We start from the raw sequence: 71,890 nt of genomic DNA, 5'->3' as shown, positions 1-71,890 counted from the left end.
AAAAAGTGAGATTTGGTCTCTACAATTTTTTTTTTTTTTTTTGAGATGGAGTCTCGCTCTGTCACCAGGCTGGAGTGCAATGGCGTGATCTCAGCTCACTGCAACCTCCACCTCCTGCAACCTCCACCTCCTGGGTTCAAGCAGTTCTTCTGCCTCAGCCTCCCAAGTAGCTGGGACTACAGGCATGCACCACCATGCCCAGCTAATTTTTGTATTTTTAGTAGAGACGGGGTTTCACCATGTTGGCCAGGATGGTCTTGATCTCTTGACCTCGTGATCCACCCACCTTGGCCTCCTAAAGTGCTGGGATTACAGGCAAGAGCCACCACACCCAGCCCAAAAAAATTTTTTTAATTAGTCAAGTGTGGTGGTAGCACGCACCTCTAGTCCTAGCTACTGGGGAAGCTGAGACTGTAGGATCACTTGAGTCCGAGTTCAAGGCTGCAGTGAGCTCTGATGGTACCACTGCACTTCAGCACGGGTGACACAGGAAGACTCTGTCTCAAAAAAAAAAAAAAAAAAAAAACAGTTGAAGAAACACTTCTCTAGATAGGTACATTGGTGGTTCTTTACTCAGACAGTGGGTAATTCATCTTGAGAGAAGCAGTGAAAATGCCTGGTTTCCAGGATTCCTGTGGCTGAGAACCTTTTTATTTCTGCCCTGATCCAGGTTTACACTAATATGTAACATGGCCTTACATGGCTGAAATCACACACTGTGCATGATATCAGGTGCTCCCCTATCTCAACAAAAATTCTGTGCCTCTGTTTTTTCAGAAGTTAACCACCTGACTTGAGACAAGAATTGCACATGTTGCACATGTCATGCTTGCCTTTGACTCTTTCCGACATTGTGTCCAATATCATCTATCAAAGGAATGAGCCTGCCTTGTATCCCTGATGTGCTTGGCCATTGGCTGGGAGCAGCCCATGGAAAGTGTAGCCTCTGAGCAAACGCAGTAGTCATGAATTTCAGGGTACAGCCACTGAGGCCAAAGGTTAATTATGCTTTCTGCAGTTGGAGGTCTGAGAGACGCAGTCTCATGGCTGCCACAACGTGTAAGGAGAAGATAAGAATATGATAATTGATGGAGAAGAACTTGACAAAGGTGGTTCTGATGTTCATACAACCAACCCAGCACTGCCTGATTTACCAACATACAAGAGGCAAGGCACAAAAAATGTAACAGAACAGAAACTTGTGCCTCGGAAGAGATAATTTGTAAAGCCTAGAGAGGAGTAAGACCCCTTAATGAGCATGCCTAAAACAAAACAGATGGTCACTCCTCTCTAACCTACCAACAGTGAAAGTCAAGTTACCACGAGGGGCCTGGCACAGTGGCCCATGACTGTCATCTCAGCACTCTGGGAGGCCAAGGGGGAAGGGCTGCTTGAGGCCAGGAGTTTAAGACCAACCTGGGCAACATAGAGAGACCCCATCTCTATTTTAAAAAAATGAAAATTAAAAGTTACCGCCAGGCTTATTTTGCTGAGATGGCATGCAAGCAGGGGCCTGGCTCTTTCTTGCTCTTGCCCCAGCAGTACTTAGCCTCTTCTCTAAATAAAACTGAACAAATATACAAAGAAATCAGTGTTCAACTAAAGTATTAGCCTCCCAGAGACATCAAACTCAGACTGTCCAGAGAGCAATCCATGTGCTGATCTCTCCATGACTGTGCAAGTAGTTAGTCTTTGAGAGTAGGGAGACTGATTGATATGCTACTAGAACACACTAAGATGAGAAGGGCTCTTCCTGGGGGTTGGTAAGGGGTTCCCAGGAGGACCATCACAAAGGAGCAGGTCACATAGTTCCCATCACAAAGGACTTCAAATAACATTACATCATCTCCAAGATTATGTGCGTAGTCCCTAATTCTCCTGGTACCAACTGGGTCTCCAACAATTCAACTCAATTCTGACACTAACTATCCAGAGTTAGTGCACATCCCACAAGTTAAGACTCAGTCCCACAAGACTGCCCCCACTTCAGATGCCAGTTGTGAACAGGATGTCCAGACTACCCACACTTCTGCCCAGCCCCCTACTAATTTGGTACTTCTCATAACAGCCCCCCACCACACACACACCCTTTTCATACATTCCAACAAGCACTTCCATACACTGCTGAACAGAGTATAAACTGGCAAAACCTATGTCAGCCTTCAATAAGGAGATTTAGGAAATATGTTAAATGTAGAGTTTAATTGAGTCCAAAGCTTGAGGATGGCCACCCAGCAATATTGATTCAAGTTGCCCTGAATATGCACTCCTATTAGCAGCAGTTACAAGTAGGGTGGGTCTTTCTTTTTTTTTTTTTTTGAGACCGATCTTGCGCTGTTGCCCAGGCTGGAGTGCAATGGTGCCTTCACACCTCATTGCAGCCTCGACATCCTTGGTTCAAGTGATCCTCCTTTTTCACTTCGCCCTCCGGAGTAGCTGGGACTACAGGGGCACACCATCATGCCTGGTTAATTTTTTTTTTTTTTTTTTTTTGAGACGGAGTCTCGCTCTGTCACCCAGGCTGGAGTGCAGTGGCACGATCTTGGCTCACTGCAAGCTCCGCCTCCCGGGTTCACGCCATTCTGCTGCCTCAGCCTCTCCGAGTAGCTGGGACTACAGGTGCCCGCCACCACGCCCGGCTAATTTTTTGTATTTTTTTTTTAGTAGAGACGGGGTTTCACCGTGGTCTCGATCTCCTGACCTCGTGATCCGCCTGCCTCGGCCTCCCAAAGTGCTGGGATTACAAGCGTGAGCCACCGCGCCCGGCCGCCTGGTTAATTTTTTAAAAAAATTTTTGTAGAGGCAGGTCTCACTATGTTGCCCAGTCTGGTCTCAAACTCTGCACTCAAGCAATCCTCCTGCCCCTCCCTAGGATTATAGGTGTGAGCCACCGTGCCCAGCCACAAGTGGATTTTTTTTTTTTTTTAAGATAGAGACGAGGTCTCCCTTTGTTGCCCAGTTAGGCTGGTCTCAAACTCCTGAGCTCAAGTGATCCTCCCGCCTTGGCCTCCCGAAGTGCTAGGATTACAGGAATGAGCCACTGCGCCTGGCCATAAGTCGGTTTTTAAAGGAAAAAAGAAGACAGAGTTCCTAAGCTGTTTTGCAAGAATTTACATTGAAATAACATAAGCAGCTGGGCCTGGTGGTCTGTGCCTGTGGTCCCAGGTATGTGGGAGGCTGAGGCAGGGGAATTGCTTGAGCCCAGGAGTTTGAGGCTTTAAGGAGCTGTGATGGCACCACTGCACCCCAGCTTGGGCAATAGAGCTAGACCCTATCTCTAAAAAATAAAAAGTAAACAGAAGCTATTGATTGCTTATACTTTATTCTTTATATCACAGACTCCAGAAACATGAAGATAATGGGTGAGGCAGCGAGTCAGGAACAAAATGCCTTTAAGTAATTGCTCTGGACATGGGGGTGAGGGGTCATGATTCAAGTCCCATACTCATCAGGTTTTTATTGTTGTTGTTTGTTATTTTTTAGACAGAATCTCACTCTGGGGCCCAGGCTGGAGTGCAGTGGCACAATCTCAACTCACTGCAACCTCCACCTCCCGGGTTCAAGGGATTCTCCTGCCTCAGCCTCACCAGTAGCTGGGATTACAGGTGTGCACCACCACGCCCCCCAATCTTTTTTTTTTTTTTTTTTTTGAGATGGAGTCTTGCTCTGTCACCCAGGCTGGAGTGCAGTGGCGCGATCTCAGCTCACTGCAAGCTCCGCCTTCCGGGTTCACGCCATTCTGCCTCAGCCTCTCGAGTAGCTGGGACTACAGGCGCCCGCCACCATGCCTGGCTAATTTTTTTTTTTTGTATTTTTAGTAGAGATGGGGTTTCACCATGTTAGCCAGGATGGTCTCGATCTCCTCCTGAACCGCCTGCCTCAGCCTCCCAAAGTGCTGAGATTACAGGCGTGAGCCACCACACCCGGCTAATTTTTTTGTAATTTTAGTAGAGATGAGATTTTGCCATGTTGGCCAGGCTGGTCTTGAACTCCTGACCTCAAGTGATCCCAAGGTGCTGGGATGACAGGCATGAGCCACCATGCTCAACCAGGTTTTGAAGAAGCGATGCACTGATCACGTTTACAAGGAACTGGCTGTTAAAACAGAATTCCGATTTACTAATTTTTTTTTTTTTTTTTTTTTTGAGACGGAGTCTCGTTCTGTCGCCCAGGCTGGAGTGCAGTGGCACAATCTCGGCTCACTGCAAGCTCCGCCTCCTGGGTTCACGCCATTCTGCTGCCTCAGCCTCTCCGAGTAGCTAGGACTACAGGCGCCCGCCACCACGCCCGGCTAATTTTTTTTTTTGTATTTTTAGTAGAGACGGGGTTTCACCGTGGTCTCGATCTCCTGACCTCGTGATCCGCCCGCCTCGGCCTCCCAAAGTGCTGGGATTACAAGTGTGAGCCACCGCGCCCAGCCCCAATTTACTAATTTAAAATAAGAAATATGAACTATCTGCTCCCACAAGGCAGTACCTCCTTTTGCCTATTAAAAAAAAAAGTCTTGTCAGGCACAGTGGCTCATGTCTGTAATCTCAGCACTTTGGGAGGCTGAGGCAGGTGGATAGCTTGAGCTCAGGAGTTTGAGACCAACTGGGGCAATGAGGTGAAATCCCAACTCTACCAAAAATACACAAATTATCTGGGGGTGGTGGCGTGCACCTGTGGTCCAGCTACTCAGGAGGTTGAGGTGGGAGGATTGCAGGAGCCCAGCAAGTCAAAGCTGAAGTTGAGGCTACAGTGAGCCATGATTGCACCACTGCACTCCAGCCTGGGTGACAGAGTGATACCCTGTCTCAAAAAATAAAAATAAATAAAAATTAAAAAAAGGTCTTTATTGCTTAAAGTTTCTCTGGGCCTGATAAATTTTGCATAGCTCTCCTAGCTCAGGCTGCTTTGAACTATTTTTTTCTCATCTATACGAAAGGAAATTTTTACAATATCTCTCAAAATTACCAATGCATATATCCTTTGCCTCAGTAATTCTATTCACAGCAATTTATGCTACAGATGTACTCCCATGTGTATAATGACTGGCATATTCAAGGTTATTCATTATAGCACTATAATAGTAAAAGATTGGGATCAACACGTATTTGTCAGTAGAGGACAAGTTAAATAATTATAGCATATCATAGAATACTTTGCTCTTGTACAGGTACAGATATGTAACTACCTGGGCATATAACATTAAGTGAGGTAAGGTGCAAAAGTGTTTGTATCCTATTGTACTATTTCTCATATATATATGAGATACATAGGTATATGTGTATATATATATGTGTATATATATTAGATACATATGTATATGTGTGTGTGTGTATATATATATATATACACACACACACATATGTATATATACATGAGATACATAAGAAACTGCCAACAGTGGCTGTCAATAGAAAAGGGAGGATGGCTGGAGATAGGGATTGGTGACAGATTTTTCAATGAATACCCTTAAATACATTTTGATTTTTAAATAATGTAAATGCTTTACCTACTTAAAATTAACAAACAACTCACAATGCCCTTAAATAATTTCCTCAGTACCAAAGTTGAAAACGTCCAGATCCTCAAAAGCTGGAAGTGGTGTGGGTCTGCCTCATGCTCTCAGAAGTTCTGAAATTGACTCATACTGTAAATAGTCTTTTGGTGGAGAGGAGGGAGATACTGAGCTTCATGGCTTTTACTTTTCTTTGTGCAGGAAGAAGTGAGGTTATCTGCTGAGAGTAAGGAAGAGGAGTGCAAAATGTGAGAAGAGAATTAAACAGGGGAGGCCAGGCATGGTGGCTCACATCTGTCATCCCAGCACTCTGGGAGGCTGAGGCAGGTGGATCACCTGAGGTCAGGAGTTTGAGACCAGCCTGGCCAACATGGTGAAACCCCATCTCTACTAAAAAAAAAAAACAAAAATTATCTGGCATGTTGGCAGGCACCTGTAATCCCAGCTACTCAGGAGGCTGAGGCAGGAGAATTGCTTGAACCCAGAGGTGGAGGTTGCAGTGGGCCAAGATTGCACCACTGCGCTCCACCCTGGCGACAAGAGCAAAACTGCATCTAAAAAAAAAAAAAAAATTACATGGGATTTCTGAGATGTGTCTAAGGATCAACTGAACTTGGAAACCATAAATTTGCAAGGGTGCCAGTAGGTCTGAGATTTCCTTCAGGAATGCTCAGCAGCCTGGGAGCAGGAGTTTGGGGAGTAGGTCAGGGTGTGAGAATTGAAATGCTCCACATAGGAAAAATGATGTAAAAGAAACCCAGCTGGCACTTGAGAAGTTGACAGGTCTCATTAGGTTTGCCATGTAAACCAAAAATAAAATTCTAAGTTCCCTCAAGCATCTGAGTGGACCCCTCCTCTGAACCAAAGGCATTCCAAAGTTAACCTGAAAAACTAGTTCAGGCCATGACAGGAAGGGAGAGTCAGACATGCCTCATTATACCCTCCTCCCTTTTGGAATTACTGATAGAACAGATTCTTTAGATCTGATAAGAAACATTTACAGCTGGGCATGGTGGCTCACGCCTGTAATCCCAGCATTTTGAGAGGCCGAGGTGGGCGGATCACGAGGTCAGGAGATTGAGACCATCCTGGCTAACACGGTGAAACCGCATCTCTACTAAAAAATACAAAAAATTAGCCGGGCGTGGTGGTGGGTGCCTATGGTCCCAGCTACTCAGGAAGCTGAGACAGGAGAATGGCGTGAACCTGGGAGGCGGAGCTTGCAGTGAGCTGAGATCACGCCACTGCACTCCAGCCTGGGCGACAGAGCAAGACTCTGTCTCAAAAAAAAAAAAAAAAAAGAAACATTTATAATCTATTCTCTCTAAAGCCCTCCCCCTGGAGGCTTTATCTGCAAAATAAAACTTTTATTTCTTCATAACCCCTTATCACAACCCAGACATTCTTTTTTATTGATAATAACTCTTTCAACCAATTGCCAATAAGAAAATGTTTGAATCTGCCTAATGGTTTGGAAGCCCTGCTTCCAGTTGTCCCATCTTTCTGGCCCAAACTAGTGTATATCTTACATGTATTAGTTGATGTCTCATGTCTCCCTAAAATGTATAAAACCAAGCTGTACCCCGACCACCCTGGGGTCATGTTCTCAGAACCTCCTGAGGCCTGTATCATGGGCCACTGGTCACTCATATTTGGCTCAGAATAAATCTCTTCAAATATTTCACACAGTTTGACTCTTTTCATTGATAGCCATAATTCCAGAGTCTGACACTTCAGCGGTTCAGTGACTTGGTTTTATCCTTTTCCTTTAGAAGTGATCAGGTTTTGAGGAAGTGACACGTTAATCAAGTTCACAAGGGACTGGCTGATAAAACAGAATCCCAATTAATTAATTTTTTTTTTGTTGAGGTGGAGTGTCACTATGTCACCCAAGCTGGAGTACAGTGGCGTGATCTAGGCTCACTGCCATGTCCACCTCCCAGGTTCAAGCGATTCTCCTGCCTCAGCCTCCCCAGTAGCTGGGATTACAGGTGCATGCCACTGTGTCTAGCTAATTTTTGTACTTTTAGTAGAGACAGAGTTTCACCATGTTGACCAGGCTGGTCTCGAACTCCTGATCTCAAGTTATCTGCCCACCCTGGCCTCCCAAAGTGCTGGGATTACAGGCATGAGCCACCATACTCAGCCAGGAATGGATAATCTTTTTTTTTTTTTTTGAGACGGAGTTTTGCTCTTGTTGCTCAGGCTGGAGTGCAATGGCACGATCTCGGCTTACTGTAACCTTCACCTCGTGGGTTCAAGTGATTCTCCTGCCTCAGCCTCCCGAGTAGCTGGGATTAAAGGCATGTGCCACCACGCCCAGCTAAGGAATGGATAATCTTAATGGCCAGAGCCTTCAAACTGTGATAATTAATATTCTACTCAAGGGACACACCTCTCAGGTTGCCCACAGCAATACCAGTACACAGACAACTTATTTTTTTTAGAATTAGGCCATTAAGGAAAACATAAAATTGATGATAGTTTTCTAACATTTTACCTCATCCTTAGAATATGTTCACGTCTTCTCCTCCTACCTCCACTTTAAGTGCCACCCTCTTAAGCTACCAGCACTAATACCCTGGTGTATATATCCTTCTATACTTCTCCCCATGCACGTATAAACATATACAAATTTAAATGTACATATAATCACTGATAGGGTGTGTTTTTTTGTTTGTTTTGAGACAGAGTCTCACTCTGTCACCCAGGCTGGAGTGCAGTGGCGTGATCTCGGCTCAGTGCAACCTCTGTCTCCTGGGTTCAAGCAATTCTCTTGCCTCAGCATCCCTAGTAGCTGGGATTACAGGTATGTGCCACCATGCCCAGCTAATTTTTTTGTATTTTTAGTGGAGACTGGGTTTCACCATGTTGGCTAGGATGGTCCCGAACTCCTGACCTCAAATAATCCACCTGCCTCAGCCTCCTAAAGTGCTGGGATTACAGGCATGAGCCACTGTGGCCGGCCTACTGATAGGGTTTTGTTTGTTTACCCAAATGGACCATAGCAGACAGATTATTTTGTGATCCTCACTTACCAATATCATGGTCTCTGGTAGTCTAGTAGCTAGGATTCAGTGCTTTCACCAATACATCATGGATATTCCTCCTCTAATTCTAATAACTAAATAATAGATTATTCTAATTAATGAAAATAGTTCCTTTATTTAATCATTATACAATTTCCCACAGTTTAAACATACTATAATTCAACCATTTTCTTTTTCTTTTTTTTTCTTTTTTTTTTTCTTGAGACACGGTCTTTGTCTGTTACCTAGGCTGGAGGAGAGTGGCATGATCATAGTTCACCGCAGCCTCAACCTCTTGGGCTCAAGCAATCCTCTCACGTCAGATTCCCAAGTAGTTGGGACTACAGGCACACACCAGCATGCCCTGAAATTTTTAAATTTTTTGTAGAGATGGGGTCTACCTATGTTGGTCTTGACAAGTGATCTGCCTGACCTGGCTTCCCAAAGTGCTAGGATTACAAGTATGAGCCATTGCCCAGCCTAATTCAAGTATTTTTAAAAATTGATAAGCCTTGGAGCTGTTTCCAGTTTTTGCCACTACAAACAAAGATGCGATAAACATCCTTGCCCTTACAACCTTATGTACCATGGTCTCTTGCAGCAAAAGTTAGATTTGCAGGTAAAACTACTCTAATAGTCTTACTTTTGATAAATATCATCAAATTACTTTTCCAAAAAGATGTAACGATTCATACTCATGTCATTGAAATATGAATGCCTGTTTTCCTACTTTCCTACTGTGTGTTTCTGTTCATGTGGATTTTTGCCATTTTGATAGACAGAAAAAAGTATTTCATGTTTAATGTGTATTTATATGATTAGTGAGTTTGAGTATAGTGGCAGTTGAAGTAGAGGTAGGAGGAGAAGACATGAACATATTTTAAGGATGAGCTAAAATGTTAGAAGACTATCATCAATTTTATGTTTTCCTAAAGTGGCCTAATTCTAGAAAAACACATTGTCTGTATACTGGTATTGCTGTGGGTGCCCTAAGAGGTGTGTCATTTGAGTAGAGTGTTAATTATCACAATTTGAAGGCTCTGGCCATTAAGATTATCAATTCGTCTTTATTCTGAGCTCACTTAAACAATCAGCTGATAGTAATTCCATTTCTTTTTTATGCTTATTGTCTATTTGAATTTTCTGCCTAAGAGACAGCATAAAATATTGGTAAGTATATAAATTCTGGAGCTAGTTTTGCCATTTCTTTTTATTTTATTTTTTTTTGAGACAGAATCTCGCTCTTGTCACCCAGGCTGGAGTGCAGTGGCGCGATCTCGGCTCACTGCAACCTCCACCTCCCAGGTTCAAGCCATTCTCCTGCCTCAGCCTCCTGAGTAGCTGGGATTACAGGCGCCCAGCACCACGCCCAGCTATTTTTTTGTATTTTTAGTAGAAACGGGGTTTCACCATGTTGGCCAGGATGGTCTCAAACTTCTGACCGCAGGTGATCTGCCCATCTCGGCTTCCTCAAGTGCTAGGATTACAGGCATGAGCCACCGCGCCCAGCCTAGTTTTGCCATTTCTGAATGATAAAACCTTTGGACCAGGTGTGGTGGCTCACGCCTGTAATCCCAGCACTTTGGAGGACTTAGGTGGGTGGATCACTTGAGGTCAGGAGTTCGAGACCAGCCTGGCCAACATGGTGAAATTCCATCTCTACTAAAAACACAAAAATTAGCCAGGCATGGTGTCGGGCGCCTGTAGTCCCAGCTACTCGGGAGGCTGAGGCAGGAGAATGTCGTGAACCTGGGAGGTGGAGCTTACAGTAAGCCGAGATCGTGCCACTGCACTCCAGCCTGGATGACAGAGTGAGACTCTGTCTCAAAAAAAAAAAAAAAAAAAGACTTGACTCAGTGCCACCCACCCATCCAAGGTGGGAGTGGGTGAGTAAAACTAACCACATTGAGATTCTAATTGTATTAAGTTATTAACTTTAGATAGAGTGACATTTTTCTGATATTAAGTCCTCCCGTCCAGGAACATAGACTCTTTTCTCTTTAGGTTTTGTCTTACATCTTTTAATACAATTTCGTAGTTTTAGTCCTATGTTCCCTTTGCTCCCTATAGCTCCTATCCCTTCCTTCCTAGATATTTTGTACTTCTGGTCACTTGCAAACGGTATTTTCTTCCATTTCCATTCTAACTAGATATTGCGTAGACAAAGGAAAGCTATTACATTCTTTATTTCTATCCTGCCACTACATTCTCTTGTTAATTCTAGTAGCTTATTGTTTCTGGATTTGTATTCTAGAAATGCAATCACAATTCCTGAAAAATAAAGATAATTTTTTTCCTGATATTTACACCAAGAAGGTCTTCTTTGGCTATACAACTGTGCTATGATGCTGTGCTGCTGTCCCTCCTAGCCGCTTCCCCACTGCAGGCATTTGTTCCGGCTGCCCAAGGCTGCCCTGAGTGGTCGCCAAGGAATCAGACAGAAGCATTCTATGAGCATATTCCATGATTGCTTTGTTCAGGTGTCACCGATGACAACATAATACAGTAGTTCCTGGTCTCTTAGCTTTCATAGACTTCAATTCAGAGTCATTGATACATATTTCTTGAGCTTACATTTCTAACCATACCAGTCAAATTCCCATTTGGTCTGTTGCATTAGGAGACATGCCCAGCATTAATATCTAATGAGCTTGTCTGTCACTATCTGTCACATTATTCAGTTTTATTCGCCTCATAGCACCAATCATATTGGCAGGTGTATTATTTACTGAATTGTCTCCCTAAGATAGACTATATACTAGGCTATAAACCTGACTTATCTACCCTTTCATCTCTAGTACTTAGAATGAAAACATCTCGTAGGTCTTCAACAAATATTTGTTGAATTAATAAATGTTGTTTTCTGGAAAATAATATACACTGTATTTAAGTAATGTCTTTTTTTTTTTTTTTTTTTTTGAGATGGAGTTTTGCTCTTGTTGCCCAGCCTGGAGTGCAATGGCACTATCTCGGCTCACCACAATCTCCGCCTCCCAGGTTCAAGCAATTCTCCTGCCTCAGCCTCCGGAGTAGCTGGGATTACAGGCATGCGCCACCACACCCGGCTAATTTTGTATTTTTAGTAGAGACAGGGTTTCTCCATGTTGGTCAGGCTGGTCTCGAACTCCCGAGCTGAGGTGATCCGCCCGCCTAGGCCTCCCAGAGTGCTGGGATTACAGGCGCGAGCCACTGCACCCAGCCAAGTAATTTCTTTTTATTCCAGTGTTTCTTAGTGTTATTAAGAATGGTTGCTGTTGGCCGGGCACGGTGGCTCACGCCTGTACTCCCAGCACTTTGGAAGGCTGAGGCGGGCGGATCAGCTGAGGTTAGGAGTTCGAGACCAGCCCGGCCAATAAGGCGAAACCCCGTTTCTACTAAAAATACACAAAAATTAGCAGGGTGTCGTGGCGCATGCCTGTAATCCCAGCTACTCGAGAGGCTGAGGCAGGAGACAGATCAGTCCAAGCACGGTGGTTCATGCCTGTCATCTCAGCACATATGGGAGGCTGTGGCGGGAGGATCACTTTGATGCTAGGAGTTGGAGACCAGCCTGGGAATCATAGTGAGATCCTGTCTCCACGAATAATTACTAATAATTTAAAATCTAAAGAAAAGGGGGGCAGGGAAGATCAGGTTATTTAAAGTAATTATAGGGTTAAACTTGACATATTAAAAAATGCAGAAATAGTTGTAAGACCATACCATTAAGAGGGATAACTCTCCGGGCAGAGATAGAAATGTATCGTATCTCAACATTTAAAATCTGCATTTCCCTTTGGACCATGAGAGATGAACTAGGACCTAATTAATTGGGTTTTCTTCCCGTTTCTTTCATTTTTTTGAGACGAAGTCTCACTCTATTGCCCAGGCTGGAATGCAATGGCGTGATCTCGGCTCACTGCAACCTCTGACTCCTGGGTTCAAGCGATTCTCCTGCCTCAGCCTCCAGAGTAGCTGGGATTACAGGCGCGCACCACCACGCTCAGCTAATTTTGCATTTTTAAGTAGAGATAGGGTTTCACCATGTGGGCAAGGCTAGTCTCGAACTTCTGACCTCGTGATCCGCCCGCCTCGGCCTCCCAAAGTGCTGGGATTACAGGCATAATCCACCGTGCCCGGCCTTCCTCCCCGTTTCTTAAAAAGGCTCATGTGAGTTGCATTTCCAGTCCTGTAGAGGTACGTTTAATATTTTTCAAAAAAAAACTTATCAGGACTTCGTGAGAAATGAAAGTGGACACCCAAAGCAGCTTGCAGCCGGTCTACTGTTACTTTATTTTAGCGGGCCGACCTGTCTCCAAAATCGGTTTGACCATAATGCTAGGATTTAACTAGGGCTTTAGTTTTTATTTCACTCCTCCACTTTACTGGTTTCAACCTATCAATCCAGACGTGTGTCTGGTGGAACGCTGGGGTTTATGGCAAAATCATCTCAGGCATTTGCTTAACCCTCTCCAGAAAGGCATTTTCAGGGGTTCACAGTGAGACAGTGCGCAGGTTGGCACAGAGTTAGTAGGTGCAGTTTTGTTTCGATTTGCGGGCAAATCTCTAAGATCTCTCCGTTTAACTGTCGCCCGCAATTCCCAAAGCCGCTAAGGCCGTTTCCGGCGCTCTGCCCCGCCGCAGGCCGAGGCTGGCGCAGAGAGACAGGAAGCGCCAGTTCTGGGCGTCTGGGTCCTCGCCACCTCGGCCGCAGCCCCGCGGCGGCGCGCTCGCGGTGCATTGTGGGCGCTGTAGTCCGGCCGGAACCTGTTTGCGACCGCGAGTCCCATGACACCGCTTCTCCTCACACCCCAGGCCGCAGTGCCCCTCCCCAGCCTCGGCCAGGCCTCCCGGGACCCGGGCGCGGCGTTCCAGCTAGTCAGCTGTTTCTCCCCTGGGCTTGGAGGCGGAAGCTTGAGGGACGCGGGGAGGAGCTTCGCGTGCGGGGTGAACGCCCGCTCTACGTGCTCGTTCGCTTCGCGACCGCGGCGCGCGAGCCCCGTGTCCCCACGGCGGGCAGCAGCGGCGGCGTCGGCTGAACGCGGAGGGGGCGGAGGGAGCCCGCGGCGGCGGCAGCAGCTACAGCGAAATGGCGGAGACCGTGGCTGACACCCGGCGGCTGATCACCAAGCCGCAGAACCTGAATGACGCCTACGGACCCCCCAGCAACTTCCTCGAGATCGATGTGAGCAACCCGCAGACCGTGGGGGTCGGCCGGGGCCGCTTCACCACTTACGAAATCAGGGTCAAGGTGAGGCCGTCTTTCCCCTCTCCCAAGAAACCCCTCCCGCTGGCTCTGGGCACCCCCTACTCGGCCCAGGAGTGGACCCCCGCGGGCAGCCACAGCCTCCCAGGCCGGGAGCCCCCTTGCAGAGGCGGGCCGGGGTCGTGAGCAAGGGCTCCTCTTCCTGTAGGGCTGGTGTTGGGGGCTGCAGAGCGAGCCCGGCGCGCTGGCACTTGGAGAAGGTGCTCGAAGAGGAGGGCGTGGGTTGAGCGCCGCTTGCCCCTCCAGCAGCTGATCTGGGAGTGACATTTGAGTTGGAAAGGGGTAGATCTTTCGAGAACACATCCCTTCACTGGGAAGGGAACGAGATGTTGACAGAGAAAAGGGGCTTGCGCAAAGTTAAAGCCTTTTCCCAGTTTTCTCTTCCTGGAGACTTCCCAGAGGTAGCAAGCCAACCCGGCTGCTCCAGGCCCTTCCCGAGCTGCTAAAGTAACCTGGGTTGTGCAGTCTTCTGAACGGGACTTAATGAAAGTTTACAGAAGCCTGACAATTTTTGATAGGGCTGAGCCAGACCAGAAGGGTGATTGGACATGGTTGACTTCAGCATTTTGGGCCACCGCCCTGCTAAAGGCTGAGGTGTGGTGTCACCTACCTCATAATCCAAAACTACAGTTGCTTTAAGAAAAGACTATTTAGGGATCTTGCTGTCTTAATTCGAGATTTGCACTTAACTGAATAAAGAAATCAACAGAAATAAAATACACCTAATTTCATAACTAGTATTTGTTGGCAATAATTCAGATGATTTGGAAGATGTTAATTGAAAATAGTGCTTCACTTTCACTCTATAGTTCAGGGTTAAAGAATTTGCCCATGTATGGAAGCATCTTTAAAAATTAATTACATTAATTTAAAGATGACAGCAAATTATTAAAAATTAAGTGTAAAGCGATTTTTCCTTTAATCAAAATTTATATGACAAGCTACTATTAACATTTAAATGAAAAAATTTCTCATTAACTTATGCGCTTTGTGTCGTGAAAAACACAAAACATAAAATTTACCATCCTAACTATTTTTAAGTGTACAGCTCAGTAGTATATTCACATTGTTGTGAAACTTAAGTATTTTTAAAAAATTATTCTTATGTAGTTAGCATTGATTTTTAAAAGTTAATCAAACTTTAAGATATGAAACGAATAGTTTAATGTTTCAAGCCACTGTTGTCTTCTTATGGATGTGTAAAATGTGAATCATAGGCCAGGTGCGGTGGTTCATGCCTGTAATCCCAGCACTTTGGGAGGCCGAGGTGGGCGGATCACCGAGGTCAGGAGTTCGACACCAGCCTGGCCAGCATGGAGAAACCCCATCTCTACTAGAAATACAAAATTAGCTGGGTGTGGTGGCGCATGCCTGTAATCCCAGCTACTCGGGAGGCTGAGGCGGGAGAATCTCTTGAACCGGGGAGGCAGAGTTTGCAGTGAGCCTAGATCGGGCCATTGCACTCCAGCCTGGGCAACAAAAGCAAAATCCCTTCTCTAAATAAATAAATAAAAATTGAATCATAGGCTATGTTGTCATAGGGAAACTGCAAAATCCAGGCTCCAGTACACCTGGGGAACTACATTCACACAAAAACCTAGTGGAAAAGTAAATGTTTTTCTAATTGTTTGTAATACATGACAGATGGTTCACTAAAAAGAACTTCCTCTTTTGCCCTATTCACTAGTATTTTCTTTTTTTTTTTCTTTCTTGTGCTAAAACAGAACTTGGTATTTTTGTTTCTAGACTTCCATAGCAGGTACTTCCTGTCACAAAATTGGATTGGAATCTCCTGCCTACACTTCCTCCGCTTACTTTGAGTTTATCTTGCTGAGTGCATTATATTAAATGGATTCTAGTATAATAATTTAATCCTTTTTTTTTTAATACACCTAATACCTTAGCAAATAGCTGATGTGACACTTAAAAAGGGTTTTTGGGCCTGGCACAGTGGCCCACGCCTCTAGTCCCAGCACTTTGGGAGGCTGAGGCGGGTGGATCCCTTGAGCTCAGAAGTTTGAGACCAGCCTGGGCAACACGTTGAAACCCCTTCCCTACAAAAAAAGAAATTAGCTGGGCGTGGTGGCGCACATGCCTGAGGTCTCAGCTACTCCAGAGGCTGAGGTGGGAGGATCACTTGAGCCCAGGAGGTTAAGGCCGCAGAGAGCTATGGTTAGGCCACTCTACTCAAGCCCGCATAACAGAATGAGACCTTATCTCAGGAGAGAGAGAAAAAAAAGGGTTTTGGTATAGTCATTTGCATGTTAAAGAAAAATTTTTTTTTTTGAGATGGAGTCTTGCTCTGTCCCCCAGGCTGGAGTGACAGTGCAGTGGCGCTATTTTGGCTCACAGCAACCTCCACCTCCCAGGTTCAAGTGATTCTCCTGCCTCAGCCTCCTGAGTAGCTGGGATTACAGGCATGCGCCACTACGCCTGGCTAATTTTTGTATTTTTAGTAGAGATGGGGTTTCACCGTGTTGGTCAGGCCGGTCTTGAACTCCTGACCTCGTGATCCACCTGCCTTGGCCTCCCAAAGTGCTGGGATTACAGGCATGAGCCACCTCGCCCGGCCTGAAAATAATCTTTTTAAAGAATGATTAATGAGTCAGGGAACTAACAAATTATACACTTACTTTGGTTTGTATTTTTGTATAAACCAACTCACTGGGTGTTAATAGCTGTTAACAGTCATAAATGCCGGTGGCTATGTGAAGACCTAATTGAGTTTTTAATGCATGAAATGCCCTTGGATTTCTTTCTTTCTTTCTTTTTTTTTTTTTGAGATGGAGCCTTGCTCTGTCGCCAGGCTGGAGTGCAGTGGCGCGATCTCGGCTCACTGCAACCTCTGCCTCCCAAGTTCAAGCGATTCTCCTGCCTCAGCTGCCCAAGTACCTGGGACTACAGGCACGCACCACCACACCCAGCTAATTTTTGTATTTTTAGTAGAGACGGGGTTTCACCATGTTGACCAGGATGGTCTCAATCCCTTGACCTCATGGTCCGCCTGCCTTGGCCTCCCAAAGTGCTGAGATTACAGGCTTAAGCCACCATGCCCGGCCTGGATTTCTTTTAGTATGTAATGTGTTAGCTTAAAACTAAGGACACCATATAGTAAGGAAATTAGGCCTTATTTGAGCAGCATATTATTTTTTAGAGTAATTATAGTCTTGCATTAAGGCAGAGTGGCTATGACATGAATAGTTTAATATTTTGTAATTTTTTTTTTTTTTCTTGAGGTAAGAGTCTCGTTCTGTAGCCCAGGCTGGAACACAGTGGCATGATCGTGGCTCACTGCATTCTCAAACTCCAGGACTCAAGTGTTCCCCCCGCCTCAGCCTCCCAAGTAGCTAGGACTACAGGGTGCTACTATGCCTGGCTAATTTTTAATTTTTTGTCAGATGAGACTTGCTCTGTTGCCTATGATGGTCTTGAACTCCTGGCCTCAAGTGACCCTCCCTCTCTCAGCCTCCCAAAGTGTTGGAATTACAGGCATGAGCCACCTCACCCAGCCCTGCAATTTTATTTATTATTCTCTAAACTGTTGCTGCTCTCCCTAACCCCTACTGACTACCTTTTGCTATTGAATTTGCTGTATGGAAAACCATTTTATGTTCCAGAATTTGGGCTTTTAAACTATCTTACAGTTACTGTCTCATTCTGGTCTTGAGAAAAATTTTCAGTTTTACAGGATCTGATTGAAATTACTCTAATTCACAGGGCAATTTTATCTGGATGGTGGCACTTAGAATGCAAGTTTCCCAATCTCCATTTATCTTTTGGTTTGAGGATAGTGTTTAAGACTATTAGGATCACTTGATTAGTATCTCTGGGCTTTTGAAAATAATTACACAGTGTTATGTTTTTAAAAATTGTTCTAATGGGTAGGTACAGCAGAGAGCACCATAAATGATTAAAGGTTTAGGAAAGTTCAAGGTCTAGAATTATTTAGGCATATTAAAGAGAAGGCTGAAAGTAAAATTCAGTCACTGTTTATGAAGTTTGTGCTGTAATATAACTTTAATATTCTGGAGATTTTTAAATTAATCAAGATCTATTTTACCTGGAGACCACTGTTGTGAACAGGAATGGAATTAGAATCTTTCTTGAGCTCTGACATAGTCCTCAGTTCAAAGAATAGATTTAACATTTCCTAGCTGGGTAAGGTACAAAATCAAAGCTCCACTTCCCCTCTGTGAAATAGGTGTGCTAATAATAGTACCTACCTCTTAGGACTAAATGGGATAAGGCACATGAATCTTTCTAGCACAGTGCCTGGCACATAATAAGCAGGCAAAATTTAGCTCCTTTCTAAAGATAGACATTTTCTAAATTAAACGTCAGTGATCAACTACATTTTCTGTGTGTTAATATGTAGTTGAGTTACTAAAATTGTTAGATTTTCTTATCAAGAAACCTGCTTGTCATGGAAGTATACCTTCATTAAGCAAGCATGGTATAAAAAGAAGCTATCTTATTTGGCACTTAACCAAGTAAACTTTGTGTATGTATTTATTTATTTTTTCGAGACAGGGTCTCCCTCTGTCTCTCAGCCTAGAGTGCAGTGGTGCAGTCACAGCTCACTGAAGCCTTGACCTCCCAAGGCTCAAGTGATCCCCCAACCTCAGCCTCTCTAGTAGCTGAACTGGGACCACAGGCACATACCACCATGCCCAGCTAATTTTTAAATTATTTGTAGAGACGAGATCTCACTATGTTGCCCAGGCTGCTCTTGAACTCCTGGGCTCAAGTGATACTCCCACCTCAGCTTCCAAAACTGCTAGGATTATAGATATGAGCCACCACGCCAGGCTCCAAATAATCTTTTAAAGTTGAGCTTTATTAAAGCATAAAGCTGAATAATAACGTTGGCTGATAACAATTTTGACAAGATGCTAACTAAATGTAGCATCTTATCTTGACAGTGCTTGCCGTTCTAAACTTATATATGTTTTTTCCTCTGGGTCAGTCATCTAATCTTAAATTAGGAGTCAGTATCCAGATTGGAAGCTGAGAAATAAATTTTAAAATCTTAGACTTATTTTTAGGAATTATAAACATGTATTATTGAAGGGCTAAAATATTAATAGTATTTTAAAGAATCGGGGGGTCGGGCACGGTGGCTCCTGTATGTAATCCCAGCACTTTGGGAGGCCAAGGTGGGAGGACTACTTGAGCTCAGGCATTGCCAAACAGCCTGGGCAACGCAGTGAGACCCTGTCCCTCCAAAAATTTAAAAATTAGCCAGGCGTGGTGGTGTGTGCCTGTAGTCCCAGCTATGTGGGAGGCTGAAGTGGGAGGATTTCTTGAGCCCAGGAGGAGGTCAACGCTGCATTGAGCCACGATCACACCACCGCACTCTAGCCTGGGTGACACAGTGAGACCCTGCCTCTAAAAAAAGAAAAGAAAAAAATTTAGGGCATTTTGATGCCAAAGGACATCTGCAGAATCTATGTAGCTCTATCAATTGGCCAATGAGATGTTGTCTGTTACACAAGTTGCTGCCAGCTATGGCTGACTTTTCCAGGATCTCCATCAAGGAGAAGCATGCTATTAGCAGTGAAGATTCTGTCCTTATCTAATCCATCACTTAAGAGAATGGAGAGTGGGGGAGAAGACAGTGGCAATTTTAAAGTAGCCCTGTTATATTGAGTTTTTAGGGATTCTGTTCTATTAAGGTATGCATCATTTGAGTATCTATTATGTGCAAGGCACTGTGCTGTATCTATAAAATTTAATCTTGAGATAACCAAGCAGAGTAGATAATATTCCTGTAGAAGCTGATCAACTGATCCTCATCTCTTGTCCTTTCCTCATTTTAACTCCAGTCCTGAAGAAGTATCTCCCAATTAAGCTGAGTTCTTTTGTATCCAGGCCTTTTGCACACGCTTCCTCCTCTGTTAAGAACAGGCTTCCTTTAACAGCCTCATCTGGCTACTATCACTTATCCTGCAGGACTCAGCCTTAATGTCCCCTTTTTAAAGATTTTGCTGATCCCTTGACTCTGGACCAGATTTCCTTCCTGTGTGCCCTAGTAGCCTTGTTAGGATTAAATCTGTTTGCTTGTCTTTGGCTTCCTGTAAGTTCCTATGTCACCCATTATAAGCTCTTAGAGGACAGAGACTGTCATAATCACCCTTACTCAATATCCAACACTGCTTGGCACATAGTGGACACTTAAAAATAAATGAAGTTTAGGAAAGTTAACTTCCCCAAGGTCACAGCTATTAAATGGTAAAACTGGGATTTGAACCTACATTTTCTGACCTTCAGAGCCTGTACTTTTTTTTGAGACAGGGTCTCACTCTGTTGCCCAAGCTAGAGTGCATGGTGGTGCAATCTCGGCTCATTGCAGCCTCGACCTCCTGGGCTCAGGCAACTCTCCCACCTTTGCCTCCTGAGTAATTGGGGCCACAGGAGCACGCCACTATGCCTGGCTAATTTTTTTTGTATTTGCAGAGACAGGGTTTCTCCATGTTGCCCGGGCTTGTCTCGGACAAGGTTTCACCATGGTTACCCAGAGCCTTCACAGAAAATTCTTATCACCTGAGGAGCCTTTGAAACCATTCAGGTTCTCTTTTACTGGGGTGGGGTGGGGTTTGGGCAGTGGCGGTTTTTTTTTTTTTTTTCTTTGAGACGGAATCTCGCTCTGTCACCCAGGCTGGAGTGAGGTGGCGTGATCTCGGCTCACTGCAAGTTCCACCTCCTGGGTTCACGCCATTCTCCTCCCTTAGCCTCCCGAGTAGCTGGGACTACAGGCACGCACCACCACGCCCGGCTAATTTTTTTTATATTTTCAGTAGAGATGATGTCTCACCGTGTTAGCCAGGATGATCTCCATCTCCTGACCTCGTGATCTGCCCACCTCGGCCTCCCAAAGTGCTGGAATTACAGGCATGAGCCACCAAGCCCAGCTGGCAGTGGTGGTTTAAAAAGCATCCCAGTAAGGGCACTTATATGCAGCAAGGATTTCTCCTGCTGCTTATCATGCTGTCTGTCTCACTGAGACAGTAGAGAAGGAGGAGAAATATACATAGAACCACAATGGTTGGTAGCTTTGATGGGGTTAAAAAAAATAGATTCTAAAATAGTAAAACATGAAATGAATAGCAGATCTTGGCAACAGAGAGGAAAACCAGCGACATTTGTCAAAGATAGAAAACTTTTTGGAGGGGAGGCATTTAGGTATTAATTGAAAGCATACCAATCTCTACAGCTTAAGTTTTGGGGAGGAAGGGGAGATAACACACTACATTCAGTCAAGCCAGATCTTTTTGCCCTTGTCTTGCATCATCCATGTCTATATCCCTGTATAATAATCATGAAAGTAAGCCAGAAGTTAAAAAAAAAAAAAAAAAAAAAAAAAGACATATGTATTCATTTAAGAAAGGAAGTTTTTGGAGACAGGGTCTGGCTGTGTTGTCCTGGCTGGTCTTGAACTCCTGGGCTCAAGTGGGCCTCCTACCTCAGCCAAGTACCTGGGATTACTGTTGCATGCCATCAAACATGCCTCAAAAAAGGAATATTTATAAATATTGTCACTTTATGCCTGTAAAGGGGAAAAATCTAAAAAAATGCTTTGAGCTATCCTGGTGATCACATGTAATAGACATTTTCCTCTCCTGCTGACCTTCATCATCATTCTTATCTCACCCCTTCCAAAAAGTAGTAGACTGTTATTATTAGATACTTTGATGTTTGTACCATGTTATGCTGCTTTCATGTAAACAGAGCCAGCAATTTCTTGAACATCAGATAAGAAAGATGGTGTCCAAGAAAATCTTGGAACTGCTATTTTCTTTTTTCCAGAAGTTTATTCTTAGGGCTAGGTGTGGTGGCTCATGCCTGTAATCCTAGCACTTTGGGAGGCTGAGGCGGGTGGATCCCTCGAGATCAGGAGTTCAAGACCAGCCTGACCGACACGGCAAAACCCTGTATCTACTAAAATACAAAAATTAGCCAGTGTGGTGGTGCATGCCTATAATCCCAGCTACTCACGGGGCTGAGGCACAAAGATTACTTGAACCTTGGAGGCAGAGGTTGCGTTCAGTCGAGATTGCACCACTACATTCCATCCCGGGTGGCAGCGAGACTGTGCGAAAAAAAAAAAAAAGAGAGAAAAAGTTTATTCTTAAATGTGCATCAGGCTCCAAGACATTTCATCTTTTGCTTCCTAGAGTGGAAGCAGAAGATTTTATAGTAGGAAATACAGATATTTAAATAGGAATGGGATCAAAGGTCATCATTGCCTCGGGCACAGTGGTTTGTTTTTGGTTTTTGTTCTTGTTTTCCAGATTTCTCTCTTCTAAGTACTAACGAGGCCCAACCCTGCTTGGCTTCTGAGATCAGATGAGCAATTGGGTGCATTCAGGATACAATGGCCATAGACTTTTGCCAGATTTCTTAATTCCACCTATCCAGGGAACCCTTCCCTGTGGCCTTTGCTTTTAGCTCCTCAAGTTTTTTCTGCTCCTCTTTTTGTTTCTGCTTGAAATCCTTGTCTTCCTCATACATCTCCTTGGCCTGTTTCTTGTTGGGGGCTTCTTGCCGTAGGTGCCTGTCAGGAAGCTGGACGTGGTGCCTGTCATCCCTTCCTTAGACCCAGCACAGGAAACTGCAACTGCAGTTTACTGTTTTGATTCTGTAGTTAAAAGACAAAGCTTTCAACCAAAGTTCTACTTTGTTTTTTGTTTTTTTGTTTTCTTTCTTTCTTTTTTTTGAGACAGAGTCTCACTCTGTTGCCCAGGCTGGAGTGCAATGGTACAGTCTCAGCTTACTTCATCCTCTGCCTCCCTGGTTCAAGCAATTCTCGTGCTTCAGCCTCCCAAGTAGCTGGGAGTATACAGGTTGTGCACTGCCGTGCCTGGCTAATTTTTGTATTTTTAGTAAAGATGGGGTTTCACCATGTTGCCCAGGCGGGTCTCAAACTCCTGGCCTCAAGTGATCTGCCCACTTCAGCCTCCCAAAATGCAGGCGTGAGCTACCGCGCCTGACCACTACTTCTTTAAAGAAACATTTAACTGACAACCTAGGAATTTGGAATGTGTTAGTAAAATGTGACGTTTGCTATAGCTTGCCAGAAAGTTTGTATCAAGTAGTATAGAGTTTGGGCTGTTCTCAGATAAAGAAGATAATTTTTTGTTTGTTTTTTTTTTTTGGTTTTTTTCTCCACATAGAGAGGTTTCAGGTACAGTCCAGGGTTAGTACTGTGGCTTGACTATCAGCTTCTAACATCATATTCACTTTCTAGCCAAAGGGAAGGTTTATTTCTGCCCTCGAAGGACACAACCAGGAAGTTGTATTATTTCTGTTTCTGCCCCATTGCCATACTTAGCTACAAAAGAAGCTGGGAAATTTAACCAGGTGGCCATGTGAAGAAGGGAAGAGTAGACACTGTTCTTTGCTTTGCCACATTAACAAATGGTTGTGGTTGCCCCTTCTAGAATATGGCTTTAAGCTACACTGTGATCACCTCTTATTTCCTTTTTTTGCTAATGCCTGGAATTTCAGTTTAGAGTAAGTTCATTTGATTTGCAAGAAAAAAATTGTGCTTTCATTAGTTTGGAAGTCTTAAGTGAGTAAGTTTTGATTCTTTCAAGATAATTAATTTTGTTAAGTTGAGAAAAAAGGCAAGCATGAAGACATAGCATATCTGATAGGGGTATACCTTGAGATTGGGCTAGAGATTCTAAAAATAGTTGATTAACCTTTTTTTTTTTTTCCTTCCAAGGCTGCTTAAAACTATATTGGTTTTACTTAGGACCACCATTGTAGTTGCTGACATTGAATGATGGAGTATATAATTTGAGCCACCAAAATAAATGAAGCCAGTGTCTCTTAGCAGAGAATCACTTAATCTCTTAGCAGAGAAGCAGAGAATTACTTAAAATAATTTTGTAAAGTTACTCTGTGTCCAGCAGTATTGGTATGGTCATTTGATAATTATTTGTTCTGTAAACTTTGATTTTATCACTGATGGAGCATTTCTTTTGGCTTTCCTAAAGTTATTTTAGCACCTGCCACCTGTAGCTTGTTTGCTTTTTGTTTTTTCTAGTCCTGCCCTTGTGGCATGAACTTCTCTGTTGTATAAGTCTCATCCATATTGAGAAACAGAGGAGTCTCAAAGCCCCTCCTTGTGTCTGGTCTTGGTATCTCACCCCTCTCTTGTCTTGACTTTACTGGTTATCTTCAAGTGTAAACAAGTAGAGAAAAATCTTGTCAGCTAGGCATGTATGTGTATATCACCAGGTCTTGTCTTAAATTTACACCCAAAGATTCCCCCATGGTATATAACTGAGGACATTCTTAGGACACTGAGGAGTTTAGATAGAGCAGGGGTTGGCAAACTGTGGGCTTACCTTTTTTTATAAATAAAGTTTTATTGGAACACAGCATACCCATTTCTTCCCATATTATCTAAGACCACTTTTACTCTATAAGGGCAGAATTGAGTAGTAGAAACGGTATGTTTACTATCTTGCCCTTTAAGAAAAGGTTTGCCAATTTTATGTCTCTAGAGTTTGCTCATGTGACATTGAAATAATGGAAATCAAAAGGCACTTGGAGAATCTATTATCAAAACATGAGGCCGGGCATGGTGGCTCACTACTGTAATTCCAGCACTTTGGGAGTCTGAGGTGGGTGGATCACTTGAGGTCAGGAGTTCAAGACCAGCCTGACCAACATGGCAAAACCCTGTCTCTACTAGAAATACAAAAATTAGCCAGCTGTGGTGGTGTGCCCCTGTAGTCCCAGCTACTCAGGAACCTGAGGTGGGAGCATCACTTGAACCCTGGAGGCGGAGGTTACAGTGAGCCAAGATCACACCACTGCACTCCAGCCTGTGTGACAGAGTAGAACCCTGTCTCAAACCCTAAAAAATATCATGAGGCTATGGAAAAAACATTCATTTAGGAAGCCAGTAGTAAACGACTGAGGAAATAGTCATTAAATATAACACTGCACATTCATCAAATAATAAGATCTTAATGCATAACCCTATTCTTGGGTGGTGAATGAAATATTAGATACCATTCTTTCCTCCTAGAGGCCCAGTTTTACATAGAAATTGTAGCTTTGTGTTGTCATCCCACTGATAATATTAAGGCCAGGCACAAGGTTTTTCAACTTTTGAAGTTTATTTTCTCACTCGAAACCTTCTATGTAAACTCTTTTGAATACCCACATAAAGGAAAGAAAGTTGGTGCTGATAAACTAGTGGGCAGCAGGTTCATGGTGGTTCAGGGTTGGTCAGCAAACCAGTGCCAACACTGAAGATGATGCCAAACAAAATTGACTGCAGTCAGTTCTAGCCAGGATCATGGTTTAGATATTTTCTAGCCAGAATTAATTAATTTGTTATTTTTTTCTTTTTTTGAGACAGAGTCTCGCTCTGTTGCCAGGCTGGAGTGCAGTAGTGTAATCTCAGCTCACTGCAACCTCCACTTCCTGGGTTCAAGCAATTCTCCTGCCTCAGCCTCCCAAGTAGCTGGGATTACAGGCTCGGGCCACCATGCCCAGCTAATTTTGGTATAATTAATTAATTTCTTATACAGTATCATCATTTAATGATTTGTGGGGTTTTGTGTGTGTGTGTGTGTGTGTGTTTTAAGAGACAGAATCTCACTGTATTGCCCAGGTTGGTCTTGAACTCGTGAGCTCAAGCAATCCTCTTATCTGCCTCAGACTTCTGAGTAGCTGGTACTACAGATGTGAGCCATTACACCTGTCTTAATGTTTTGCGTTCTTACATGTTATCCCCCTATGTAATGTGGCAGTGTGCCATTGTATAAATAATTTTTAATAATATTTAAATTGGTATTGGTTGAACTATTAACAGGTAAGTCCTTTCTACAAACTGTCTGTCTAAAAGCTGGGTGTGGTGGTGCATACCTGTAGTCCCAGCTACTCAGGAGGTTGAGGCGGGAGAATCATTTGAGCCAAGGAGGTTGAGGCTGCAGTGAGCTATAATGGTACCACTGCACTCCAGCCTGGGTGACAGAGTGAGACCCTGTCTCAAAAAAAAGAAAGGAAGGAGTTAAGTTGAAAATTGAGAAACTGTGATACCAACTCTAAATGGGACAACATAGTAAATTGATAGAATTTTTGTCTTAGTTTAGAAGGCCAGATTATGTTGATATGCTTAAGTTGAGATAAATTGCAATTTTAGAGCATTTTTGTTTAGACCTCAGGATATGATTCTTATCTATAATTGATATTTGCTCAGTTTTCTTCCCTCAAGACATCTGATCAATTGTTTTTTTTCTAATTAAATTTCTTTTTTAGGGTTGTTAACTTTAACTTGAGTAGCTCCTGTGGGTCAGTTGCTTTATTGAGTACTTGGAATGCTAAGTTTAATAACACATGTTACTGCATTCAGTAAGTTCACAGCAGCCTGAAACAGGGCTAGATTTCTCTGATAAGTTTTCCCCAGAACTGTCTAATAAATGAACATTTATGAACTGTCTGCTATATTCCAGACATTGCTAGATGCTTGTTTAAGAGATGAATAAGATATGCCTAGCCTTTGGAAGCTTCCAAACTGGTGGTAAGGAGAGTGGGGAGAGGTAAATTCATAAAATATGCATAATGTGTAGTGGGAACCCAGGTCTGCCCTGAGGGACCAGGAGTGTGTGAGGGCAAAAAGTGAGCCAGTAGTGTTCTAGGTAGGGGAAGCACCTGTCTCTTTTGTCCTTCACCGCCAACATCTGATGTCAATGATGTGCCAGAATCACACAGTAGTAATACTGGAGTGATTCCTTGTTACTCTCTGACTCAAACATTTTTCTCTATTTTTATTTATAATTTTATATATAATGTATAATTTGGTTTTAAAATTGTTATTCCAATTTTTATTTTTTAATAAATAGAGACAGGGTCTTGCTGTGTTGCCCAGGCTGGTTTTGAACTCCTGAGCTCAAGCAATCCTCCTGCCTCTGCCTCCCAAAGTGCTGGGATTACAGGCATGAGCCACCGCACCCGGCTATAATTGGTTTTAAGCATCTATGTTGAGGCGGTATGGTAGGCGCTTTCACTCTGTGTTTTCTCTGATGTAGTTTATTCTACTGCATTTTCTTACAAACTGTAATTACTCTTATTTCCAGTTAAAACAAATGATAGGCTGGGCATGGTGGCTCATGCCTATGATTTTAGCACTTTGGGAGGCAGAGGTGAGAAGATCACTTGAGCCCAGGCGTTCAAGACCAGCCTGGGAAACATAGGGAGGCTCAAACATTGTTTTTTGTTTTTTGTTTTTTAATTAGCTGGGCGTGGTGACATGGACTAGTAGTCCCAACTACTTAGGAGGCTGAGGTAGAAGGATCACTTGAGCCCAAGAGGTTGAGGCTACATTAAGCCATGGTCGTCCCACTGCACTCCAGCCTAGGAAACAGAGTGAGACCCGGTCACACTCAAAAAGTAGATCCTAGATATTGACCACTTCATCATTCTTACTTAGCAATAATCATTTCCTGTTTCCTTCTGTCTTACTCCATTTTCACACTGCTATAAATTTACTACCCGAGACTAGGTAATTTGTAAAGGAAAGAGATTTAATTGACTCACAGTACTGCATAGCTGGGGAGGCCTCAGGAAACTTACAAGCACGGAAGGCAAAGAAGAAGCAAGTACCTGCTTCACAAGGCGCCAGGAAAGAGAAAGTGAGCAGAAAGAGCCCCTTATAAAACCGTCAGCTTGGCCGGGCGCAGTGGCTCACGCTTGTAATCCCAGCACTTTGGGAGGCCGAGGCGGGTGGATCACGAGGTCAGGAGATCGAGACCACGGTGAAACCCCATCTCTACTAAAAATACAAAAAATTGGCCGGGCATGGTGGCGGGCGCCTGTAGTCCCAGCTACTCGGAGAGGCTGAGGCAGGAGAATGGCGTGAACCCGGGAGGCGGAGCTTGCAGTGAGCCGAGATCGCGCCACCGCACTCCAGCCTGGGTGAGAGAGCGAGACTCTGTCTCAAAAAAAAAAACAAACAAACAAAACAAAAAACCGTCAGCTTTCACGAGAACTCACTCATTATCATGAGAAGAGTATAGGGGAACCGCCCCCATGATACAATCACCTGGGGGGTTACACATGGGGATTACAATTCAAGATGAGATTTGGGTAGGGACATACAGCCAAACCATATCACATCCTGACCATGCTTTATGATATAGCTAAGAAAGTCTACCTGCTCTTTTCCCATGCTAAACTCTAATGATCTTTCCCGATTCCTCTTGCCAAAAGCTAATCCAGTGTGGACTTGAGCCTGTAGTCTTAGCTACTTGGGAGGCAGAGGTGGGAGGATCGTTTGAGGCCAGGAATTAGAATCTGCACTGAGTTATGATCTTGCCCCTGCACTCCAGCCTGGGCAACACAGCAAACTCTATCTCTGATGAGAATGCTGAGAACACATTCTATTCTATACTGAATTTGTGTTCCCAGGCAAAAGAATAAAAAAAATCAATACAATTTTAAGAAAAAAAGGGGGGGCAGGAGATACAGTGTCTCACGCCTATAATCCCAGCACTTTGGAAGGCCAAGATGGGCGGATCACCAGAGATCAGGAGTTTGAGACCAGCCTATCCAACATGGTGAAACCCCATCTCTACTAAAAATACAAAAAAAAAAAAAAAATTAGACAGGCGTGGTGGTGTGCACCTGTAATCCCAGCTAGTCAGGAGGCTGAGGCAGGAGAATCACTTGAACCTGGGAGGCAGAGGTTGCAGTGAGCCGAGATTGCACCACTGTAGTCTAGCCAGGGCAACAGAGCATGACCCTATCTCAAAAAAAAAAAAAAGGAACGCTCAAAGCTCTTTTAAGAATTTCTTACTTAGAGCTCTTAGAAATAACACCACACATCTACAACCATCTGATCCTCGACAAACCTGTCAAAAAACAAGCAGTAGGGAAAGGATTCCCTATTTAATAAATGGTGCTGGGAAAACTGGCTAGCCGTATGCAGAAAACTGAAACTGGACCCCTTCCTTACACCTTATACAAAAATTAACTCAGATGGATTAAAGACTTAAACGTAAAACCTAAAACCATAAAAACCCTAGAAGAAAACCTAGGCAATACCATTCAGGACATAGGCATGGGCAAGGACTTCATGTCTAAAACACCAAAAGCAATTGCAACAAAAGCCAGAATTGACAAATGGGAAAGAAACCATCATCAGAGCGAACAGGCAACCTACAGAATGGGAGAAAATTTTTGCAATCTATCCATCTGACAAAGGTCTAATATCCAGAATCTACAAGGAACTTAAATTTATAAGAAAAAAACAACCCCTTCAAAAAGTGGGCAAAGGATATGAACAGATGCTTCTCAAAAGACATTTATGCAGCCAACAAACATATTAAAAAAAGCTCATCATCATTGGTCATTAGAGAGATGCAAATCAACTACAATGAGATACCATCTCACGCCAGTTAGAATGGCAGTCATTAAAAAGTCAGGAAACAACAGATGCTGGCGAGGATATGGAGAAATAGGAACGCTTTTACACTGTTGGTGGGAGTGTAAATTAGTTCAACCATTGTGGGAGACAGTGTGGCATTTCCTCAAGGATCTAGAACCAGAAATACCATTTGACCCAGCAATCCCATTACTGGATATATACCCAAAGGATTATAAATCATTCTCCTATAAAGACACATGCATACGTATGTTTATTGCAGCACTATTTACAATAGCAAAGACTTGGAACCAACCCAAATGCCCATCAATGATAGACTGGATAAAGAAAATGTGGCACGTATATACTGTGGAATACTATGCAGCCATAAAAAAGAATGAGTTCATGTCCTTTGCAGGGACATGGATGAATCTGGAAACCATCATCCTCAGCAAACTAACACAGGAACAGAAAACCAAACACCGCATGTTTTCATTCATTAGTGGGAGTTGAACAAGGAGATCACATGGACACAGGGAGGAGAACATCACACACCAGGGCCTGCCGGGGATTGGGGGGCAAGGGGAGGGAGAGCATTAGGACAAATACCTAATGCATGTGGGGCTTAAAACCTAGATGACGGGTTGATAGGTGCAGCAAACCACCACGGCACATGTATATCTATGTAACAAACCTGCACATTTTGCACATGTATCCCAGAACTGAAAAAAAAAAATTCTTATTTTCTTGGCCGGGCACAGTGGCTCATGCCTGTAACCCCAGCAGTTTAGGAGGCCGAGGCAGGTGGATTACTTGAGGTCAGGAGTTTGAGACCAGACTGGCAACATGGCGAAACCCTGTCTCTACTGAAAATACAAAAAATTAGCTGGGCATGGTGGCGCATGCCTGTAGTCCCAGCTACTGGGAAGGCTGAGACAGAATTTCTTGAACCCACAAGGTGGAGGTTGCAGTGAGCTGAGATCATGCCACTGCACTCCCGCCTGGCAACAACAGAGCAAAAAAAAAAAAAAAAACCTTATATTTTTACAGACTATATTATTTTAAATGTGGTTATTCCAGAGATTGATGGTGGTGATGTTTGCATAACAATATGGATTTACTTAATGCTACAGAACTCTGTACACTTAAACATGCTTAAAATAATTTTGTATTATGTATATTTTACCACAGTAATAAATACGGAAACAAATAGTATGGAGGGGCCAGGTACAGTGGCTATCTCCTGTAATCCCAGCACTTTGGAAGGCCAAAGCAGGAGGATCACTTGAGGTCAAGAGTTAAAAACCAGTCTGGGTAACATAGTGAGACCCTCCTCTCTACAAAAAATGCAAAAATTAGCTAGGTATGGTGGCATGCACCTATAGTCCCAGCTACTCGGGAGACTGAGGTCGGAGGATTGTTTGAGCCCAGGAGGTCGAGGTTGCAGTAGGCCAGGATTGCACTACTGCACTCCAGCCTGGGTGACAGAGTGAGACCCACCATCTCATAAAGAAGAAAAAAAAAGGGGAGGAAACTGGAGAGGGCAGTTTCTTTCCCTTCAAACTATCAAAGCAAGGAAAAAAGTAGTTCTTTATGTCTTTTTGCCAAGAACTCTCAGTTCTTAGTCATCTATTGTGTTTTACAGTCTACTTTATCTGATACTAATATAGCCAGTCCAGTTTTCTTATGAGTATTTGCAGGGTATGTAATTTTCTGTCCTTTCACTTTTAACCTGTTTTGATTTTTGAGGTAGAGTCTCACCTTCTCACCCAGGCTGGGATGCAGTGGCATGATCTTGGCTCACTGCAACCACCTTCACCTCCGCGGTTCATGCGATTCTTGTGCCTCAGCCTTCCAAGTAGCTGGGATTACAGGCGCGTACCACCATGCCTGGCTGGTTTTTGTATTTGCAGTAGACATGGAGTTTCACCATGTTGGCCAGGCTGGTCTCGAACTCTCGACCTCAGGTGATCCACCCCATCCTTGGCTTCCTAAAATGCTGGGATTACAGGTGTGAGCCACCACGCCTTGCTTTTCACGTGGATTTCATTTACCATCTGGTATCATTTTTTTCAGCCGGAAGGGCTCTCTTTAGTATTTCTTTTTTCTTTTTCTAAGGTTCCCATCAGATGGGTAACGTGCTGAAGTCATAACAAGGTTTGAAGGAGGCATGTCACACACATGAGCATGAAAACCCAATTATCATGCTTACCAACTACAGAGGATTTCTTTAGTATTTCTTCTAAGTCAGGTCTGCTAACTATGAAGGCTTGTAGTGTTTTTTTTTTTTGTTTTTTTTTGTCTGGGACTGTCTTGTATTTTTATTTTTGAAGGATAGTCTTGTTAGATATATTAGTTTTTTATTGCTGAATTAAAAATTACCACAATTGTAGCCCTCAAACCACCCCCAGGCAGGTGCAGTGGTCTGTGCCTATAGTCTCATCTACACAGGAGGCTAAGACTGGAGAATCACTTTAGCACAGGAGTTTGAGGCAGCTGTAGTGTGCTGTGATCATGCCTATGAAATAGCCTGCACTCCAGCCTGGGAAATAAGCAAGACACTGTCTCTTAAAAAAAGTAAAATTTAAATAAATAAATGGAGTTTTTAATTATTTAAAAAACACCACCAAATATTATCTCACAAGTTTCTGTAAGTGAGAAGTCTGAATATGGCTTATCGGGACTTTTTGCTCAGGGTCTCACAATGCCTACAATCAAGAAGGTTGGTCAGGGTTGTGGTTTCATCTGAGGCCCGAGAGTTCTCTTCCAGGCTTACGTAGTTGTGGGCAGTATTAATTTTCTTGGAGCGGTAGAGTTTGGAGTAGCCTTCCTCTTAAAGACCAGTGGAAAAAATCTCTTTGATCTCAGGGAAGACTAAAGCCCCCTTTTAAGGGGCTCACCTAATTAAGTCAAGACTACTCACAAAACTTGGTGAAGTCAAAGTCAAACTGATTAGGGAGTTTAATTAACATCTGTAAAATCCCTTCACCTTTGCCATGTAATGTAACCTAATTATGGAAGTGATATCCATCGCATTCATAGGCCTCACTCACATTCTAGGGGAGATGTGTATGCCAAGGGGTGGCAATTTTAGGCACCATCTTGGAATTCAGCCTACCACACTGGATAGGGAATTCTTTGTTGATTTTTTTTTTGTTTGAGCACTGTGAATATGCTGCTGCTTCCTTGTCTCCATTGTTTCTGGTGAGAAGTCAGCTGTTAATCTTATTATGGGTCCCCTGTAGTGATGAGTAGATTTCTCTTGCCACTGTATTCAAGATTTTGCTTTTCTTTGGCTTTTAACAGTTTTACTGTGATGTTTGTTGGGTGGGAATCTCTTTGTGTTTATCCTACTTAGAGTTCATTGAGCTTGGATGTATAGATTAAGGGTTTAGTCAAATTTTTTAAGTTTTCAGCCATTATTTATTGTTTCTTTCTCTCATCGTGGGACTCCCATTACATGTGTGTTGATAGGCTTGTTGGTATCCTACATGTCCCTGATGCTCAATATTTTTTTCTTTCTGCTTTTCAGAATGGACAATTTCTTGATGTGTCTTCAAGTTTGCTGATGCTTTTGTCTGCCAGTTTGAATCCACTGTTGATCCCCTTCAGTTAATTTTTCATTTCAGCTATTATACTTTTCAGCTGTAGAGGTCCAATTCAGTGTTTTTTTAATAATCTTTTTGTTGAGATTCTCTATTCCTTGAATCATTGTCATCATGCTTTCTTTCAGTTCTTTAAGCATGGTTTCCTTTAATTTGAACATATTGATAGCTGCTTGGAAATCCTGGACAGCTGAACAGCTGAACCACCCCAGAGACAGTTTCTGACTTTTTATCCTCCTGTGGCTCACACTTTCCAGTTTCTTTGCATGTCTCATAATTTTTTGTTAAACTGAACATTTTAGATAATACGTTGTAGAGACTCTGAGTTAGATTGCCTCCTGCCCCTCCCCAAAGGGGAGGTGGTTGTTGCTATTTATTTTTTTTTAAGGGACTTGCCCACATTAAGTCCCTTAAGTAGTATGAGGTGGTGATAGCACAGATCAATTTTTTTTTTTTTTTAAGCCAGGTTTTCTAAGGGTCACCCTTAGTCAGTTTGTCAGCTTATCTCAGTGGTCAGAAATGACTGGTCAATGGTTATACGTGGCTACTTGAGCCAGTGAGGCTTCAGCATTTTTCCTTTTTTAAGAGACAGGATCTTGCTCTGTTGACCAGGTTGATCTTGAACTCCTGGCCTCAAGCAGTCCTCCCACCTTGGCCTCCCAAAGTACTAGGATTACAGACGTGAGCCACTGCACCTGACCAGCTTCTGCTTTTTGCCAGTGCAGGTTGGGAAACAAAGTCAAAGTTCAGGCAGTTTACAAGTTTGCCCCAGCTTTTACTTCATGCCGTCTTCTCATGTCCATGGCTCTCCCGTGTCTGTGAAAGGTCTCATTCAGCCATGGATGTTTAGATAACTAGGGTCCTTTCCAGCTGAGCATGCATACAGCTTTGTGTAAGCACAGATACTTTTTTTTTTTTTTTGAGACAGAGTCTTGCTCTATCGCTCAGGCTCGAGTGCAGTGGCGCGCGATCGCGGCTCACTGCAACCTCCACCTCCCAGGTTCAAGTGATTCTCTTATCTCAGACTCCCAAGAAGCTGAGATTACAGGCATGTACCACTATGCCCAGCTAATTTTTTGTATTTTTAGTAGAGACAGGGTTTCACCATGTTGGTCAGGCTGATATCAAACTCCTGACCTCGTGATCCGCCCACCTCAGCCTCCCAAAGTGCTAGGATTATAGGCGTGAGCCACTGCGCCCGACATCACACAGATTTTCAGACCTCCACAGATACCTGGGAGTTAATCAAGGCCCCACCATGGCTAAGTAATTCTTCTGGTAAGTCTGCTGGTTTGTTGCTTGCCCCCACTATTGCAACCTTGGGTTGCTGCAATATTAGCCTTCCCCACTGTTTGCTGCCAATATTGCTGTTGGTTTCAACAATAGTCCTGCATTTGGGACTTTATATTCTACTGCTGACCAGTGGCCCCGCTCCAGCAGTGATGGTGTTGGTTTTCACAGCTTGCCACATCCTGGTGGAACTACCATTGATAGAGCTGGTGGAGCATGGTAACAATAGCCCTAGGTTAAAACACACAGACTTCTGGCCGGGCATGGTGGCTCATGCCTGTAATATCAACACTTTGGGAGGCAGAGGCGGGTGGATCACCTGAGGTCAGGATTTTGAGACCAGCCTTGCTAACATGGTGAAACTCCATATCTACTAAAAATACAAAAATTAGCCAGGCGTGGTGGTGGGTGCCCGTAATCCCAGCTACTTGGGAAGCTGAGGCAGGAGAATTGCTTGAACCCATGAGGCGGAGGTTGCAGTGAGCCGAGGTCACACCACTGCACTCTAGCCTGGGCAACAAGAGTGAGACTCCTCAAAAATAAAAACAAACCCACATACAGACTTCTGCTCTTCTTAACTGAGTTGAGTAGTTTTTCTTGAATGATTACTTTTCAATTTGCTGTACACAGGTGCCCACTTTCCTGAGTTCTGATATGGTGGTTTGACATGTTTGTCTAGTTTTTTTCATTGAATTTTGGAGAGAGGCTCTGTTGAGCTTCTCACTCTACTGTTCCAGCAGTTCCCCCTTTACCTTTTTATTTTATAGCTTTCTTTTAGGTTCTCATATTTTTAAGAGAAATGGTCTTATTCATATTATGTTTTTCTTTACATTATTATGCTTTTACTCTTAATTTATGGGTGCTCAGAAACTTTTTATGCAGTGTTTAAATGTTTTTAGAAGCCTCTTAATCAAATATTCCCAGGCCCCTTGAACATAGTAGTTGTTGAGATATCCATTAAATGCTCATTTAGTCCAGTTTTAAAGGTTTATTTAATATCTGCTTTGGGTCAGGTACTATAACCATAGTGTGACTTTAGAGCATGGACTTTGAAGTTGAACGTGTGCAAGAATCCTCTCTCTGTTAATGGACGTGTGACCTTGAACAAGTTACTTAATTCTTTTTTGAATGTCTTCAGCCATAAAATAAAACTTCAGAGGAGTAAATGTGACTTAAGGCATAATATTTGCCCTACATTAAGTATTCAGTAAGTGATAACCTGTGAGAATGTGTGAGAAGAATGTATAATAATAGTTTCTACTTAATTATTAAGGTAAGTGACAGTATTTTCTTTCTTTCTTTCTGTTTTTTAAGAGACAGGGTCTTACTATATTGCCCAGAGGCTTGTCTTGAACTCTTGGCCTCAAGCAGTCCTCCCGAGTAGCTGGGATTACAAACATGAGCCACTGCACTTGGCTCATTTTAAAGATGGTAAAACTCAGATTAGAGAAGGAAAGTAATTTGGCATGATCATACTGTTAATGAGTTCCAGAAAGAGGACTTGAACCCGGGTCTGCTTGACTAATTCATTTTTCCCTGCTACTTCCAGGAATCAGAAAAGGCGTCGAGGGCTGGGCACAGTGGCTCACGCCTGTAATCCCAGCACTTTGGGAAGCTGAGGCGGGTGGATCACCTGAGATCAGGAGTTTGAGAACAGCCTAGCCAATGTGGTGAAACCCCGTCTCTCCTAAAAATACAAAAAAATTAGCTGGTCATGGGGGCACATGCATGTAATTCCAGCTACTCGGGAGGCTGACATAGGAAAATCGCTTGAACCCAGGAGGTGGAGGTTTCAGTGAACCGAGATTACACATGGCACTCCAGCCTGGGTGACCATGTGAGACTCTGTCTCCAAAAAAAAAAAAAAGAAAGAAAAGGTGTCACAAGTTTGTGGTTAGCTCCTATCATTGGTACAAAGCAAATATTGAATTATACTTACTTATGTTTATTTGCATTTTCCCCCCACCCCATGCAATGTGTCAACAACTTCCACTACAGAAGTGGTATACCAATTATTTGAACCTTGTGTGTTTCTCTAAGATATAGCCTTAGTGAATAAAACCTGGAATTTCTTAGGTGAGCGGAAAAATAAGAGGCTTTAAACTCTTCATCCACAAATATGAGCATCAAAACTTGGACACTTTTTAAAAAACTTTTCTTTTTTATTGGGGTTGAGGTGGAGGTTTCACTGTGTTGCCTAGGCTGGTCTCAAATTCCTGGGCTCAAAGGATCCGCCTACCTCAGGCTCCCTAGTAGCTGGGACTACAGGCACATGCCACCTCATTTGGCTCTCATGAACACTTTTGATACATAATGATGTAAGTAGCTATAAAAAGTATACTTAGAAAAATTTTGTTAGCTTGAAAGCCTCTGAGCCTAAAACATTGTATATACATGTTTTTATCACAGTATACTCCAAAAATTATGTACTGTCTTACAGAAACCTCCCCAGTGGTATTCTATCTCTTTAATTCTCTTTCCTGACCTATGTCTGTTCTGTGACACCTACTGTGCTTGGGTATCCTCTTATAATTCTTAACTGTGTCATAAAATCAGCTAATGCAGGGACAATGTTCATGTACTTAGTTCATGGTAGATTCTTTTCGGAGGAGAGGGGTATCCATTATAGTCGATTCTTTTTTTTTTTTTTTTTCCTGAGTCAAGGTCTCACTCTTGCCCAGGCTGGAGTGCAATGGTGCCATCGCAGCTTGCTTCAGCCTTGACCTCCTGGGCTCAGGTGATCTCCCACTTCAGCTTCCCGAGTAGCTGAGACTACAGGCGCGTGCCACCATGCCTGGCTAATTTTGTATTTTTAGTAAAGATAGGGTTTTGCTATGTTGCCAAGGCTGGTCTCAAACTCCTGAGTTCAAGTGATCAGCCCACCTCAGCCATCCAAGGTGCTGGGATTACAGACACGAGCCAGTACACCCAGCCCATCATGGTAGATTCTTTTTTTTTTGAAACGGAGTCTCACTCTTGTCCCCCAGGCTGGAGTGCAGTGCCGTGATCTCGGCTCACTTCAATCTCCGCCTCCCTGGTTCATGTGATTCTCCTGCCTCAGCCTCCTGAGTAGCTGGATTACAGGCGCTCACCACCATGCCTGGCTAATTTTTGTATTTTTAGTAGAGATGGGGCTTCACCATGTTACCCAGGCTGGTCTCGAGCTCCTGACCTCAGGTGATCGATCCGCCTGCCTCAGCCTCCCAAAGTGCTGGGATTACAGGCGTGAGCCACTGCACCTGGCCTCATGGTAGATTCTTAATGCCTTTTATGCTGTATACCTATTAGCATTCTAAGTAACATCATTTTAATGGCTAATAAGCTGCCATAATCAATATTTATAGATGTCATGGTTTAAAATCTTACCATGCTTCCAAGTAAGATTTCAGGGCTAGAGATAAAGGATCTGGAATGATTTCCTTTTCTTACAAACTCTGCAACTCAGAGTAGAGGGGAAGGTATTGGAAGGTGGAGAGAAAGGTAGCCAAAGCACTTAGAAATCAATTTTAAATTATGAGGAAAAGAACCAGAATATTCTGCTCTCCAGCTCCACCTCAAACACTTATTATACCCCACAGTTAAAGAAGATATAGTAGCCAGAAAATATTTTAAATTGTGCTAACCTGATTATGTATTGAAACTTTTGATGGCAAGTTGCAGCTTCTCTTAGCCATGGTTTATTTAGGGGATTCTTAGACAAAGAGTTACTTTCCATTTCTAATAAAAAGATTTTTATGTTAAGTGATTTGAGTACTGTCAGGCTGTTAGAACAATAAACATTCTTTGTGGAGCTTTATGAAAGGAGTAAAGTATTGTAATGGCACTACTGTCAATCTGCAAATTTAAAGCATATGTGTGTGTATAGTGTTTAATGTTATGATGTCTAGTTGCTGTTATTATAGCTAATCACTGACTAGAAGAGTTTATTAATATATGTATCACTCATGTGTTAGAGAATTTAGACTTATTAAACATTCATTTTCATGTTTTTTATAGTTTTCCAGGTAATACTTCAAGCTTTGAAGAAACAGCTTAGTTTTGTTCTTTTATAATATAGGTGGCAAACTGTTTTGTATATATATATAAAGAGAGAGAGGTAGAGAGAGAGATAGGATCTTGCTATGTTGGCCAGGTTGGTGTTGAACTCCTGGCTTCAAGCAGTCATCCTGCTTCAGCCTCCCAAAGTGCTGGGATTACAGGCACGAGCCATCGTGCCCGGCCAAAACTGTTTCATACGACTATTCTTAGAGGTTTATTAAGTTATTTATTGTAGAGAGCAACTCAGTCTTAAATTACAGTTTTTATTTAGAATCTTACCTTTCTTTAGCATAGAAAAACTTTACCTCATTTTATCAGATTTCTAAATTATGAAGGAATACTTTCCTTGCTGAATAATCGAGAATTAATTGACTTTTCTGTATTACTGAGGAACTTCAGCTACTCAGAATATAATCAGAAGCTAATTAAGGAAGTAGAAAAGAAGAGCGAAGAGTTAAATAAATAACAAGTCTATATACTTTTTTTTTTTTTTTTTTTGAGGTAGAGTCTCACTCTGTCACCCAGGCTGGCGTGCAGTGCGTGGTGTCAGCTCACTGCAACCTCCGCTTTCCAGGTTCAAGCAATTCTTGTGCCTCAGCCTCCCGAGTAGCTGGGACTACAGGCATGTGCCACCATGCCCAGCTAATTTTCGTATTTTTAGTAGAGACGAGGTTTTACCATATTGGGCAGGCTAGTCGTGATCTCCTGACCTCAAGTGATTCACCCACCTCGGCATCCCAACACGCTGGGATTACAGATGTGAGCCACCGCGCGTGGCCCAAGTCTATGTACTTTTGAGTTACCAAGTTTTTAGAGATGAAATACTATCCTCTCACGATCTGCATCTTGTTTAGCATAACCCTACCAAAGTCAGGTTATTGCTTCAGTTGATTATTGCTATATAAAAACCCTAAAATTTGGTGACTGAAAACAGTTATAATTAAACATTGACTTCATTACAGTTCTACAGTTTGGTCAGGTCTTAGAAGTCATGGCTTGTTTCTATTCCACTTGATATCTGTGGGGCCACTTGACAGGGACTGGAGGATTTATTTTTGAGATAACTCAGTCATATGGCTGGCTGCCAACTGGGATCTCAGATGGGGATGTAGATCAGGCTGTCAGTTCTCCTTCATGGGGAGAGCTAGACTTCTCACAGAATAACGGTGACAGGATCGCAAGGGAGAATGTCTTTCTGGACAAATGTTCCAAGAAGACAGGCCCCAATTCACAAATGTTTGATCAAAGGCAGTCACATGGCCAAGCCAATGTGAGAGAGGATACAGAAAGATATTTAAATATTGAGTGTCGTGGTTTGTTGTAGGCTACCAGAAGTAGCTACTACGACTGCAGTGTTCCTTCTCATTCTATAGCAAAGTAGCCTTTCTGGAGGACAACTTGAAGACTTAACATTTATGGTCTTTGGCCTAGTAATTTCACCTTTAGGGTTTATCCTAAGGAAAATATTTAAACTCCCTGGATTTGTATCAAGGCTTCATCCAGTTTTCATCCATTGCATTTTGCCCAGAGTTAGATAGCTGGTTAATGCAGGAATTCAGATTAAAGCCAGATTTTCTAGTTGCAGAACTGTGTGCTTCATCATTGTACTATACAGCCTCTCACCCAGGGATGTCTATATATAATCATGTTAATGATATGAGAAACTGATAATATATTTAATAAAAATAAGATTTGTATATATAAAAATCTAAAAGGCTATATACTGAAATGGAGTATCTACAAGTCAGTATGTATGTTTTTTAATTGTAAGGATATCTTTTATAAGTCCACCATGCAAACTCAATATATTCACATGTATATGTTAATGTTTTGTTTTGTTTTGTTTTGTTGAGACAGAGTCTCACTCTGTTGCCCAGGCTAGAGTGCAGTGGTGCAATTTTGGCTCACCGCAACCTCCGCCTCTTGGGTTCAAGCGATTCTCCTGCCTCAGCCTCCGAGTAGCTGGAACTACAGGCACATGCCTCCACGCCTGGCTAATTTTTATACTTTTGGTAGAGACGGGTTTTGCCATGTTGGCCAGGCTGGTCTTGAACTCCTGACCTCAGGTGATCTGCCCACCTCAGCCTCCCAAAGTGCTGGGATTACAGGTGTGAGCCACCGCACCCAGCTGTCACATGTATATGTTTTATATATATATATGTATTTTTATATATGTTTTTTATATATTTTAATTTTGCCCTGAGTACTCAAATACTGGTCTCCACCCTTTCATTCAAACATCAAAGAGCTGTGTGATAAACTGTGGCTGTAAATGCTACATGTAATGAATCTTGGAAGAGTATTCCACTCTCCCCTTCCCACCCCCCCCTTTACACTGTAAATGTAATGTAAATATAACCCTTGAGGAGGATGTCTTGAGATCCCTGTAGTCCATAGCTACCTGATGCGCCATGTGTAGAAGCTTAGAAAATACGAGTACTTACTGAATAGAGCTTCTTAGCCAATATTCTCTAACTGGCTTCCACATCATAGTTTTACTTACAATGACTTTACACTCCATTCTCACAGTATTATTCCAGATCACTGCCCTTAAAGAGGTAAAATATTATCGCCATATTTGTCCCAGCTAAGCTAAACCAGAATTACTTGGTGATTGTACAAAATCTTTCACATTTTTTAAGTCTAGGGCAGCAGTTATTCGCTCTGTCAGCCAGGCTGGAGTGCAGTGGAACAACCTTGGCTCACTGCAACCTCCGCCTCCTGGGCTCAAGCGATTCTCCTGCCTCAGCCTCCTGAGTAGCTGGGATTACAGGCGTGTGCCACCATGCCCGGCTAATTTTTGTATTTTTAGTAGAGATGGGGTTTCACCATGTTGGCCAGGCTGGTCTCGAACTACTAGGACAGCAGTTCTTGACCCTGGATGCACTTGAGAATCATTTGAAAATACTGATGTTCAGATTCCACCCTAGATCAGTTGCATGAGATTCTCTAGTTGGTGTCACTTGAGTGTGTTTCTTAGGATTGGACAAGTTGGGAAGATACCAGAAAATAGTTTTGCATTTTAAAGATTGTCCCAAAAAGGTGTTAGACTATTAATAGACAGTTTTATTTCAGCATTAGCCTGTAGGATTATGTAAATCTTCATGAATTGTTATGAATTAATTTTCCTTTAAAATAGAATTATTACTGCACAGTTTTCATTAGAGATTACTCATTGAAAACCTTGTGTGAGCTCTCCAATGAGTCTTGTTGCTAATTCACAAATGAAGAATATGGACATTGTAGGAAAAGTATCTGGAATTCCTTGGTTTATGCATTTAAGCTAGTCTAGATAATTTATTCTCTACTGTTTTGGAAATTATACCATAAAGGATACTTCTTTTAAAATAATGAGGAATTGTATCACTGGAAGGCATGTCCTTATTTTTTAAAGAAAGAAACTAAATACGTTGGCTTAGTGACAATCTACATTTCAAAGGTTCTCTGGACTAAAAGCTTATTCTTCATTTAAATGACTTCTTCTCAGCCTTATTAAGAGTTCATCTAGGTTATAAACCATATCTTCAGTTATTCATGCTGTTTCAGATTGGGTAAAACAGGTATCAAAAGTACTGAAGGGCGAAGCAATAGCTTAAGCATTTCTCAGTTTATCTTTTATCTCTAGATGTAGATATTTGGAGAAATGCAGCTGTTTAATGAGAACTGTAGTGGGGCATCCATTTACATCTCTTAGGATTGGTTGAATAGAGTACGGCCTATTGAATATACTTTTGATGTTGTTGCCAGTCTCTTTTCAAATGTACACATGACACTATCTGAAGAAATACTAGAAACACCTAGTAAACATTTTTCTAATATCTATTGTTAAGCTATATTCAGGTGATCACATTTTGAGGCTTGGTTTTCTGCTTGGCTATCAGTGATAATCAGGTAACATATAGGGTATCTGTGAGCTGCTGACTTTAATAGGTCAGCCTGTGTAAGTGTATAAGACCTACCTTTTTGGAGACCAATAATGTGGTAGTTTCCTGTGCTTAGACTTGAAGGGAGCACTTGTTTTAGACCTCTATACTATGGTTTCAGAAATCTTTTCCTTAGTATATAATATCCATTTGTATTCCTGATGATCTTACCCTGTGTGATTAGTAATACTTTTTGTGGAAAATGGCTGGTTTCTCTTTTATAAAAATAGTAGTTTAAGAGTATCCGGCATACACATATCTCTTTTAACATTTTATTGCTTTGCAGTTTTGTTCCTGGTATATTAGAACAAATAGCAACAAAATAACATTGAACAATTCTCTTCAGGTTTTTAGTCTTGTTCTTTTCTAGTTCTTTGAATGTCCCAGGATCTTGTAATTATTTCATCACTTTTTCATGAGCCAAGCAAAATGTATTCTCATCTTGCAAATGAAAAGCAAGATACCCAGGCCGGGCGCGGTGGCTCACGCTTGTAATCCCAGCACTTTGGGAGGCCGAGGCGGGTGGATCACGAGGTCAGGAGATCGAGACCACAGTGAAACCCCGTCTCTACTAAAAATACAAAAAATTAGCCGGGCGTGGTGGCGGGCGCCTGTAGTCCCAGCTACTCGGAGAGGCTGAGGCAGGAGAATGGCATGAACCCAGGAGGCGGAGCTTGCAGTGAGCCGAGATTGCGCCGTTGCACTCCAGCCTGGGCGATAGAGCGAGACTGTGTCTCAAAAAAAAAAAAAAAAAAAAAAGAAAAGAAAAGCAAGATACCCAGCAGCTTGAGTATTACCCCGAATTTCTCCAGAAGAGTACAAATATCCAAGTAGACTATAAACCCTTGTTTAATTCTGTTTATTAAATCAACAAATTGAGAACATTCTGTACTTAATACATCGGTATATTCATACTGTATTTGGCAGGGAGTGGGGCTTTCCTTCAATAAAGCAATCTCTATCCTAATGGTTAAAGTTAGATAAATAACTTCACCTAAAAATGTGAATTCTCTAAGAAGCAGAGTTTATTTTGTGGTCTGATAGTTTTGTAAGTTCGAATTAGCTAGGCAAATTCTAAATGACAATAAATTTTATTATGAAGGGCTGGTTCAAGAAAAAGGTATTAAAAGGTGGGGAAAAGGTAACTGTTGGAGGAATCTGACCTCTCCTTACCAAGTGACCCGGTAATGGGACAAACTGACATTATGTGCCTTCTGATGGAAAGCATCAACATTCCTGCCATGTAGGAACATTACTGCCAACAATGCAAAACAAAGCTGGTCATGAGGAAACAGACAAACCCAAATGTAGAATGTTGCTCTGAACTCTTTATTGTCAATGTCTTGAATGACAACAAGACAGGGGGTGACTCTTCTAGATTAAAGGTGACTAAAGAAACAACCAGAGGGCTGAGTGCAGTGGCTCATGCTGGTAATCTCAGCACTTTGGGAGGTTGAGGCGGGTGGATCACGAGGTCAGGAGTTCAAGACTAGCCTGGCCAACATGGTGAAACCCCGTCTCTACTAAAGATAAAAAAAATTAACCGGGCATGGTGGCGCGTGCCTGTAATGTAATCCCAGCTACTCGGAAGGCTGAGGCAGGAGGCAGAGGTTGCAGTGAGCCGATATCACGCCATTGCACACCAGCCTGAGTGACAAGGGAGACTGTCTCAGAAAAAAAAAAAAAAAACAAAACAAAACAAAACAAAAAACACCACCACCAGAGGTGGGAGGATCCCTCCAGCCTGAGTGCCTGTAGCGCGCTAGGATCTTGCCTCTGTACTCCACCCTTGGCAGCACAGGGAGACCCTCTTTTTTTTCCTGTCTTCTTTGATAATGTTGGTAATCTATTTTATAGTTTTCCAAAGAAATGTTACTAAGTAGTGGTAACAAATTAGCTAGCATTTGGCAAATAACAATTAACAAAGGCATATTTTGAATGTGGAATAAGATAGTTTTATAGACTCAGTGGATTCCAGGAAACCAACTTAACTTTTTTGAGATGCAGATAATTACAGTTCTCTGCTCTTTTAATGTTAGTTTGGGCCCTGACATAGCTTTAAGTGACTGTTAATATTGGGTTTCTTATATAGAACCCTTGAGAGCCATCCAGATTATTTGAGCCTCTGTCTTTGCTTCAGATTTATAATGAAACCTGATTTGCAGAACTTTTGAACTCCATGAACAAAATTAAAGTCTAAAGTAGTCCGGGGTTACTCAAACTCATCTTCTTCAGCATTTACTAGTATATACCTATACAAATAGATGAAGGCTGTGGCTTAGTTTTTGGTTCTTGCCCCATGCTGTACTTTACTTTTGCTTGTCTCCCATCTTACCTGTCTGTGATCACTGTGCCCATATCGGCTGATCTATGTTATTTCCCACAAATAACATATTTCTTGTATTTCCTACAAATATTATTTCATACAGATGGTTGTATTTAACACTTTTACCTGTTAAGAAATAAAATGAACAGTAGCTAGGAAGAAAATTGTGGCTTCCACTTTATACTCAGCCTGATACTAAGCAACTTCTCTTAAAATTAGGGGGAAAATATGAATATTAGGGTGAGAGAATACTAAATCTTGCTGTTTAAATTTCAAAAGTTTTAGTCATCTTAAAGTAAGTTAACAATATTTAAGCCTGATTTACATTTAATTTCAGAATTCAGCATTCTTTCTGGGTAAATCTAGAGCATTTAAAGTGGCACCCAAGATAAAACCTTTAAGGGATTTTTGCTATAATTTGTCTCAGTAGTCTGACTCTTGTCCATACACTTCAAAGCAGATAAACCTAAAAATCAACTAGAGCCATCTGTTCTTAATTCTACACCTTAATCCTACATGCAGTTCATCTGTGGCTTCTTATTCTGTAGTAACTTCTCTGTTCTAGTTTTTCTGTTCATAGCTATCATTTTTCTATTCAAACATATTTATTAACTTCTGGTGCTCACAGGTAGTCACCCTAGCCCCATATTTAGAGTGCAATTTAAACTTTTCAGTTTTATTTCCCATCATTCCCTATACTTTAGAATATTCAAGAATTATATACTAAATATACCCTGTACTTGTTTCTTCTCTGCATTTAGCTCACACTATTTTCACCATTTTCAACTGTCTTATAGTATGGCTAGCTCTGTGTTAAAAGAGTCCTGGCTGAGGCCATTGCACTCGCGCCATTTTCCTCTAGCATGGGCGACAAGAGCGAAACTCTGTCTCAAAAACAAAACAAAAAAGAGTCCTGGCTGGCCGTATGCGGTGGCTCACACCTCATATTCCAGCACTTTGGGAGGCTGAGGTGGAAGGATCCCTTGAGCCCAGGAGTTCAAGACCAGCCTGAGCAACTTAGGGAGACCCTGTCTCTAAAGGGAGGGAGGGGAAGCAGAGAGACTGAGGAAAGGAAAGAAAAGGAAGGGAAAGAATGAATGAATCCAGGCCAAATCAATTGTCAGTTCTTCCGTGCTTTTCATATTATACAAATGGCATTATGCTATATAATACACTGTTCTGAAACTTTTTTTTTTTTTTTTGAGGTGGAGTCTCGCTCTGTCGCCCAGGCTGGAGTGCAGTAGCATGATCTCACCTCACTGCAACCTCCGCCTCCCAGGTTCAAGCGATTATCCTGCCATAGCCTCCGGAGCAGCAGGAATTATAGGCTCATGCCACCTCGCCTGGCTAATGTTTGTATTTTTAGTAGAGATGGGGTTTCACTGTGTTGGCCAGGCTGGTCCTGAACCCCTGACCTCAAGTGATCCACCCACCTCGGCCTCCCAAAGTGCTGGGATTATAGGCATAAGCCACCGCACCCGGCCTGAAACTTTTTACATGTCATACATTCTAGACAGCTTTTCTGATTAACCTATGGCTGAGTTATATTTTGTAAAAAGCTGTGTAATATAAGTTTGTAATGTAAGATTTATTGTTTCTGGTCTTCTTTTTTGTTTGTTTGTTTCTATTACAAACAATGCTAAAATATTTTTGTATGTGTGGAAATATTTATAGGATTAATTCCCATTGAAATTGTTCATTCAAAAGTTAAATGCATTTAATAGAGTAATGGATAATGTATTCACCAAAATGCCCCCCTTTTTTTGAGACCGTCTCCCTCTGTCACCCAGGCTGAAGTATAGTGAGTGATATGATCACAGCTCATGCAGCCTCAGCCTCGAAGGCTGAAGCCACCCTGACACCTTATCTTCCCATTACAGGCATGTACCACCATGCCCAGCAAATTTTATTATTTTTTTTAAACAGTTTCACTCCTGTTGCCCAGGCTGGAGTGCAGTGGCACGATCTTGGTTCACTGCAGTCTCCGCCTCCCGGGTTCAACATTCTGCCAGAGCATCCCGAGTAGCTGGGATTACAGGCACCCGCCACCATGCCTGGCTAATTTTTGTATTTTTAGTAGGGACAGGGTTTCACTATATTGGCCAGGCTGGTCGCAAACTCCTGACCTCAGATGATCCACCTGCCTCGGCCTCCCAAAGTGCTGGGATTACAGGCATGAGCCACCACGCCCAGCCTGCCCAGCCAATTTTTTATTTTTTGTAGAGATGGGGGTCTCACCATGTTGCCCAGCCTGGTCTCAAACTCCGGTGACCCTCCCACCTCAGCCTTCCAAAGTACAGGGATTACAGGCTTGAGCCATTGTGCCCAGCCAGTTTGTAGTATTTTTAACCATGGAAATTCAACTTTTTATATGCTCATTTTCTAACCTTCTTGATTGGTGTATGTTTCATAAGGGCCAGGTCTGCATGTTATTCATCATTATAAATAATGATTCTCCCTTATCCAGCATGGTACCCTTTTATAGATGATCAGTAAATAATAGTTTAGTCCTCCTGAAGCTGTAGGTAAAAAACCTCTCTCTTCAATCATTTTATAAAAGTTAAATAAATTGAAAGTGACCAGTCACAGGAGTTTCAGCAGTGATAGTTCAGTACCTTAAACAAACAACAACAACAACAAAAAAACCCCCACATTTTGCACTTAGTTATTTTAATCAGTTACATTGAATTACAAGTCCTTGTAATGATCAGGAAGACGTTTAACAGGCTAAGTTAACCACTGCATATGTAATGGGCAAGTGATGTTTGAATTTCTTGATGTGACTTTAAACTCTAAAGCAGTCCTCATGCAAAAAGAGAAATCATAACCAGTTAAGAAAACTAAAAGAACTTTCTTAAGCTAATCATGGTCCTCTAAATTTAAGTATATAAACTATCAAACTATTAGCTAATCATAGAAGGGAAAGGACTTTTCTCCCTCACCCCTCCCCTTTCTATTAGAGTGAATCAGATATAATCATGATTGTGTCAAAAGTTCAAAAGGGAAAATGGAAGGTAAAATGAGCTGAATTGGCACTCTTCTCTCAACATTGTACCTGTAAGCTTGATATGTTGTTTCAGAGATTAACTTTATAGACTTCCGTACCCAGAAGTATGAAAATTCTTAGGGGACTCTTTTCACAAGCTTGATCTTAACGTATTTGAATAAAGAGAGCAGTTAATCCCCTTTGTAAAGTAATTTGAGAGGAGGGAATTCAGAATGTAAAATCTCACCTGCAGAAAACACTCAACTCTGTAAAGGCCTTTTTATCTTTAAGACACTTACAAAGACTTAATATTTTAATGCGGAAGGGTGAACTTGGTTAAAAAGCCAATAGATGAAATTAGAGAGAAATAATCCAGTGCTTTCTTTCTGGGGATTATTCTACTCTCCAGGGGACCTAATTTTATTCCCTCTGGGGAATGAGAATACCCTCTGTACAACAAGCCAGCATCTTTAAATATAAGCTTGACTTTTAGTATAATAAGAGTCTTGTTAGGTGCAATTTTTTCCTTAGTCATTAATACAATGAACAAATGTTGTGGTTACCTGGGAAAGAAAATTCAAGTGCTTTTAAATCTCTTGTGAGATTTGGTTTCATGCTTGAAACCTATACACTGTTATACCCAATAGCATCTGTTGAAAATTCTAAGCTATAAGGTATACAACATACAGAAGTTAATACACTTAGGAAAAAATTGAGACCACTACAAAATGGATTTAAGGTCCTGAATAAAAAGCTTTTCTTGTGCCGAATGACAGCTACTTACCAGTGGCATTAAGCTTAACAAATAAGTAGAATTTTCTTAGGAGTGAATATTACAAGATGATGTCCCTGTATACACAGTAGGAAGCCAGTCTTTCCTTCAGGTGGCACTTAACTTTTTTCTTCCAATTGTAAAACACTTGACAGTTCTATGCAAATTCTGTGCTAATTAGTTCAAAGTCTGAATTAACGGACCGAATATAATCTAAGAGAATATGTAGTGTTGAATAGTATTTTTGGTAGGGTATGGCGTCAGTTATTGTGTTAAGTCATTTCTGTCTCCTACAAACTTTGTGATATTTTACACATTTTAAAATGTTTTTGGCTGGGCACGGTGGTTCATGCCTGTAATCCCAGCACTTTAGGAGTCCAATACAGATGGATTGCTTGTACTCAGGAGTTCAAGACCAGCCTGAGCAACATGGTGAAACCCTGTCTCACCAAAAGTACAAAAATTAGCCAGGTGTGATGGCATGTGCCTGTAGTCTCAGCTACACAGGGGGTTGAGGTGGGAGAAATCATTTGACCCCGCCATGATCATGCCGCTGCTCTCCAGCCTGGGTTACAGAGTGAGACCCTGTCTCAAATAAAATAAAATCTTCTCCTTTTTTTTTTTTTTTGAGAGAGGGTCTCATTTGTTGCCCATGCTGGAGTGCAGTGGTGCAATCATAGTTCACTACAGTCTTGAACTCCTGACTCCTGGGCTCAAGAGATCCTCCCACCTCAGCCTCCCAAGTAGTTAGGACTACAGGCACATGCCACCATACCCAGTAAATTTATTTTATTTTTTGTAGAGATGGAATCTTCTTATGTTTCCCAGGCTGGTAACTCTTGGCCTCAAGCAGTCCTCCCATCTCAGCCTCCCAAAGCACTAGGATTACAGGCATGAGCCACCATGCCCAGCCTAAAATCTATTCTTAATGATAAAATACTGGTCTCATACCACTCCTAATAGTCTTTAGTGTTTTTAGTCATAAACCATTTTTTATTGGATTTGGTAGCATCTTTTTTTTTTTTTTTTTGAGTCAGAGTCTTGCTCTGTCACTCAGGCTAGAGTGTAGTGGAGCGATCTTCAGCTCACTGCCACCTCCACCTCCCGGGTTCAAGCAGTTCTCCTGCCTCAGTCTCCCAAGTAGCTGGGATTGCAGGAGCCCGCCATCATGCCCAGCTAAGTTTTGTATTTTTAGTAGAGACAGGGTTTCACCATATTAGCCAGGCTGATCTCTTGCCCAGGCTGGTCTTGAATCCTGACCTTGTGATCGGCCCACCTCCACCTCCCAAAGAGCTGGGATTACAGGCGTGAGCCACCGTGCCAGGCCTAGCACATTTTTTCTTGTTGTTGTTGTTGTTGTTGTTGTCATTGTTGTTGTTTTTGGAGACGGAGTCTCGCTCAGTCGCTCAGGCTGGAGTGCAGTGGCGTGATCTCAGCTCACTGCAAGCTCCGCCTCCTGGGTTCACACCATTCTCCTGCCTCAGCCTCCCGAGTAGCTGGGACTACAGGCGCCCACCACTACGTCCGGCTGATTTTTTTTGTATTTTTAGTAGAGACGGGGTTTCACCGTGTTAGCCAGGATGGTCTCGATCTCCTGACCTCGTGATCCGCCCGTCTCGGCCTTCCAAAGTGCTGGGATTACAGTCGTGAGCCACCGCGCCCTGCCGCGTATTTTTTCTTTAAAGGGGATCCAGTAAAAGATAATAGAAATCTTTCTTGTTAGTTTTTTTAAATTTAGAAGTTGACTGAAGTGGCAACAAGTAGCCTTTGCAATCTTATAAAGAACAGTCTCCAGAAATTTCCTTATATTCTGGTGTAACTTCAAAGTACTGGGTGTTATGTTTTCAGTTCTTAAACTTGCCCTTTGCCTTTAGAGCTCTGGGTTTATGAGCTTGGTCTACTGAGTACGATTTAATTTCCTACTAGTGGTAAGACCCACAGACACTGTATGCAGCACTTTCCCTGCTCTTCTTGGCATATTTTAGAAGGCCATTAAGAATAATGTTTTATTTAGGTCTTTTATTATGCAAGATCTAATCTAGTCCTCATAACAAAATATTTTGGTTTCATTTAAAAGCAGCTAAGTGGGCCAGGCGTGGTGGGTCACGCCTGTAATCCCAGCACTTTCGGAGGCTAAGGTGGGCAGATCACGAGGTCAGGAGATGGAGACCATCCTGGCTAACACAGTGAAACCCCGTCTCCACTAAAAATACAAAAAATTAGCCGGCCGTGGTGGCAGGCAGCTGTAGTTCCAGCTATTTGGGAGGCTGAGGTAGGAGAATGGCGTGAACCCAGGCAGCGGAGATTGCAGGGAGCCGAGATCACGCCACTGCACTCCAGCCTGGGCAACAGAGCGAGACTCTGCCTCAAAAAAGAAAAATAAAATCAAAAAAAGTAGTTAAGTGAGCCAGCACAGTGATATGACCCTGCAGTCCCAGCTACCCGGGAGGCCAAGGTGAGAGGATTGCTGGAGCCTTAGGAGTTTAAATCCAGCCTGGGCAATGGAGTGAGACCCTGTCTCTGGGAGAAGAAAAAGAATTTCTACATCAACGGGCAGTGTGATAGGCATTGAGACATAAGTTGGGGTTTTGCTATAATGAATGAGCACCAAGAAAATAAAATTTTAAAAATTAAAAGGTAAGGTATATTTCCCCTATGAGGACTGTTTGCTGAGGTACTAGCTAAGCTGGAGAATAGTCAAGAGCTAGCCTTTTTTCACCCCTGCTTAGTTGATATTTTTAAAGCTCACTGATATAATAGGAAAATGACCTACATTTATGCAAATAACCTCAGGCAGAATGATATCCAAAAGCACGCACGCAAAGGTACATTTAAAAGTTGTATTCTTGTGTAAATACTTTTAAAGAACTAGTGGGCCAGGCAGTGGCTCAGGCCTGTAAGCCTAGCACTTTGGGAGGCTGAGGCAGCAGATCACTTGAGTTCAGGGGTTTGAGACCACCAGCCTGGCCAACATGGTGAAACCCCACCTCTACTAAAAATAGAAGAAAATTAGCCAGGCCTGGTGGCGGGTGCCTATAATCCCAGCTACTTGGGAGGCTGAGGCAGGAGAATCACTTGACCCTAGGAGGCGGAGGTTGCAGTGAGCCAAGATCGCATCACTGCCTGGGCAACAAAGTGAGACTCTGTCTCAAAAAAAAAAGGAACTAGCAAAGTTTTATTTTGTAATGGGTCATTTTAAAAAGGTCATGATTTCGGCCGGGTGCGGTGGCTCATGCCTGTAATCCCAGCACTTTGGGAGGCTGAGGCGGGCAGATGACCTGAGGTCAGGAGTTCAAGACCAGCCTGGACAACATGGTAAAACCCCATCTCTACAAAAATACAAAAATTAGCTGGGCATGATGGTGAGTGCCTGTAATCCCAGCTACTTGGGAGGCTGAGGCGGAAAAATCATTTGAACCTGGGAGGTGGAGGTTGCAGTGAACCGAGATCGTGCTATTGCACTCCAGCCTAGGCAACAGAGCGAGATTCTGTCTCAAAAAAAGAAAAAGAAAGTCATGATTTCTTTTGTTAAGGTAATCAGGCTTGCCATATTATCAATTGGCAAGCCTAGATTCCCCCGTTCCCTCATTCTTTTGAAGTTTCCTTAATGTGCTTCAATTTAGGAGTAACTTTTTTTGTTTCAGACAAATCTTCCTATTTTCAAGCTGAAAGAATCTACTGTTAGAAGAAGATACAGTGACTTTGAATGGCTGCGAAGTGAGTTAGAAAGAGAGAGCAAGGTAAGAATGATTTGTAATGCAACTTTAAAGCAAAACATTCCAAGTTTTAATGTTTAATATTTCTCAGGAAAATGATATTGAATAAAATGGGTAAAAGCAAATATGATTTCTTTTTTTCAAATAGTTCAGTGTCATTTTATAGGGGTAGAGTCTGTGTAAATTTTCCTTAGAACTCTTTCTCTTGTCTACTTTGGCCCAGTTGAGGTCTTTACTGACTCACACTTTAATAACACTTCTTAGAACCTTCTTGCTATTACTTCCTTCCCCTCATCATCCTATTCCATCTTCCCCTCTCCACACACTTAAGCCAAGTTTCTCTTCCTCAATACATTTTATAAATGTCACTGTATTTCCAATTTTGTTTTAGTGACACATAAGTTTTTTTCATCACACATATGTTCATGTAACAGAAGTTTCATAAAGCAGTAATGACCCCACTCTGTGTGATATGTGCTGATATTCTTCAGATTAGCGTTTTTAAATGATGGCCATGATCCACTAATGGGTTGCTGCCTGCAATTTAAAAACACTGTTACATGTCTGATCTTCTCTTAGAATAGAATTTAGTAGCTTTGGCATCAAAATAAATTAAAGCAAGGTCTCACTCTGATGTCTCTCATTTCAGCCCTGCTTCAGAATGACATCAGAGGCAAGGAGTCATGGCAGGACATGGTGTGCTCAGAATGATGAAAAGTTATTTTGTGACTAGAAAGTAGGTAAAAAGGTGTGGGTATGGTAGGAGTCCTGAACTAGATGAAGGCTAGTCTGTACTCATTTCTCAAGTTTAATAAGGGTTTTGGGTTTTTTTTTTCTGTTTCTAGCTTAAGATAAAAGTGGCTGCATATGAGCACAAAATATGCAGATCATAGCATTGCAACAAAAACGTAAAGAAGGCTGGGCATGGTGGCTCATGCCTATAATCCCAGTACTTTGGTAGGCTGAGTCATGAGGATCTCTTGAGCCCAGCAGTTCAAGACCAGCCTGGGCAACATAGTGAGGCCCCATCTCTTCCAAAATTTTTAAATATGAATAAAACTAGAAATACAAAATCTGTGTTAAGAAAGCTCTCAAACTTTACCAAAAGACAAAATAAGACCTAAATAAAGAGGGGCCAGGTGCAGTGGCTTATGCTATAATCCCAGCACTTTAGGAGGCCAGCGCGGGTGGATCACTTAAGCCAAAGAGTTCGAGCCCAGCCTGGGCAACATGCGAAACCCCGTCACTACCAAAAATACAAAAATTAGCCAGACATAGTGACATGCACCTGTAGTCCTAGCACTCAGGAGGCTGATGCAAGAGGATCACTTGAGCCCAGGAGGCAGAGGTTGCAGTGAGCTGTAGTCTCGCCACTGCACTCCAGCATGGGCACCAGAGCCAGAACCTGTCTCAAAAAAAAAAAAAAAAAAAGTGTAATACTGTATTCCTTGTAATACTGTATTCCTCGTTTGGAGTGTTTACTTTTGAAGATTTGTTTATTTTATGAACATTTTAGCTCGCTCTTTGTGTTCTAGGAGTTACAGGTAGATGCTATGAACAAATTAAGGTTCCCTCTTTTATGGTGCTTATATCCTATTAGGTAAATTGCGGGGGAGGGGGTTGTTGAAGAAAAGGCAGGAAAAATATAGTAAAATATATAGATGTCAGATGATGAGAAGCTCTAAAAAAAACAAAGCTAAACTAAGGGAAGTAGGAAGTGCCAGGGGAGCCACTCTCATATAGAGCACAAGGGAAGGCCTTGCTCTAAGTGACATTAGCAGAGACCTGCAGGAAGTAGAGCAGTATGTTCTAACTTATTTATAAATTCATAAGATTCTAGTAGAAATTTCAGTAGGGGTGTTTATAAAGTTGCAGATTTATTTATGAGCTTTAGAATCAGAAAAAGCTCAAGAATAACCAAAAAATATTTTCAGTATTTAGTGGGTAGCAGGTATTTGTTCTACCAGACATCAAAACATCTCTTTTTTTTTTTTTTCTGAGACTGAGCCTCACTCTGGAGTGCAGTGGCATCATGTCGGCTCACTGCAACCTCCATCTCCTGGGTTCAAACAATTCTCCTGCCTCAGCCTCCCGAGTAGCTGGGATTACAGGCACCCACCACCACACTTGGCTAATTTTTTTATATTTTTAGTAGAGACGGGGTTTCATCATGTTGGCGAGGCTGGTCTCAAACTCCTGACCTCAGGTGATCCACCCTCCTCGGCCTCCCTAAAGTGCTAGGATTACAAGTGTGAGCCACTGCGCCTGGCCCAAAACATATCTTAAGGCTATAGTAATTCAAACAATGTGGTGTAGTCATATGGCACTTAATGATGAGAATACATTCTAAGAAATGCATCCTTAGGTGATTTTGTTGTTTGTGCAAACATCATATGAGTATACTCACACAAACCCAGGTGGTGTAGCCTACTACACACCTAGGCTATATGGTACAGCCTATTGCTCCTAGACTACAAGCCTATCCAACATGTTACTGTACTGAATACTACAGGCAGTTGTAACACAGTGGGAAGCATTTGTGCATCTAAACATAGAAAAGATACGGTAAAAAATACAGCGTGGAAGATTTTTTTTTTTTTTAAAGCATGGAAGATTTTTTAAATGGTACACCTGTATAGGGCACTTACCATAAATGGAGCTTGCAGGATTGAAAGTTGTTCTGGGTGAGTCAGTGAGTATGTGGCGAGTGAATGAGAAGACTTAGGACATTACTGTTTATTACTGCAGGCTTTATAAACACTGTACATTGAAATTTATAATTTATAAAATATTTTTCTTCAATAATAAATTAGCTTACTTTTTAAACTTTTTACTTTTAACTTTTTGACTCTTGTAATAACACTTAGCTTAAAACACAAACACATTGAACAAATGTACAAAAATATGTTCTTCATATTCTTATTCTGTAAGGTTTTCTCTATTTAAATTTTTTTAACTTTTTCTTAAAAATTAAGTCACAAATATACATAGTAGCCTAGGCCTGCACAGAGTCAGGATCACCAAGACATCTATAGGAAATAGGAATTTTTCACCTCCATTATAATCTTACGGCACCACAGCTATTATCTTAAGTGGTCCATCTCTGATGGGAAATACTGTTATGCAGTGATATATTGCTTTAGGTTGGGCAGATAGATTAGTGGAATGTAATAGAGTTTAGACTTTGACCCATGTATTTATAGGGAATTTAGTTCATAACAAAAATAACATTGTCATTCGGTGGGAAAGGAATTCAGCAACGGAGTTGAAATATTTGTCTGTCTATTAGGAAATAAAGATTTATATCTCACTGTCTACAAATTACAGATGGTTAGGAGATTGACTGATTAATTGATTGACAGAGCCTTGCTCTGTTGCCCAGGCTGAAATGCAGTGGCGTGATCATAGCATACTATAACATCCTCCAACTCCTGGTCTCAAGTGATTTTCCTGCCTCAGCCTCCCAAGTAGCTGGGACTACAGGCATAAGCCACCATGTCCAGCTAATTTTTAAAATTTTTTAGTAAGGATGGGGTTTCACTGTGTTGCCCAGGCTGGTCTCGAATTCCTGGCCTCAAGTAATCCTCCTGCCTTGGCCTCCCAAAGTGCTGGGATTACAGGCATGAGCCACTGCATCTAGCCGAGAAGTGTCTTGATACATAGGCTTTGGGCTTTGCTTGACATACCATGTGGCACACTGGAAATGTTTAATAAACTTTTGCTGAATGTATATTTTGCTTTTTTTTGTAAATTTATTTATTTTTATTTTTATTTTTAGTAGAAACGGGGTTTCACCATGTTAGCAAGACGGTCTCGATCCCCTGGCCTCGTGATCCACCCACCTCGGCCTCCTAAAGTGCTGGGATTACAGGCGTGAGCCACCCCGCCCGGCCGCTTTTGTTTTTAGTAACAGCTTTATTGAGATATAATTCACATACCATGCAATTCACCCATTTAAAGTGTATAATTCACTGGTTTTTAATATGTTCACAGAGTTGTGCAACCATCACTATTTTAGAGCACTAGTCAATTTTAGAGCATTTTTATCACCCAATAAAAGAAACCCTGTCCCTATTAGTAGACACTGCTGATTTCTCCCCAACCCTTCCTCACTCAGCCTATGGCAACCAGCTGCTAGTCTCCTGTCTCTGTGGATTTGCCCATTCTGGACATACGTAAATGGAAGCCCGGAACATGTGATCTTTTGTGTCTGGCTTCTTTCACTTAACATGTTTTCACAGTTCATGCTTTTCTAACGTGCATCAGTTACTTCATTTCTTTTTATTCCTAAATAATATCCTATTGTATGCTTATACCACATCTTATTTATACACTTATTTGATGGACATTTTGTTCTACTTTTTGGCTATTAGTGCTGCTGTGAACATTTGTGCATAGGTTTCTGTCTGCATGTGTTTTTATTTCTTTTCAGTATATACCTACCAGTACATTGCTGGGTCATATCATGACTCTTCTTAACCTTTTGAGGAATTGGCAGACCGGTTTTCCAAAGCAGCTGCATAATTTTACATTCTTAACAGCAATGTGAGGTTCTACTTTTCTCCACACCCTTACTAATTGCCTGTCTTCTTTATTATATTGCCTGTCTTTATTATAGCTATCTTACTGTTTGTGAAGGGGTATTGCATTGTGGTTTTGATTTTTATTTCTCTAATGGCCACTAATGTTGATTTTCTTTTCATGTACTTATTGGTCATTTATGTATCTTCTTTGGAGAAATCTTTATTGAGATCTTTTGCCTTTTTAAATGGGTTCATCTTTTTATTATAGAGTTATGTCGAGAATATATAAGACTCTTAGAGTTCCCTATCAGATACATAATTTGCACATATCTCCCAGTCTCTGGGTTGTTTTTCACTTTCTTGATGTTGTCCTTTGAAGCACAATACTTCACATTTAACATCAGACCAGTTAAATATATTGAGAGTTAAATCCATGTGAAAGTTTTACTCGTATTACAGTATTGCTAAGAATAATGTAATCAAGTTATTTTGTGGTATATTAGTACTTTTAACTAAGATCTGTTAAACTAAGCTAGAAATTAGCTGACATGTATTATGGTCAGATCTTTTAGCTTTTATTCTAGTTTGCTTTAGCTTTCAATATATTGTGCTCACCAGATATTCTCCTATTTCTCACCCTACATGCACGCACATATCTTTGCATTCATGACTTTTTAATTAGTATTAGAATTTTTTTTTTTTTTTTTTTGAGACGGTGTCCAGCTCTTGCCTGGGCTGGAGTACTGTGGTGCAATCCCGGCTTACTGCAATCTCTGCCTCCCAGGCTCAAGCAGTTCTCCTCAGCCTCCTGAGTAAAGGGGTTACAAGCATGCACCACGATGCCCGGCTAATTTTTTGTATTTTTAGTAGACACAGGGTTTCACCATGTTGGCCAGGCTGGTCTCGAACTTCTGACCTCAGGTGATCCACCCACCTTGGCCTCCTGAAGTGCTGGGATTACATATGTGAGCTACCGCACCTAACCTGGTGTTAGAATTCCAGTTAGGTGTTTTCAGACTGCTTCAGCAAAAATAATTTGATGTAGAAGAGAATCTTAGCTGAATGAGCCATTTATGATTTTTATAGATCATTAATCCTGTTGCCTGCCACCTCCCCATCCATTTGAATGACTAGTTTGAATATGTTAGGAAGAATATATCTTTACAGAGGATAATGCATAGCAATCCTTTTCTTAAATTCCCGTTATATATGAAATTTATATATATTTATATATATATTCTTACATTTTTTATCATTTTCCTTCTTTCTTTAACTGACATCCTTGAGCTATACTTTTCTTTTCATGCTAAATTCTACCCTGAATTAATGGTGGTCATTTATTTAACACACTGGTTCCAGAATTCTTTTTTAAAATAATAATTGTGTAGATACAGATATTTTTCCCTGCCCATCAGATAGCTATTCTACTTGAAACATAATGGTTAGCATTCCTTTGTTTCTCAGTTATAGAAGGTCCCTGCAGATTTTAACTCTTAACTAAACAGGTGCTAACATGGGGGTGAGATCTGAGAATGCTAGCATAAATTTACAGAGACAAATCCTTAGATATCTTCATCGTTGGTCATCTGAGGAGAGTAAATCTAGGAAGGGATTATAAAGTTTATTTGGACATTTGGTTTTTTTGTTTTTATTTTGTTTTTTGTTAATCTATATGAAGTCGAGTTGCTCTTTCCCTTTTTTACCCTACTGAATTTTGTTTGAGGATAAACAACTCAGTGTAGAAACTATATCAAGGGTTTAAAGTTTTAATTTTTTTGTATATGTGTAATTTGTATTATTGGTGAAAAGAAAAATATATATGTATCAGTTTACTATATATATTTCTCCTTGTTCTGATTGTTTGCTTACACATTTCTCTGTTTGGGTTTAAAGTAAGGATCCAGCTAAGTGGTTGGTCATTTAACAGATATTTGACTTTCTGTTGTACGCCCAGTTTTTCTTTAAATAACCACAAGAAGCCTAAGACAGGGGTCTTGATTTGAAGACATTAGTATGATAGATTGATGGTTTTCCACCAAAGGCAGTTTTATCCCCTAGGAGACATTTGACATTGTCTAGAGACATTTTTTATTGTCTCAACTGGGGGTGCTATGTTGTGTAGTGGGTAGAGGCTAGGGATGCTGCTAAAGAAAAGAATGCCAGCCTGGTCAACATGGTGAAACACCATCTCCACAAAAAAATAGAAAAATTAGCCAGGCATGGTGGCACGCTATGTGCCTGTAGTGTCCCAGCTATTCGGGAGGCTGATGCAGGAGGATCACCTGAGTCTGGGGGAGGCTGCAGTGAGCCATGATCCCACCACAGAACTCCAGCCTGGGTGACAGAGCAAGACCCCATCTCAAGAAAGAAAAGAATGCACAAGAAAGCCCCCCCGGACAAAAATTATCTGATTCTCAGTAGTGCTAGGGTAGAGAAACCAAACTAACCTGTGAAATAGCTAGGTGCTATTTAATCAAAACAAGTATTTTGAGCTCCAGAATAACATTTTAAAAATTGTATTTTTTTTTTAAGACATAGTCTCGCTGTCACCTAGGCTGGAGTGCAGCGACGTGATTTTAGTTCACTTCAGTCCTGAACTCCCTGATTCAAGTGATCGTCCCACTTCCGCCTCCTAAGTAGCTGGGACTACAGGCTCACACCACCACACCCAGCTAAGTTTTTTTTATTTTTGTAGACATGTGCCCAGGCTTGTGTCGAACTCCTGACCTCAAGCAATCCTCCCACCTGCCTTGGCCTCCCAAAGTGTGGGGATTGCAGACGTGAGCCACTGCACCTGGCCCAGAATATTTGAGCTCCAGATAATTCCCAGAAGGGAGAGATCAGCAGGAGTTGGCCCTTGGTTAGGCTTTGAAGGGGAAAATTTGGGACCTTCCTATAGTGCGAGAAGGGAGAAATGACAGGTCTTTGGGAAAAGACAGCAGGATAGGGCATTTGGGAGAAAGTTGACTTGTTTCTTATTTTAGGAAACAGAATAGTGACAACTAGAGTTATTGGTATTTTGTCATCACCTCAAACACAAGTAGGAAAGACTATATGCAGATGGTAAGAGGTTGAAGAAACCAGAAATCTTTTTTTTTTATTTAGACGGAGTCTCACTCTGTAGCCCAGGCTAGAGTGCAGTGGCGTGATCTCCACTCACTGCAAGCTCCACCTCCCAGGTTCACACAGTTCTCCTGCCTCAGCCTCCAGAGTAGCTGGGCCTACAGGCGCCCACCACCATGCCCGGCTCATTTTTTGTATTTTTTAGTAGAGACGGGGTTTCGCCGTGTTAGCCAGGATGGTCTCGATCTCTTGACCCCATGATCTGCCCGCCTCGGCCTCCCAAAGTGCTGGGATTACAGGCATGAGCCACCGTGCCTGACTGAAACCAGAATTCTTATCTAACCATGTTGCAGAGAGAACATTAACGTTTCTTCATTTAATTGAGAGTTGATTTTGATCTCTGCAATTTCCATTGCAATAAGGCATTGCCTTCTCCAAGTGGCATCACAAGTGTCTGAGGGGCATGGTAACCTTTATTTCAGTATTGTGACTGTTCTCTTTGTATACCTGGGCTTTGATAAGGCCAAGAAAAATGATATAAGCTGTGGGCCCTGCCTTTGAGTTAGGAGCTTTTGTCTGAGGGGCTATTCTGCATTTGTCTAAACATTTGGTCTTTTTTCAGTGTATTTTTTGCTCTTTTATATTTAAACTAGTTTGACCGGGCGATGGCTGTCATAGTGAGGACATGCTTTGTCTTCATGTTGTGCTCTATAAATTTTCACAACCCAGTCATCATGATCAAGGAGTTTCTGTCTTCATGTTTTAGGTCGTAGTTCCCCCGCTCCCTGGGAAAGCGTTTTTGCGTCAGCTTCCTTTTAGAGGAGATGATGGAATATTTGATGACAATTTTATTGAGGAAAGAAAACAAGGGCTGGAGCAGTTTATAAACAAGTAAGTGCTTCCTGTTCCTCAAAGTGTAGGACTACTATAAGTGCCTACTTGTAGTTTAGATGTTAAGCTAAACTGCATTGTTGCCTTTTCTTTTAGCCATTTCCTAACTTTTCATATCATTTAAACAAAGTAAAAGTATCTGACAAGTTGAATATCATGTGATAAATATTAACACACTTGAGTGATTGAAATGAGCATCTTTGTGTTGACCTAAGTTTTGTATTTGTTTTTCTTGGTTAATTTATGCAAATTACATTTAAAATTACGGCATTTAAAAAATACAGTTTTACTTATGATTCTTTCTGATTTAAGGTATGTTCTAGCATGAACAATAAAACTTACAATATACTTGCAATCATCTTGTTTGATTGCAGATGGAGGTATTAGCATGTCTTGTATAAAGGTGCATGTTTTTAATTTTCATGGTAAAATGTATTCTTTTGAAAATGTAAGAAGACTTAGGATTGTTTCTCTTTTACTTTAGAAACTCTTGATAAGCTCAAACCAATATTTTTAGCTTTTAATTTTATTCCCATTTGAAATACAGCTATTTTGTAAAGTAATAGAAAGCCAGAGTGATAGAAAGATTTTTGCCAAGAAAGACCTCACTGTAATTGTGCATTGGCCTTAAACTAGCAAAAGAAAATCAAATCCTACAGAATATGGTAATGTGAGCTTACACTTTAAATTTTATGTAGTGATTTGAAGATCCATGAGTGGTAAACAGGAGAGAAAGGGTTACATAAAGCCCTTGGTAGCACTCAATCTTCATTGTCTGTGAATCTATTTTCCTTTTGGAGAAGGCAGTACTAGATTAGATTTTAATTTTTTTTTTTTTTTTTTTTTTTTTTTTTTTTGAGACAAAGTCTTGCTCTGTCGCCCAGGCTGGAGTGCAGTGGTGCAATCTCGGCTCACTGAAACCTCCACCCCCCAGGTTCAAGTGATTCTCATGCCTCACCCACCTGAGTAGTTGGGATTATAGTTGCGCACCATTGTGTCTGGCTTATTTTTGTATTTTTAGTAGAGACAGGGTTTCGCCATGTTGGCCAGGCTGGTCTCAAACTCCTGACCTCAAGTGATCTGCCTGCCTTGGTCTCCCAAAGTGCTGGGATTACAAGCATGAGCTACCACACCTGGCCTATATTAGATGTTTTTAAATTCTGAAATAGGAGTCTAGTTGCCCAGTCTGGTTTTAAGCAGGCAAAAACAAAATACCTGGATATTTGTGCCTGTTTTTTTAGTATTTTGGGCTTTTATTGAACTTCATTGTATTTCTAACTTCAATCCTGTATCTTCTCCTCTTTAAAATAGATTCTGGCCTGGTACAGTGGATCATGCCTGTAATCCCAATACTTTGGGAGGCTGAGGTGGGCAGATCACTTGAGGTCAGGAGTTCCAAGACCAGCCTGGCCAACATGGCGAAACCCTGTCTCTACTAAAAATACAAAAATTAGTGGGGCATGGTGGTGTGTGCCTGTAGTCCCAGCTACTCAGGAGGCTGTGGCAGGAGAATCGCTTGAACCTGGGAGGCAGAGGTTGCAGTGAGCCAAGATCACACCACTGCACTCCAGCCTGGGTGATAGAGCAACACTTTGTCTCAAAAAAATAAAAAATAAAAAAATAGATTCTTAGGATCAATTGACATGCTTCACTTTTAACATTAAAATTAATTTAAGTTTCTTATGAATACACCATAATGGTGAATACACCATTATGTAAAGCTAATTGGGTACATGTACCACAAGCAGTGAAAAATTTGTGATTAATGTTTTCTTAATTAGAGTTGTGAACCAAACAAAAGAACATATACCGTTAGTTGATAGTGCATAGCTTTATGGACAGTCCAGAATAATACTTATTAGTAAACTGTACATGATTCTGAGCTGGGCGCGGTGGCTCACGCCTGTAATCCCAGCACTTTGGGAGGCTGAGGTGGGCAGATCACTTGAGGTCAGGGATTTGAGACTAGCCTGGCCAACATGGTGAAACCCCGTCTCTAGTAAAAATATAAAAATTAGCTGGGCATGATGGCGCACGCCTGTAGTCCCAGCTACTCGGGCTGAGGCACAAAATCACTTGAACCCAGGAGATGGAGGTTGCCATGAGCCAAGATCAGCCACTGCACTCCAGCCTGTGCAACAGAGCAAGACTCCATCTCAAAAAAAAAAAATTATACGTGCTTCTCAACTTTAAAATATGTGTTTTGAACTCCCCCACCTTGTATAAAATATTGGACTAAATTTATATTTTTTATTCTCAGGGTCGCTGGTCATCCTCTGGCACAGAACGAACGTTGTCTTCACATGTTTTTACAAGATGAAATAATAGATAAAAGCTATACTCCATCTAAAATAAGACATGCCTGAAATTTGTCAAGAAGGGGCAAAAACGTGACTATTAATGATTGATAAGCACCAGTGAAGAAGTTCTAACTTTTAGCATGCTGCACAGAAACTGGTATAACATGCCTTCAGTATACTAACACTCATATGCTCAGTTTTGTTTTGTTTTGGCAGTTGACAAGAAGTTAATTTGCTTTAGTAAAAATCCCTAATTCCAGCCTTTCTATATAAATAGCTCTTTCTTGCTGTTTTAATGTGGTGCACACTATAGCCTCACAAACCTGTTATTCCAATGTAATCTGCAGTGTCGTAACTAAAGTTACTGGCTTGGTCTTATTTGCACAGTTTTTGTGTCTTGTTTGCTTCTTGCATCTGATTAACTAGAATATTTCTCTTTCCCCCTTTTAATGTGTGATGTCAGTTGACCCAATTTATGTGTAGGAGCACTACACTATTGGTTTCCAATACTGCACACATAAGATACATACTTGTGTGCAGAAAGTATCTTCCTTCAGGCTTGTAATACCCTTCACATGGAAGATTAATGAGGGAAATCTTTATATTCTGTATAAAAACAAAAGCAAATTTATATACTAAAATCATTTGTCTAAAAATTTAAGTTGTTTTCAAATAAAAATTAAAATGCATTTCTGATATGCACTGATTGAGTTGCCTCCAGCTTTTCTTTGCTCTCTATGAGTGACTACTTAAGTCACTTGTTGAGAGGGATTATTTACTAATTATATACTTCTCATTCCTGTAACTCCATTCCCTTTAAACAGTGGTGATATCAAATATACTTCCACCCATTGAATGGGGTATTTTCAACAACAACAAAAGTGATATACTAAAAAATGGATTGCTTAAGGCTTATTGAATCATTTTGAAGCACTTTGTGTATTTGAAAACTGCTTTATAATATCCAGTCATTTATTAAAAGGACTTTTAAAGATAAAATATCATTTCTCCTATTTTTCAGAGGTTTTTTCCTAGTTCAACTGAGTGACTTGTTTAAACAAACTTAGCAAGGGTGTAATAACTCTTCTTAGTCAGCAGGTTTGTGCTTTCTCTTTAATTTGGTTTGGGATAGTAGCACACTTTATCCTCTTTAAGAGAAGGGCACAATCTTCTAGCCTGACCTGAAAAAATGATAAGATACCAGAAAACACATGACTTCTTGCTGCCTAACTTGTGTTGTGTTCAGACCTTTCAGCCAGAATGTGGTCTCTAGTTTGGGTCTGTACAACTTCTGGTGGTTTGGGGACCCATTGTGACTTGGAGTTAAATCCCAAGGTAAAGAAATTTTGTCCTCCTACAGCAGAGGCATCTCCTCTGAAGATGGATCAGTCCATTTAAAAGGAAACAAGCTTAGGTCTTGGCCAAACTAGGATGTCCACCAAGCAGATGGAAGTCATAGGAGGAAGTCATAGTTGCCCCATAAGGCCTTTTGTTGCTCAAACAGTATTTCACAGTTCCCTAGTACTGAATGTTTCAATTACTATAAAGTAAGAAGGTACAAAGCTAAACAACACGTAAATTTTATTTCAGTGAACTAGAGAAAGTCAAAGGCTGTCAGTTTTGGGTATGCAGAACAGAATAGTGGTAGCTCTGCAAAACCAAGTAATTCCTTTAAAGCAGTGGTTCTCAGCAAGGCACAGTGGCCCGCACCTGTAGTGCCAGCAGTTTGGGAGGCCACAGCAGGAGGACTGCTTGAGGCCAGGAGTTCCGAGACCAACCTGGGTAACATAGTGAGACTGTGTCTCTACAAAAAGTTTAAAAATGAGCTGGGCATGGTGGTGTGTGCCTGTAGTCCCAGCTACTTGGGTGGCTAGGTGGAAGTATATCTTGAGCCCAGGAAGTCGAGGTTGCAGTGAACCAAGATCATGCCACTTCATTCTAGCCTGGGCAAGAGTGAGACCCCGTCTCAAATGAAAATTTTTTTTTCTGTTAAACATTAAAATAAAGCAGTGGTTCTCAACCAGGGATGATTTTGGTTTGGCAATGTCTGAAGATATTTTTGGTTGTCTCAGCTGGGGAATGTTACTGGAATCTAACAGGTGGATGTCAGAGATGCTGCTAAACCTCTTACAATGAACAAGCCAGCCTCCCACAACAGAAAAATATCAGTAGTGTCAAGGTTTCCACTCACCGTGGAGTCTTGATTTTGATCACTTACAGACAAGGAATAGTATGGTTTAGGATGGGTTGTACTAGCCTGCCCACTTTTAACCTCTACCACAATTTCCCAAGGGCAGGCATGCTCTTGAAAAGTCAAGGGTTTTAAAGTAGGTGAAAAGTTTATTCCAGGTAACGTGTTTTTGCCTAATGGAGGAAGGTGCTTTTCAGTGTTGTCTCATAGGAAATTGAGACCATCGTTTATAGTAAAACTATGCCTTTAACCCGCTGAAGTAAAAATGCAGGTGCTCTTAATTCTAACTACGTAGAAGGGGTTCCAGAATCCCTTAAGAATCTTCCTTAAAAAAAAATTAATTTGGCAGTGAGTTACAAAGCAATAGATGGGTAATTCTAAGGAATCTCAGGCTCTGTGTCCATTATTTAAGTATTTAATTGTCTTGTCTCAATCCTGCCAGTTATAAAGGGTCAATATCAGTGGTAACTTTAGTAACTTACATTGAGGATTACATGTAAAATTCATAGAACAGTGTCGGAACATATAAAAGCATAATAATAGTTATCAGTTGGCAGTGGTAGTCATAGATATAATAGTAGTAGTAGCAAATGGTACCACTCTTACTCATTTGCCATGGCAGTTCCAGAATAGGTTTATATGGTATTTGGTTTCCTACCAAGAGGTTCTGCCATCATGACCCCTGGTAGTGATTATGACTTTGAGGAAGGGGTGTTAGGGGAGGAGGAGCATCTCCTTTTTATACATCCCATGGTTTTTCCACTCAGCCCTCTTTGCTAGGAGGCCACCCTAGATTCAAATTCCATCCTGTTACCTCCGCTTGCTTTGCCTTTTTTGGTTACACGAGTGGGTGAATATGGCCAATGAAAGAATGAGGCTGTGGCCCCCAAGGCCTTTACAGATAAAATGTGTTTGAGGTATGGATGGACAGAGTTTAGCCCACTCCCTGGCATAGAGATTAATACTCAGTGGGTGCCAGCTGCTATTATTAACAATATGCCAGTGTTTAGGCTAGGAAAGGAGTTAAAACTGTTTTGGGATAGAGAGAACAAATTTGTAATAATTCCACTGTGATCTGTGTCACAGAACTTCCCTATGAAGTAGATAATGTTATTTTTACAAATGAGAAGACTGAGGTTTTGAAAGCTTGAGCAAAATTTTCAAGGTTAACCAGGAAAGGATGGTACTGTATATAAATTGTGAAGACATTTGATTCTAAAGGCCATGGCTTGGTGTACTTCCTTCTTGTGGACAGGGCCTATGACTTTTTTTTTTTTTTTTTTTTCTGAGATGGTGTCTCACTCTGTTCCCCAGGCTGGAGTGCAGTGGCGTGATCTTGGCTCACTGTAACCTCCGCCTCCTGGGTTCAGGCAATTCTCCTGCCTCAGCCTCCTGAGGTAGCTGGGATTAAGGGTGTGCACCACCATGCCCAGCTAATTTTGTATTTTTTTAGTAGAGATGGGGTTTCACCATGTTGGTCAGGCTCGTCTCGAACTCCTGACCTCAAGTGATTCACCCATCTCAGTCTCCCAAAGTGCTAGGATTCCAGGCGTGAGCCACCACGCCCAGCCGTGCCTATGACTTTCAATACAGTTACTGAGTGAGTGAAAGGGTGAATGTTAAGAAACAATTCCTATATCCTTTGTTATGAATGCATAGATTTGGTTTGGTTTTTCTAATAGTATTTTCACTTTGTCTCCCTAGTAGGTTTTTTAGTTTTGATTTTAAGTTTAGGTGTAAATAGCTCTTTTGGACATGCACAGCTTACTAGAAGTATCATATATTCCTAAACATAGCTGCCAACCACAATTACTCTCTTAGGACTGAGTTTAGGATTTTCTTTTGTGAAGTTTCCCAAGTAATTCTGAAACTGTCAGATTTGGTCATTTAGCTAGGAGTCCTTGTGATTTCCTTGAACTTGGTCAAATCTGATCTTACCTGGCTACTTAAGTCATTACAAAAAGAAATCAAGAAATTGAGAAAAAAGGATTTATCAGATCTTGAGAAATTACTTTGGTAAATCCTAATTTACAGGAAGTGAAGTTTGCTTTATTCCAGCCTTGCTAAGAAAATAAGACTGACTTGGAGGCCAGGGAAATTAATTTAAAAGCACAAAGGAAGCTTAGAGGATGCTGGGCAACAACACCTCATCCCAGATGCTCTTTACTGTAGAGTGAGTGCCAGAAATGAAAGCGACCCAGTGGACTCAACTAGCAACACCAGGCACTTGTGCAAAGTGCTAACAGACAGGAGAGATCAAACACCAGCCCTTTCCTCAAACGCAGTCATGAAAAGACTCACTAAGAGGGACAGTAGTCGTGGCAAATGTGAGGACAAGAAGGGACACAGCAGTTCAGATGGATGGAAGGGAATGGCCAAAATGAAATAATTCTGGTTTAAGCTTCTACAGGTAAACAGCTTGAAAGTTGGCACCAAGTCTGGCACAGTGGTGTGCACCTGTAGTCACAGCACTTTGGGAGGCTGAGGCAGTCAGATTACTTGAGCCTAGGAGTTCAAGACCAGCCTGGACAACATGGCAAAACCCAGTCTCTATAAAAATAAAAAAATTAGCCAGGGATGATGGTACACACCTGTAGTCCCAGCTACTTGGGAGACTGAGGTGGGGGATCACCTGAGTCTAGGAGGGTGGGGCTGCAGTGAGCCTTGATTGCACTGCTGCACTCCAGCCTGGGTGACAGAGTGAGACCCTGTCTCAAGAGAAAAAGTTATCACTTTGTCCTTTCAACAAGAAAAATCTGTACAAATGCAAAATCAATGACTTTTCTTGGACCCATCAGAGAATTGAGGTTGAAGGGCAAACCACCACCCTAAAATCTGGAGAAACAGGGCTATCTAGAGAGAGACAGCCAAAATCTTATCTGGAGCAAAAGCTACTACAGCCATAAGCTAGTTAGAAACACTTAGATGGCAATGAATTGCTAGCAGCTGAGTGTGGGCAAGCATGAGAATGAGAAGTCCCTGGGGATCACAGTGTTAAGAGGGGTCTCCACAAGTTCGTGGGCTTTACCTCCAAGAATTCCACCACATTCTCAGTGAAGATCTAGTAACATCTGTGGCTCTGACATGGAGAAGGGATTAATAATCATTATGAAATAATGTCCAAAACCTTTATTACGAAGGCTTACTCTCCAGGGTGAAAGACTGCCAGAGCCTTATTCCAGTTGGGGGAACGGTGTTCTTCCCACTCTATCCCCGCTCTAGGCTTCCTGTCATACTTAACGTGGGGCAGGGATGGGAGCTTAGTCAAGAGGGGTCAGGATTTCAAGGAAATAGACTGGAAATGCTGCAGCCAGGGAAGGGATTGGGGGCCAGAACGGAAACGCTCTACCACTGGAAAAACACCTGTGAAGCTCACAGGCCCACTAAGACACAGATTTAATCTGAAGATTATAGAACATCCCCCTTCCCACACTTTACCACCGCACCAATGGGATTCTAGTGTAATCGTAGTGGATTACAGCTGGAAGTCCCCCTCTGTGGAGGAGTAATTAGGGAAACCCAAAGTTAAGAGACAGGCAAAAACAAAGACACTAGAGGAAGGTGAAGCCTCTGGCACCTGTAACTACAGCAAACATTAAACGTAGTCCGTCCTCTAGCCAGATTACCATGAACCTTCACACTTAAGGCCTGTCTACTTCAGTTTCTATTACCGAGTGCAACATACCTGGCTTTCAACAAAAAATTTCAAGGCATTCCAAAAAGCAAGTAAAAGCAGTTTGAAAAGAGAAAGCAATCAGAACCAGAGTTGGATATGACACAGATTCCCTGTTTGATAATTACAACCTAACATTAAAAGTTGTAATGGAAAAAGTAGACATGTGCAAGAATAGATGGGTAATCAGAGAGATGGAAACTCAAAATCAAAAGGAAATGCTAAAAATCAAAATGACTATAATAAAAATGAAAAATGTTTTTGATGGACTCATAAGTAGACTTGACAAATTTAGGAAACAATTAGTGAATTTGAACGTAGGTCAATAGGAACTTCCCATACTGAAATGGGAAGAGAAAGAGTAGGAAAAAAACCCAGGCCATCCGAAAACTGGAATCATTTCAAAAGGTATAGCATATGTGTAATTGGAATACCTGAAAGAGAGTAGAGCAAAAAAATATATACAGTGGAACAATGCAGGGGTTAGGGGTGCCAACCCTGCATATAGTTGAAAATTTGCATATAACTTTTGACTCCCCCAAAATTTAATGGCCTACTGTTTTCCAGAAGCCTTACCGATAACATACTTAACACATATTTTGTATGTTACATGTATTGTATACTGTATTCTTAAAGTAAGCTAAAGAAAATGTTACTAAGAAAATCATAAGGAAGAGAAATTATATTCACTATTCATTAAGTGGAAGTGGATCACCATAAAGGTCTTCATCCTCATCTTCACTTTGAGTAGGCTGAGGAGGAGGAAGAGGGGGTTGGTCTTGCTGTCTCAGGGGTGGGGAGGCAGAGAGGTGGAGGAGGTGGAGGAGGTGGAAGGGGAGGCAGGAGGGACAGGCACATTCTGTTACTTTTATTGAAAAAGTTTACATATGAGTGGGCCTGCGCAGTTCAAACCCGTATTGTTCAAACTGTCTATATGTTTGAAGTAATAATGGCTGAGACCTTTCCAAAATTAGTGAACCAAACCACAGATCCAGGATGCTGAGAGAACACCAAGCAGAATAAATTTGAAAATAATAATGTTGTTGGTAAAAAAAATAAAATAACAAAAACACCTAGGAATGTCATGTATGTCATGTTCAAACTGCAAAAAAAACAAAGACCAAGATAAAATCTTGAAAGAACTCAGAGAAAAAAGTACGATAAGGGAGTGCTGGCTTGACAGTTTGTAAGTATCTTTTATCAGTAGTCTTGAGAACAGAGGTAGTAATATTTTATAATACCTGAGTCTAATTTGAATGGGAAAATGGTGTATCTTTAATATTCTTTTTTTCTTCTGCTCTAAAGAAGAGAGATAGGGGGTCATATTTAATGTTCTGTAACTGAAATTTATTATTTCTTCCATTATGAATGTAGAAGTAAACCAGAGTATTAATAGAAGCAAGACTTTTGACTGTCACCAATTAAAAAATGCAAGTATATTAATTATATCACATTTGTTGTTGCAAATCTTGAAATACATTGATCACTGCTTGAAAATTATTGTAGTTATCAGACTCACCCCCCGATCTTGTTTAATTTTTTTTTTTTTTTTGAGACAGGGTCTCACTCTGTCGCCCAGGCTAGAGTGCAGTGATGCAATCTCGGCTCACTGCAGCCTCCGCCTCCTGGGTTCAAGTGATTCTCCAGCCTCAGCCTCCCAAGTAGCTGGAACTACAGGCACACACATGCCTAATTTTTTGTTTTGTTTTGTTTTGTTTTGTTTTTCAGTAGAGTCAAGGTTTCACCGTGTTGGCCAGGCTGGTCTCAAACTCCTGGCCTCAAGTGATCCGCCCTCCTCAGCCACCCAAAGTGCTAGGATTACAGGCGTGAGCCACCGCACCCAGCTTGTTTAACATTTTCCAAAGAAGCACATATTTTATCACAAGTTTTAAAAATATTTTAATAAACATACTTCAATAAGTTGGTTTCTTTTATAATCCTATGTATTTTATTTTATACTTTTACAAACAGATATTTGAGTAGGGATCTTTACAAAAATGTTTAAGAAGCACTAATGTAAAAACTCTGAATGCTCCTGTCACAGAGTAAGATCTGAAGTGCCTGGAGTTAGTCTGATGTGGAACAGGTTCACTTGGTGCTCAGGTGTGTGTGCAAGTGGGAGCAGGAGCAGGAGAGACAGAAAGACAGAGATTAGTGATCCGACCACCTATTGAGTGTTTAGGTTTCGGTGTAGGCTTTTACATGTATTACCTCATTTAATTCTCAACCCTATTGGATGGGTATTATCTTCATTTTACCAAGAGAGGAAATGGGACAGAGTTTAATTTGTCCAAGGTCACACAGCCAGTAAAAAGTACAATTGGGATTTAAACCCAAGTCTTTGTGATTCTAAAACCTGCACCTGTGCGATGGATGCTGCCTCCAAGCTGGACTGTGTGCAGCTTGGCCAAGGCCCATGCCGAACACTCGCCCTGACAGCTGCTGCCTGCAGACTCCTGGACTCTACACCCCTCGTGCTCGCACAGTTGCCTTGGTGCCAGTGTTATCAAAGAGGCCACCACGAGCAGAGGCTCATGTTAAGCTAAAGAAAAATTAAACATTTGAGAGAATTCAGTTATAAACCTGGAATGGCCGTTCCTGCTTGACAGATGTAAACACTGCAGCTTTGTCATTACTTAGCTAGCTCTCTCAGCACATGTCCTTTCCTTTCTAGCTAGATTATACTTTAATCCAGTTGTTTTCATGTTCACTAAATCCTAACCATGTTTAACCGGTTTATGCATTGGAGTGTCTCTGAGGTGAAGAAAGTTTTGTCCTTTCAACTTCACTGGAGATTTGCTGTCTTCTTTCTGCAAAGGGATTTTCCTGGATCTGTAATCTGAACACTTTGACCTGTGAGGGTTTTTTCCCCCAACTAGGAGCAAATTTGTGAGGCTTGACCCTTTGTGTGCTGTGGAGCAGAGACAATGCCCTTCTGTGAATGTCTTCTCCTCTTGAGGACAGTAGTAATTGGCAACAGGAATGTTAATCATTTGGCAAGCGCTTCTTCATGGCCTTGCTGCCCTTTGCCACTGCAGCCAGCTCCCCGCTTGCCTCTACTCCCTCCTTGAGAATGGAGCCACCATTTTGTGGCAGCTTTCTAGAGAAGTTTTGTTCAAGAGCACTTTGAGAGTTGACAGTCTGACTTAAACTGAAGTAAGTGAATACCAGTTCACTCTCAGACTACAGTCTGAGTTGATGAGACAACAGGTCCTCACAGACATTGTCTGGTGGGAGGATAAATTGGTACAACTTCTATGGAAGGCAATTTGGCAATAGCTATGAAAACTATATGCCCAGGAATATAGAGCTATATGCCCAGGAATATAGAACTATATGCCCAGGAATCCCACTTCTAGGAATTTATCTCAGAGACACACTTTCTATTTGGAGATAGATTTGTAGAATATAGATTTTCTTTGAATATTAAT

At 41.8% G+C, this 71,890-nt stretch overlaps 1 protein-coding gene and 1 non-coding gene across 4 annotated transcripts; one reads left to right on the top strand and one right to left on the bottom strand.

Moving 5' to 3' along the window:
- The first annotated feature begins 13,282 nt into the window (after positions 1-13,282).
- SNX3 (sorting nexin 3) lies at positions 13,283-63,302 on the top strand. Of its 3 annotated transcripts, XR_009212450.1 has the most exons (5): positions 13,283-13,762; positions 51,747-51,842; positions 52,468-52,554; positions 60,171-60,295; positions 62,556-62,577. XR_009212450.1 is itself a non-coding variant. In XM_032156066.2 (4 exons), exons 1-4 carry the CDS (start codon positions 13,601-13,603, stop codon positions 62,659-62,661), a joined length of 489 nt encoding a protein of 162 aa, XP_032011957.1. In that variant the 5' UTR covers positions 13,290-13,600; the 3' UTR covers positions 62,662-63,302. The 3 variants fall into 3 exon arrangements, 2 of the variants coding, with proteins under 2 accessions (XP_032011960.1, XP_032011957.1); XM_032156066.2 differs by lacking the exon at positions 52,468-52,554 and having other exon boundaries at positions 13,290-13,762; positions 62,556-63,302; XM_032156069.2 differs by lacking the exons at positions 52,468-52,554; positions 60,171-60,295 and having other exon boundaries at positions 13,284-13,762; positions 62,556-63,302.
- LOC116477792 (small nucleolar RNA U13) lies at positions 31,286-31,388 on the bottom strand. Its single transcript, XR_004250644.1, has one exon. It is a non-coding gene; the product is annotated as a small nucleolar RNA U13 (small nucleolar RNA).
- Positions 63,303-71,890: the final 8,588 nt, after the last annotated feature.

Source organism: Hylobates moloch, unplaced genomic scaffold (assembly GCF_009828535.3).
Source record: "Hylobates moloch isolate HMO894 unplaced genomic scaffold, HMol_V3 SCAFFOLD_2, whole genome shotgun sequence".
In the NCBI taxonomy this organism is placed as follows: Eukaryota; Metazoa; Chordata; class Mammalia; order Primates; family Hylobatidae; genus Hylobates; species Hylobates moloch.
Note: the sequence above shows the minus strand (reverse complement) of the source record. Positions and strands in the feature narration are given on the sequence as shown.

Coding starts and splice junctions, on each gene's coding strand:
- SNX3 (XM_032156066.2), top strand. CDS start 13,601: ATGGCGGAGACCGTGGCTGACACCCGGCGGCTGATCACCAAGCCGCAG. Junction 13,763..51,746: donor CTTACGAAATCAGGGTCAAG/GTGAGGCCGTCT, acceptor TTTTTGTTTCAG/ACAAATCTTCCTATTTTCAA. Junction 51,843..60,170: donor AGTTAGAAAGAGAGAGCAAG/GTAAGAATGATT, acceptor TTCATGTTTTAG/GTCGTAGTTCCCCCGCTCCC.